Here is a 72089-nt window from a genome sequence, read left to right on the forward strand (position 1 = left end):
TGTCTATGAAATCTTTACGTGTCGGAGTTACTTTAATTTTATCTCAATTACATGCAGGACACGCTTTCCATCCCTACAAAATACTCTCTCTTCCCCTCTCTCCCCCTCTGTCCCTCTCTCTCTTCACCTAGTTTTTTTTAGGCCCTAATGCATCTCCTCACTCATGACCACCAAAAGCCAAACGAACTTAAATGGTGTATGGAAAATAAGGACTTCATGGAAATAGGGATGGCAATGGATCTGGATCTGACCCGGGACCCACCAAGTACACCCGATGGATCCGGGTATGGATCCAATATTTGGATTTGATAGATTGAATCCAAGTCCAAACCCTGGACCGGTTGGACTTGCCCTGTACCCGTAAATTGTTGGAGATAAAATACTTTAAACCTTATTTGTTTGGGTATATTATGGATTTTATATAATAAGAACTTGTAGTTATCTTTTGCTATTAAACGACAAATCAGATCGTTTGAAATCTAATGGTGGGACCTTGTTGCCAATAATATGAGTATATGATGGTAAAAAAAAAAAAAGTTCATAGTGAGGATATCAATGAACCCGACCTGAACCTGAATCCGACGGGATAGACCTAATACCCAATGGGTATAGGTATAGGGTACAACTTTTGGACCCGATGGATCAGGTCCAAATCCAAAACATGGACCCAGATACTATTTGGGTTTGGATACGAGTCCACCCAGACCCGACCCGTTGCCACCCCTAACGCAAAGAATATGGTGCGTTAAATAACATGCACCACAAGTGTGTCATCATTAATGATGGCAACCTATAACGTACACGTCCACTTCCATGATTTAATTAGTAAGCCCAATTATAATCACCATCCTATCCCAATTACTAATATAAGAGCCCTCCCTGTATTCCAGATTAGAAGAACGAAGCAGTCCCATGTGAATGTGATGCATGCTACCTATGTGCATGGGCATAATGGGAAGTCACGCGTATTGCACGTAGCGCGTGCATCTCTATTCACCAAACCCTTGGGCAAAGCACAAGCCTGATCCTAGAGAGAGAGTCCGGGCTAGTGAGATGTTTTAGAGAGAGACAAAGCAAGTGAGACGTTTTAGAGGGAGAGAGGCTGGGGTAGTGAGAGGTTTTCCTGTTATTTACATGCGTGTACGCGTGAGCGTTGCATCGATATAGCAAAAAAGTGTGCGAGGGCAGGATCAGGGATCCGGTTTTAGGGAGAGAGAGTGATGAATGGGCATTGTGTGGGTCAAAAAAAAAGCAACAAAAAATCTTGGGTAAGACTTATCTGATCATTAGTTGAGCTCCTCACGGATGAAATATTCAGAATAGCAAGTCGAAATTTGGGGTTCACTTCCTCTCTCTAGATTTTTGCAAGACAAAGTTGGGTGATCATTCTCTATCTACATTTCCATGGTTCGACTCGGGCTGAGTACTCTGCCCAAGTCCGAGTAACTTGGTCCTAGTTGGGCCAGGTAATGTTCAAGTTAAAAAATGTTCAAAAAATTTAGAAAAAAAAAAAATATATATATATATTTAAAGCAAAATTAAACAAAACACATCTAAATGAAATAAAAACATATATTTTGAAAAATTAATTTATGAATCTTAAAAATAATCTAAAAACAAAGAAAAATATAAAACTAAATATTCAGCCAAAATACTTTTCAATCTTTGCTAAAATGATTGAACGAATAAAAAAACGTAGGGTATTCGGGCTTGCTGCCAAACACTACTTTTAATGTCCCCCCTCTCTCTAGACATGGAGTACTTAAGTGCCCCATGAGCTTGTCATTCTTTGTTTCTCTCTCTATATGGCAATATTGATGAGTATTCTCTCTTAGATTTTTTTTTGACTAATTTAAATATGGGCACAAAAAATAAGAAAGTGCAAATTTTGGATAAAAATTATTAAAAAGATTGGTCAACATGTATTTTTATTTTTTTCAAAATTGCAAGGATGCCAACGTCTGACGGCTTTTCAGATTTTTTTGTTCTTTTAGGTTTTTTTCATTAACAGGGCAGTACGCTAATGTGAGGGGTAGTGCCTAATTCAGAAAGCAGTCTAAGGTTAGCATCCTCATACCCCTTTATTTTTTAGCAAATAAATGAACAAGTACTGCCCAAAGATGCCAACCTCGAATTGTACCAAAGAATGCGGTGCGAGAATGGGCAACTCGAATTCTTAACAGAGTAAGTCTTTGCGGCCCAAAGATGTCAATCTCAAACCACTTTGAAAATCACAACAGAAGGTTGGTTCAATCTAGTCACTACCTTAAATATTAAAGCACAACTCTACTATCTAAAAATTTCAAAAAAAAAAAAAATATTAAAATGTTGACCAAGGATAGTATCCTCAGCTTGAGAGGCACTTTTAGAAGAAATTTTTTTTTTTTTTTTTTTTTTATCAGATTGTCCGACCTTTTATATAATATTAAAATAATTTATAATTTAATATTTGTGTCCGTACATAATTATATTTTATTTTAGATTGGGTGTGCAGAAGTGCCCATGAGTTTCTCTCTTCTCATGGTTTCTTGCACAGCAATTCACTCATCTCTGGGGTCGTCATCAGATGCCACGTCAGATAACAGCCTCTTTTCCCCCTCAAATGAGGGGCCCAAAGAGTCCCAGTGGCGACCAATAAATTGTGACATGGGTCAGTTAGAGCCAGGAAACCCGGGTTTGTTAAACGTTTCTTCTTTTCTCATCTCTTATTGAGAAGCTTCACTCTCCCCTTAACTGCACTACCAGAAGAATCCCACCACCTTTTCATAACAATTTTCTCTCTCTACCATTTTCTCTCTCCTCATTCTCTCCCCACTTTTTCCCTTTTGGGGAAGGCATATATAAGAATCAATGGGAAACAGGTTTGCTGGAGAACCGGAATGTTTGAAGTATCCCTTGTGTGAAGCTTGCAAACTAGTTGGAGTTCTCCATCTCTTTCTCTCTCTAATTTTCTCTCTCAAGCCTCCTCTCTCTAACTTATCTCTTGCACTCTCTCTCTCCCCTCACTCTAACTTTCTCTTTCTTGCCCCCTCTCTCTAACTTTCTCTCTCTCTCTAGCCCTCTCTTTCTCTCTAATTTTCTCTCTGTTCTTTTTAGCAAAACATTTGTGGCTAAGGAGAACCTGTTGAAAAATTGGTGGCGTGATGCCCAATTCTCGGTGAGATTTTTTAAAAGTGAGGACGTGTCGATTAGGAGGTGTGATCTATACCTATCTTTAAGAGCATCTAATCTCTCTCGGCCCCATTATATGCTATATTTTGGAGTGACCATAGGGACACATATCGCTGTGTTCTAATTGAGAGAGACTTATAGGGAGTTGCCTCAACGACAAGTAGAGTGTGTGTGTTTTTGGGTCCATAAATCTTGTTGCAATTTGCAGACACAGGTTTAGCGAGATGAAGATGTGGGGGAAGCTCAGGGCATCCAAACCAAGCTCCTTGTTTAATCAAGGTATATATTATGCTGTCGTACTATTTCTTCTTGCTCCCTTAGATCTAGGCGAGTCTGATTCGCTTGAGTTACTCGAATTTGACAACTTATTGAGCTTATTGGAACCTTAACGTGTCCAGAATCGAGACCCAAGTCCGTCTTTTTCAAACATTACTTTAGATTTTTTAAAAAATATACATTTATTTTTTGAATTTTCCTCTTCTTAATATTTATATCGTATTTATTTATGTATGGGTGTTGTTTGTGTAAGGTTACAACCTTAATGGTAGATTTAAGGTTATTGTAATCCACACCAACCATTTTAATTGGGTAGCATAGATTTGGTGCATCTTTTGAAATAATTACACGTTTTAAGACAATAATATATATAACACGTCTAATATAGTTATATATCTACACCGCATAATTAAAATGAATGGTATTAAAATGAATGGTATGGATTAGTGTTGCAACCTTATATAAAGGTTTTCCTTTACGTATTAACAAGGCAGTAACAAACATCCCCTTGTTTTTCAAATTGTAAAGATGAATCCCTAAAATATTATAATTTGAGATCTTGCTGATCTTAAGTTTCCAGGAATATGAAAACTAGCAGAGAAAGTAGTTGTCAAGGTGACAAAATTATATGTTTTGCTATTGCATGATAATCAAGTACCTGTCTAGTGGGGCACCAAATGACATGAAGGGATCTCATCTTTTATGCGAAATAATAATAATAATAAGATAAGAGCTTTGTGTACCACAGCTATCCATCGACTGCCTCAAGGATCAATGACTTTGTTTAAGTTAACACTGGAATTCAATTGATCCTTGTTAAGATTTCATGAAACTGTCTCTTTTTAGAAGCATGAGGGTTTATGCATGAGTACACATCTCTAGGTACACCTCAAAAAAAAAAGTACAAAAAAGGGTAACAATTCTCTTAAAATCTCTTTAAAAAAAAAAATTTAAATGGATTAATAGAATCCTTAGAAGACTAATGAAAAGCTATAAAAGATACAGTATTTATAACTTCAATATACCACATATATTTTATTTAAAAAAAGGAAAAATATGAAAGTGCCCAAATAGCATTGAAAACTGACAAAATCTTCTAAAGAATATTTCTAATCATTATGATTAATTTTTTTTAATTTTATTGTTCAACACCCTTTACTGAATAATGATGCATATAATCTAAATTTACCATTCTTGGATGGATGTCGGTTGTTAAAATTCCACTTTGTATCCTGTTTGGAGTTGGACGGTGAATGTTCCCTTCGGGTATTTGCCAATAAGTTTTCCAATAAAATTTAACCCACATTTACCACCCATGTAAGACCTTTAAATCCTACTAAATGCAAAACATAAGCTTGAAAAATCTCGTTTAGGGTAAATAATAAGTGTTTACAAAGTCCAATTAGTTGTAGTATCAAAACAGTAAGCTACACCTTTTCAGCATTACATCAATGACAACGGACGATTGGAAAAATTTCCATCTCAAACTCACCTAAGTAGAGATGAAATGGAGTTCAGTATGGAAAAATATGTAAAGAAACCATTCACTTTTAGTAAAATATGGAAAGAAACCATTCACTTTTAGTACAAGGATATCATAATCACTTTTATCCATTAGAACTTAAATTCATGGTTGTAAATGTACCATTGATTAGACTCAAAATTGAAGGAAAAAAAAATTGAACGTTATAATATACTCCAAGCCATTCAATTTGGCATCTAATGGCTAAGAGTGATTGTGACCTCCTTGTAATAATTGCAAACGGTTTGAAAGTATACAACATACATGTACAATATACAAAGTATATATTTCCTTAAATAAGTTTTAGGGCAAGACCACCAAATTAGGTGGTCGGCCAGGACCATATATTATTTTTCATTTAAATATTTGTGTTTTTTTCCTTTCTCATTGCCCTAACCTGATTCTCACTTGCAGAGAAGAGAAACACAACCACACGCCCTACCCTCAATGTAAATGAGGAGTTCTCCAAAGCTCTTCGCACTCACTCCTACACCGACTTCTTCAACAAAGCCGACCTCCACCTCCACCTCCACCACCAACAAATCCAGGCCTCGTCTCCACCACCAATGAAACAACCTCCCCCCTATCCTCCACTACCAACACCTCAGCCACCACCATCTTACACCCATCTCCTCCTAGAACCAAGCCAAGATACCATAACCACCATGCTAAACCACAAATGCTTTGCCAAAAAACCGCGCCTTTGCGAATTAGTTGCGTCGTACTTCACAACTAGCGCCGAGGCCTCTGACACATGTGTTGTGCTTCTCCAAAGCCTTGCCCAAGCTCGCTTGGACTGCCGCCTCCTACTCCATGCCCTACATCTCCCGGCCGAACAATCCATTCCTGTGCTAGATGCACTTGAGCTTTTCATACATCTGCCCAACCCCTTTGACACCATTCGTGACCGCCTCTCCGCCATACACCACCACCAAGCAACCGTACACAACATTTTACGTAGAGCACGCAGAAAACTAGCCCGCCGTGCCAGGCTCCTGGCAGCTGGCAAGCAGGTAGCAGGGTGGTGCGCAATGTTGGCCTCGGGCGCACTGGCAGCCCTTGCACTCGCACTCGCGGTGCATTGCTTTGTTGGTGTCGTGGCCGGGCCTCTATTACTGAGTGGTGTGCCTCTACTTCCAAAAAAAAAGAGCAGGGCAAAGGATATGGGCCTGTCTGGACAATTGGACACGGCGACTAAGGGTGCGTATATTTTGAACGCAGATTTCGACACTGTAGAGCGCCTCGTGGCGAGACTGATAGATGAAATTGAGCATGAGAAGGGGTTGATTGCGTTCTGTTTGGATAGGAGGGAGGAGAGGTGGGCTTTGATTGAGGTGGTGAAGCAGCTGAGGAAAAGTGAGTGGGGTTTCAGGCAGCAAGCTGAGGAGTTGATGGAGCACTTGTGCCTCTGCTTGCTCACCATTAACAGGGCGAGGATGCTGGTTTTCAGAGAGATTTCGGCTCACCTGGCTTCACATAGAGGGTGATAGTGCATCGCCATTGATTCTTTCAAGTATTCATTGAGTTTGTCGCTCGACAAGGTTTAGTGTTTTCAGGGAAGAACACTTGTGAATAGCTATTACTTTTACCCTAAACATATTTAAGTTTGCAATATGTAAATATATAGATAATTATACACTTGAGAGTTTATTTGTTGATTATAGATATGGGTATAATGTAATGTGCTGAGGTGCATTAAGATGGCATTGATTTGAAGTCAAAGAATGAGATCCTATTATATTTCTCTTTTTTCTTAGTTTTTTTCTTCTCTATCGCTCTCTCTTTAATTTCCAGAATACCGGTCCAGTTAAGAAACGTGGTATGATACTACATTAGTGTATGTCCAGGATAAGGACGTCGGACTGCTCACAGGACTGAGCTCCATGTGGTGGTGGCTCGAGGTCCCCAACCTCGGACCGTCGCTGTGGTGGTCTGAGATCTCATATTCGGTCTTTATTGTGGTCTAATACCACAATTAGTGATAGGGACCTCCAACCGGTCTCAAGTGCCCTACATTAAAAGACACTGCCCTACTATCAAAGTTGACCAAAAAAATAAAAAATAAAAACCAGTACCTTCTCGTTATTTCAGCTGGTTCCGAATTCAACAATAAAAAAAAGTTGTATAGTTCCATATCTTAAGCTGTATTGGAAAGAAATATGATACAGGATAGCCGAATTGATAGTCTAATTCCATCTTGCAGGGAAAGGGGTTAGGATCGTGGTGGTAGCACCCCACATCCTACATCCTGGTCCCCATGATTTTTATTCCCACCACTAACACCCAACTAATCCACTTCAAAAAAACGGGTAAGGACGTATTTTCTCCACTGAATTACAAAATCTCATCATCTAATCGCAACCACACGATAAGTTCTTTGAGATAGAAATTAGAGATTGAAGGGCACGATTAAAGAATAGAGATGAAATTAAGTTAGACCGACCATGTGCTCAGCCTCTGCTCAAAACTCAAGGAAATGTTTGTTTGACACCCAGCAGGACTGAGTTTACCTAATTTGACCACGTCTTTTTTTTGGCTCAAACAAAGTTAAAAAAGACACTTCTATCTATTTCTTTCTAAACCCCTCTCTCTTTATAATATGGGTTAGGGGTTTAAAAGATATGTATTGTAGGATATTTGGGCCATAGAAACTTATGCAAATAAAAAAATAACTAAATTTTTATTTTTCTATTTTTTAGGAATTAAAAAATATTTTATTTAGAATTTTAATTTTATTTAGGGTTATTTTTATCTTTTTTTAGTTATAAAGATTTAAGGGTAGAATTGAAAGTTAAGTTTTTCTTAAAAAAAATCATGGTTGAATTGGACATGATATGTTAGACATGTTTTTAAGATAAAAGGGAGAGATAAAGTTTAGTTTTTTATTTTTTTATTTTTATTATTACTCGTCTTAATTTGTATTAAAAGGGAACAGGTCCCTTCTTTGTAACGAAAGTGATCGGAAAAAAGATATTGTTTTGATCTTGTGATGGCCTCCCTAGTAGAAAGAAGGTATAATTTCTCAACTATTTTTATTTTATTTTTTATTTATTGTATTTTTCAATGAATTTGTTGGTATCAAATCAAAGAATATCATGTTATTGTAATGCCACCGAAAGTCAATCCTGCTATGAATATTCGCATGAGACAAGTTTTAGAAAATTTAACCAAAGTCATGGAAAATGTTTAAAGCAGAGTTCATGAAATAAATCAACGGTTGTAATTGTTAGATAATATTATTCCTCGAGAAGATAGTGCTCAAAATCATATAAATATGGCGCCACCTTTTACTTTAGATAGAAAAACTACCTCTACAATCTATTCAGATGTCAATCCTATTTATAACAACGAAATTGCGGTACAGGAACCACGATCTAATGAAAATCCACCAAATATTGATAGCAAGATCGATCTTCCAAAGTTACATGAGAAGCTTAAAAAAGAAATCAAGATTAAGCTCAATATCCCAATGTTCTACTTCAAGTTGCGTACAAAGTATTTGGTTTATTAAAGACAAAGTACTGAGAAAAATAGTAGGCCTACATCACCAAATATTCAATTAGCCTTAGAAGGACGTAAGCTCAAGGTCGAGCATGTCTCAACCCCAGAAGAATGATCCAAATAAATATTAATTTTTAACTTTTTATTTTTATATTTTCCAAGACATAAAAAATATTTCATTTGAATTTCTAGTTTTCTTTAAAGTTATTCTTGCTTTTTTATTTGTAGAGATTTAAGGGGTAGAATTTGAAGTTGGAAAAAGTTTATATAAGGATGTTACCTTATAATGTAGAACTACGGATGCCCCCTCAAAAATCCATCGAAAAGGGTAGTCCTAATGATGAAAAACCCTTTGATTGATCATCTCGACATCGAGATGTATGAATATGAAAAATAAAACGATTTTAAGTCTCAGAAATAGTGCATTTTACAACATATTATCTACACCGTCCATTTTCTACATTTCATATGTTTTAGATCTACTTGATTTTAACCATTTTTTAAATTTTAAAATATTATAATTAGATATAAAATATATTTTGAGATAATCCTAAGAACATTTTATATCAAAATTATATACCATGATAAAATTTGAAGGTGCACCTTACCTCTACACCTACGGATGCGTCTGTATTCAAACTGCACCATTTGAAGTTAAATTTTTTTTTTTTTTTAAAGAATGGATATATATATATATATATATATATATATATATATATATATATATATAGGGATTAATATGGTTGAGTTGGTTAAGATATCTTAGACTTGTTTTTAAGAGATAAGGGGAGATGGAATTTAAGTTTTATTTTTATTTAATTTTTATTATTGTGTTTTTAGTTTATATTTAAGGGAAAATTACAAAACAAAAAACAAAAAACAAAATAAAATTAAAATAAATCCCTTGACTCTGTTTTCTTTACATCCTCTCCTTAACCATTTTGTTTATCGCAACTTTTACCCCAAAACAAAATTCTCTATCAAATACCCCCAAGTCAAAAAGTCATAGTTTGTAGGACCAAAAGGCTATATCTCTCTTCTAACACTGACGACTTAACTTTTTCCATAACACACACAAAAAGGTGGTCCGGCAATATAAACGAGCGGTCCAACAATATCCCAAAGCGGTATGGCACTGTCAAAGAGCAATCCGGCAATAGGCTCGTGGTCCGGCACAACCAAAGAGGGGCCTGGCAATAGGCTCATGCGGTCTGGCAATATGCTCATGCGGTCCAGCAATAGGCCCAAAATGCGGTCCGACAATGTCCCCATTTGGTCAGGCAATTATTGTGTAACAATGTGCACTCGGTCCTGCATATTGTCGACTCGGTCCGACATTCTTTCTAGTCATTGAGCACCCTACGGGATGTGACACCATCATGTACGGACAATGGCATTTTTGTCAAGAAAATGATGCCTCTTTTACTTGGGGGTATTTGCTAAAAATGTTCATTTTGGGGTAAAAGTTACGATAAAAAGATTGGCTGAGGGGAGGCTGTCTAGAAAGTTAGGGGTTATATGCAATTTTCCCTATATTTAAAGTGAAGAGGTCCATTATTTGTAGAGACAGTGTTTGAAAAAAAAAAAAAAGATAGTATTTTGATCTTGTGAAAAGATCTTAAGGTGGATTCCCTTGCAAACCTAGATAGAGAATATAATCTCTCAATCATTTTTATTTTATTTTTTTATTTATTATTTTTCTGCATCAAAAATCTTTTAAAACTTTGGATCTGTTGGGTAATGATATACCAAAATAGGATATACATATATATTTCTCTAAAAACAAAAGATAAGCCAGTGGTGATTTAGGCTCCCCGCCCATTTGGTGAAAATGAAGTCGGAAACTTCATCACGTAGCTCGAGGGTGCTATCTTGATTAGTCAAATGGGTACCAACTGGTAGCCACGCTACATAATGTTGTGTCGCCAGCCATGAAATATTTCCCACGAAGATATTTGCTTGGAAGACTTACAGACGGATAAAAAATAATTTGCCAAATTACCGTAAGGTAAAAAGCTTTTTCCAATTTTGTCCCATGTCCCTTTTTTTTTTTGGTTGTTTTTTATATCAATTTTTCCATTGATTCAATATTGCAAAAATCACACTTTCCTTTTATTTGTGTTATTTCTATTTTTGTTATTTCTAGGGCAGTCCAATGCCCCAGCAGATATTAGACTAGTTTATTTCTGTGGCGGCCTGACAGTAGAAACTTCAAAATGGCCCATTTCAAAAAAAAATTTCTTTTTTTAAGTATGAATGAGTTGGAACTTTTAAAATATGTTTAAATCTAAAAGAATAAATTAAAAAAAATCGATATCTCCAACATCAAACATCAGATTGCCGCTTGTTGACGAAGTGATCACCCGAACTCCAACCTGGGTGAGAGAACCCCCTGCTCTTCCTTCTCAAACTATTTCTTTGGGGGGGGGGGGAGCCAACACTTCATATCAATTTCAGACCGCACAGGGCATGGACATGGGCATGGGCATGGACATGATGCTGATAGTTGGGGTCAACCCATCGTATCATTCTCTCTCGCGCTGAAGTTTGAGATGGAGTAGCGACGCAAGGGGCGGTTTGATTTTGGAGATAGCATATCGTTCTATTTTTTATTTTTAAATACATTACAATCTTTCTAGCTTTCGACTGGTTCTTACTTCAAAAATAAAATTAAAAATAAGCATATGATGGTCCGATGTTTCTAATATTGAGCTACCTCAGAAATGGAGTGGGTTGATATATGAGGCGTCAAATTGCCCTAGAATTCACAAAAATAATAACAAAAAAAAAACAATTCAATATTGCAAGATTGAATGGGGCAAAATTAGAACTAAAAAATACAAAAAAAACCTATCCTTAAAATTGGAAAAAACATTTGACCATGTAGTAATACCACAAATTATTTCCGGTTCTTATGCAATATTTCGTATTTCATTTGTGCGGACCACTTAAGATGTTCTTACGTGGCAGGGAAACCATTATACACTCGTTGACACTGCCTAATAAGCCCATAATATGGCGCTTAATTTGAACTAAAGTAAACCTAATTAAATCTTTAGCATGCTTAATGACAAGCGTTATGACCAATCATTCGCTGAGATGGGTGAGGTCTGAGCACTCCATGTCTTGTAACTAAATATGATAATATCTCTATTTAGTATGGAAAAAGTTTATACAGAGTCGAGGCTCAAACCAATCAAATTAGAGCCACCTCAAAAATTTCAATAGATGAGGTTGTTTTTTTATCCTCGAATGTCTTGATCATCTTGACATCAACATGGACATGAATTTCATGTTTTAAAAAAAAGTTTATCTTGTAGCTGGACTGTCAACTTTCAAGATTTTCAAATTTTCATAGATCTACACAATAAACTTTAAATTTTTTAATTAAAATTACAATATATTTTAAGGCTATCACAAAGACTTCCAGTATTGAAACCACATTTCTCGACACTATTTGAATGTGTGTTTTACTCTAATTGTTTAGAGCCTCAGCTCTATACAAATCGCACCCATGTAGTATTAGTCGTACTAGATAATAGTAGGGTTGACAATGGGCCAGGTGGCCGAGTCGGCCTAGGCCTTAAAAAGTGGGTCCTAGGCAACAAATTGTGGCCCGACGGCTGGGCTAGGGCCCTTGTCGGCTGAGCCTAGGCCGGCCCTATGGGGTCTAGGGTTGTGCCAGGGCCAAGGCTGGCCCGCCCATTGCAACCCTTAGATAGTAGCAATCCAATAACGAATTGCACTAACACAATGAAGGGTCTGATGCATGATCATGAGAAGCTAATGAATAATAGAGATTGAACTTATTATGTTTAGGGCCGGCAACAGGGAGGGTTGGGCCGAGCTAGCCCGTACGGCCCTATAACCTTGAGGGCTGGCCCAGGCTTGGTTCTGCCTATTTGGGCCGCACTAGATAAAATTAAAAGAAAATAATGTAAAAAAGATTAAATAAATAAATAAATAAAGGCCTAGTCGGGCCTGTCTTGATCTGGCCTAGGCCCATCCCTCGGGCTAAATTGCTCATGCCTTAGCTTTTTAGGACCTGACCGGGCCAGGCTACCCGGCTTATTGCCACCCCTACCCATGGTCTTTATATGAGAATGCTTCTCATGTGCCACAAAAATCGTGCTAATGTGCATGATTTGTAAGCTGAAAGATATATTAGGCACTGTATAATACACAAGATTAGCACAATCATTGTGGAGAAGGAAAATATTGAAGAGGAAATATAAGGACGACAGCTATAAGGAGTATTAGGCTTTCTTAAATGTTTAAGTTGTGATTCTCTGACTCTTTATCTATATCTTCTATTTGATCGTTATCAATAATGGTCAGGGTATTGTTTTAGGATCAAGTTCAATTGAAAAAAAAAAAACAATCTGACATACGAAAATCTTGTCAAAACGGGTGTTCGATTACTTGGGCAAGCCGAGTATACCTAAGTTGGATGTCTAACTTGGGGATCTTAAAAAAAAAAAAAAAAACTCACAAGAAATTATGAAAATTTAAAAAAATAATGAATTTATTTCTAATCTATTTTTTTATGTTTTATGTCATTTCGGTAAATATTGAAAAGTATTTTTGGCCATTAATACTTGTTTTTCGATTTCCCCATCTTTTTGGATTATTTTTAAAATACCGATCCCAAATTAATTTTTTCAAAATCCATTTTTTTCTAGTTTTTTAACCCCATTTAGATGTGATTTGTTTAATTTTACTTTAATTCTTTGGATTTCTTGTAGTACTTTTGGGCTTGGGCCTAACTCAGGTCGGGCCTAGGCCAAGTACTCGGCCTGAGTCAATCATTCAAACACGGTCAAAACAATGGCAATACCACTTCAAGATACTGGTTAGAGAAAAAATGCATCCTCATTATTTCTTAGAATATGTATTATATTACTAACCGCATTATAAAAGCAAGAAGTCTCTTATATTACATGGGATATACTTTCAAACCACGTGGTCATTATTACAATTATCCAATCCATAAAGTTGTAAGTTGTCCAAACACACATAAAAGGCGAAATCTGGCCCTCTAAACTAAAATTCAACAGCTTCAGTTTGTCTCTCCAAACCACTTTTTAAGTAAGAGGGAGGTGCTGGCAACACCCTACAGTCATAATCAATGACATTGAAAAGTTTACTGTAAAGAAGCCCATAAAACACCTTATGCCTTATAGCTTTCACCAACCACCATCCATCATCCCCTTGAACCCACCTAGACAAAAGAGACCCAAGTATTAAACCAGCTGCCCTCCACTTTCTCTCTTTAACATAGTTCTTGAAACTAACTTCCACTTCTTTTCCTTCAAATTTATGTTTCTTCAGAAAAACTCCCCCCAAGTGTCTTCCCAATACAACAGCATCCTCTAAGGCAGAGCACCCACCTTGAGCTAGGTCCCGTGTCATAGGGTGCATGGCATCGCCCGGGACCGTGAGATTGGCTCGGCTCGCAGGTCTAAAGATTAAGTCCCATGGCCACCTAAACTTCAAGGGTGCCAGTGTGAGTGTGGAGAGATCTGTATTTGCAATTATCTCCAAGAATTTTGATGGGAAGTTTTCCCCCAACCTTGCCATTGCGTCTTTGCGGACTGACTCTGGGTTTCCTTGATCTCTGCCTCTGGAAAATGCATAAATGGCTAAACTTAGGACTTCTCTTTGTACACAAGGTACAAAAAATTTGGCTCAAATACATATGGAATACCATATATATATAACATTTTCTCTCCATTACTTATACGATTGTGTAAAGGTCCTCATGCCTATGAGTATTCCCTTAATGTATTCAAACTTTTTTTTATACTCACATGTCTTTGTTTTGTAATAAAAATATTTTTTAGTAAAAGTATTTTTTGTCATTAGGAAGAGTATGATGGATATTTTTTTAATAAACTAATGGCATTTATTAGTTGTTAAGATGTAATAATTGCTCCATGTGATGATGTCATGATAATGTCATATTCCACGACAGTTAATAAATGGTATTCTTTATATCATGAATTTCTACTTTGCCCATGAATAATTACTTAAATACCTTTAAACAAAAAGTTATTACATTACGGAGTAAAAGTATTAAATATCCAAAATATTGAGTAAAGGAAAAGGTTTATATATAGTCGAGGCTCTAAACAATCAAACTCGAGCCCACCTCAAAAATTGCATTAGGAGATGTTGTTTTGATGCTCAAATATCCTCAAATTGATCATCTCGACATCAAGATACATAGACATTAGAAAAAAAAATGGATTTCAAGTTGGAAATAATGCATCTTGTAACACATTTTTTGATGTTCAATTTCCTAGATTTCCAAGATTTTCAAGTTTTTATAGATCTGTTCGATCTACACTATTTTTTAAGCTTTAAATTTTATAATTAAAGATGAAATTTTATTTAAAGTCTATCACAAAGATTTTCAGTATTGAAAACACATTTTTCAACACTATTTGAAGGTATGCTTTACTTTGATTGTTTAGAGAATCTGCTCGATACAAACCGCACCATTAAGTAAATACTCACATGTATGAGTACCCTAACATAAAACCTACAAAATGATGGAATATGGCCACATGACGTTTCCTTTCATCAATGTAAGTCAGTGGCATGAAAATCTCCTGCCCAAAATGTAAAACACCCTAAGTCGGGCCAGATAATGAGGCTGGCAGGATAAAAATTTTGGAATCGATTGTCTCCAAGCTTTCAAGTTCACTTCAATAAAATAAAAATGATTAGGTATCGCCCAATCCAACTCGTTAATAACAAAAATCAAGACCAAGCAAATAGGAAATCAGATAATTAGAGCCGGATGCTAGTTTTTGGAACACGAATCACACAATTACGACCAGGCAATACGAAACCAGGGGTTCGGTTCATCAATATACGGGTTCATAGTAATGGTTTATTTAACTTGTGGGCGCGCCTTGTTTGTTGTGAACCAATAAATCAATGAAACCAACCCTCATGCCACAGCCTAAGAATTGTTGGACATGTCGGGGGAGACCATGTCCATGTCCTTGGTCATGAAATAAATGCAGTCATTCAATTTCTCATCTAATTGTCAAGATTAATTGTGATCACTTCGTACCAAAGATAATAGTCTCATTATATACTTTCTCTTTTTTATATCCATACTTCTCGATATTCAAATGATAAATTTGACCGTTTTTAATTATCAAAGCAATCGTTTTCTATAGGTTTTTTGAGGTGTCTCTTATACAAAATTGACACCGAACTATTTTACAAAAAAAAATAAATAAATAAATAAGAGAATGGTCTCGAACCTTGGGTTTGATGGTAGTGCCATCCTCCTAGTGGACTGCTTGAGATGCATCGGGAAGTGTTTGGTTTGATGCCACATGGCAACAAAAACGAATCGTACCCGGCTTCAAGTCCTCCCCAAGTGCCTCCAGCAGCACTTTCCTATGTATACAACGTAGTCCTCCCCTGCACCATTATCAAAACATGAAGAACAACCTAGTTTTTAATAAAATATTATAAATTTTCATCTATAATCCTTTTTTTCTGGTCTTTTGTTTTTGTTACTTTATTTATTTTGAATTATCATTCTTTTTAGTTAAATATTGTGTAAAAGTAATATTATACATTGCCATGGATAACATATATAATAGATGTCGAATTAAAGGGTGAGGTTTGTATAAAGTGTCCACTTTATACTGAGGCATACCTTTAAATTTTGCAAGAATATGTAGTTTTGATTTCATAAACTTTTTGATAGCTTCAAAATTTATATTCAAACTTTATTATGAAATTTAAAATTTTAAAACCCATGTAGATCAAGTAGATTTATAGACAATCGAAATTTTTGAAAATAGACGATCTAAATAACTTGTTACAAGATGCACTCTCTTTTGGACTTGAAATTTTTTTTCCTATATATTCATTCATATTGAGGTTGAAATGATCAATTGGAATATTTTCCAACTTTGGAACAATATTTCTTATAGGATTTTTAGGTGCACCTTACTTCTATAGTATAAGGTTACAGCCTTATGTAAACTTCTTCCTTAGGAAAGGATTGGGTTGTGGAGTAGCACCCTCATACCTAGTTACCACGTTGTAGTTTTCAATCATGTTAACACCACCCACTCACTGACACCTTTTAAAAAAAAAAAGCTAACTCTGCAAATTACCAAAAAATATATATATATCTTCCCTAATTGAATTCTACTGCAACTCAATGAGACCCCAAAAATACCATATAAAATGAAAAGGTAATCTACTGTGTACTTTGTTTGTCATAGGAGTCTAATTTTCCATCTAAAACAAATTGGTATGCTTGGGCTCTATCAGATGTTTTATTTTTGGACAAAGAATGGGTGTACCTAGGTGAACACTCGTGCAGTGGCGACCTGATTGACCCCACATTCTAAAATCATATTATTCAGCTCTATTATTAAAATAAATAAAAATTTATTCAAGCAAGACAATGATCCATGTTGATTCTGATAGAATATCCAATCCAAGTTTCTTAGAATTCAAAATCTAATCAGGAAAAAAAAAAGGACCACAAGGTGTGAAAGTTAGTGTAAGAACTTTCATCAGATATACCCTGAGAGACCAAATAATCAATGATCCTACGGACTACAAATTATTTCATCCATTATTTCATTTTTTATTTGCATCATTTTTACCTTTAGATTAATCAAAGGCATTCTAAGAACTTTTCATGAGTTGAAATAGTATGCAAAGTATTAATTAGCTCATCTCTTAACAGGTCTTTTGATAAAGGACACGGTTAGCATGCGGCCAGCCCTCATATTGTAGAAATGTGGGCCTGGCAATAGATATATTTTTTAAATATAATTTGATCCCAATTTTTAGATAATATATAATCTTTAAGATGGAGATCATGAATATAAAAAATAAATAAAATTTTAAAACTAAAAATAATAATTATATTAAAAAACAGTTGGACCATTAGTTACAATTGTTTTAGATGAACCACCTATTTGCATCATCTTTAAGATGGATGCTTTATACCTCTGGATCGCATATTGTACAAATACGGTCCAGTCCGCATAAATCAATTGCTCTTTGATAAATTTCCCTTTTTCTTTTACTTTACTTTAGATAATACATACCCATAAAACAATTGCTCTTTGATAAATTTCCCTTTTTCTTTTACTTTGCTTTAGATAATACATACCCTTCTTCAGGTCCATATGTAAGCCTAGTCGGTTGAGAAACCCCTGTGGCAAGTGAAGTCACGCAGGACCTGCACCATTACAAAACTTCAAACAAATACATGGTAAGAATACCATACACCAGTAGTGTTTGGTGATGAAGAACGTAAAAGTGAGGTGTATCATAAACCTTGGTGCACATAACCAAGTGATCAATATGTTTCCCTAAGTGTCATCAAAACCGGACCGGCTTAGTAGGTTCAACTAGTTGGGCCACCTATTGGACTCCAAACTGGTTCAGTCTAATCCAACAAGAATTCGATTTTGGAAAAACCTCATTTTTTTTATGTTTATTTAGGATACTTTTTGCAATATGTAATTGTTATGAATAATTTTCATTGATCTAACTGGTTTGGTAATTAGACAAGGGCAAGATTTCCATGCTTTCCCTGCAACATAGAAGTTCTATCCTCTCCCTTATCTAATCGTCCATTCTGAATAGAGGGCTAAGATTGCCCCATTCACAATGTCACGTCTCTACGCTATTTTATTTTTAATTTTTTTCTAAAAACTATTTTGACACCAAATTTTGGACATCCATTCCTCTAGTAAACTCGCACTAGCGAAAAATATAAAAGAAAATATTTTCAATAAAATAAAATGACCAAAATACCCTTAAAAGATTCAAGGGGTGTTTTGGTTATTATATTTTATCAAAAAATTGTTTTTAATATTTTTTATAGATGCGCCCCAATGAGAAGATGGCACGAACCAAATTTCATATTCATACAATTTAGAAAGTAGTGAAGAAGTCTAAGATCTTTCATTGCAAATTTCCTTCTACATTGGGAAATGAACCAGTTTAAAATATCTGAATTGTTACTAGTAACAATGATAGCATCAACATAAAGGAAAAGGATAGTAGTACTTTCAATAGTGTGAGAAACAAATAGAGATGAATTAGTGATCCTGCAATTAAACCCCAATGATAATAAATATGTGCTAAATCGATTAAACCAGGCCCGATGTGCTTGCTTAAGACCATATAACGCTCTCTTTAATTTGCATACATGAGTTGGATCTTTTGAGCTCACAAATCCATGAGGTTGCTTCATAAATACAAGTTCTTTAAAAAAGCTATGCAAGAACGTATTTTTCACATCAAGTTGTCTGAAAGGCCAGTGGTGCACTGTAGCTATGGTGAGCACAATCCAAATACTAGCAGGTTTAATAACAGAATTGAATGTTTTATAGAAATCAATTCCAGCAATATGATTACATACTTTATCAACTAGTCTGGCCTTAACTCTCTCAAGGCTACCATCCGACTTTAATTTAGTTTTATAGACCCAACGACAATCAACAACATTTATATCTGGAAGACGTGGAACTAACATGAATTAACTTGTAGGGCTTCAATTTCCTCTTCCATCATATAATACCAACCTGGATGACCCAAGGCAGACTTGATGGATTTAGGTTTAGAAGGGATAGCTTCAAAAAAACAAACACTTGAGATTGTTGCCATGGATGGGAGAACCCAAGGTCTTCGAGTACCATCTTGAGTTCTTGTAAGCATGTGATGACGATGATGCTTAGGGGCTGGTAAAAAATTAGATTGGTTGGTTTCTTGCGTGGCAACATTTTCAGTACCATGATTGGGTGTTGTATCATCCTAGACATCTTGTATTATTATTGTAGTGGTGACATCTTCTTCTATATGTGAAATTGGAGAGCTATCATTGTTGATGGGAAAAGTAGGTCCCAAGGGACTAGATACATCAAGGATGTCCTGTATGGGTGGTCTATATAGAGGTGATGAATCAGAATAGGAATGAGTATGTATGTCAGGCTCATAACACTCTGACCATTCTACATAAGAGGATAGTTCCTCCCGAACCTGAGCATTATCAAACAAAGAATTGGGGTTTATATAAGGATAACATTTTCATCAAATACAACATGTCTAAAGATATAGACTCGTCCTGTGGGTGGATGTAGACATTTGTAGACTTTATGCTGGATATTATAGTTCAAGAATACACAAGGAAGAGAACGGGGACTAAATTTGTTTGTAGTATAGTCTCAAAGATATAGAAGACACCGACAACCAAATACTTGAAGTGATGAGTAGTCTGGTAAGCATCCAAACAATAGTTAGTATGGTAAATCCATTTTTAAATTGGTAGAGGGAATTCTATTGATAACAAATACTATAATATGAAAGGCTTCAACCTAAAAATATATAGGAACTCTAGCATGAAATATCATTGTAAAGCCCAATTCGACAATATTTTTATGTTTCCTTTCAACTATTCCATTTTGCTCAGGGGTTCTCGAACATGCTAATTGTTGCATGATTCCATTGTCATAAAGATTATCAATAAATTCTTTCTTATCAAATTTACCACCTCCATCACATTGAAAAAGTCGAATTTTTTTATCAAATCTCCTTTCAACCATAAGATGAAATTTCATAAATGCAGCTAAAAATTCAAATTTTTTGTTCAAAAGATAAATCCAAGTAAAACGAGTATAATCATCAACAAACACCACATAAAATCGATAAATCTACTTAGAAAAAATTGGAGCAAGGCTCCATAAATCCGAACGAATCTTAAAGAGAGGTTCAGTACAGGTTTTACCAGCACCACTAAAGGGAAGCTTACAACTTTTTTCTATCTGATAATTAACACAGACAGAATGAGATTTATTCCATGCATCAACATTAGTCAACTATTTAGATTCTAAATAGCGACCAACTTTACTTTCAGGATGTCTAAGATGTTGATGCCACACATCTTCTAATGTTCTTCTAGTTTGATTAGAAAGTAAAGCTTGTTTCACTACTTCAGGTGCATACAATCATCCCTATCTACTTGCACTGGCCAGTGTTCTCCCTGTGCTCATTCCTTAATCAGAAAATCATTTGACGATAACTCAAAAATACAAGGAAAATATGTCGTAAATTGACTAACAAATAACAAGTTCTTTTTCATTTCAGGTACCAAAAGAACATAGAAACATTAAATTTTCAAAATATCAATATTTGTATCACCAACAGGTGAAATAGTTAATTGTTCATCATTCCCAACTATAACCATATTTGTACCACTATAAGGATAAAAATTTTGCAATTTCCCTAGATCTCCTATCATATGAGTGGAGGCACCTGTGTCCGAGAACCATTCTGAGTCTTGTCAATCAACTATAGTCATTGAAGCAAGGGCTTGAGGAGTATCTTCTGCTTAGTAGGTTTGGTTCAATCGATACAAATACTTCAATGCACTATGTCCAAATTTCCCACAAATTTGACACTTTTCTCAAGGTATCTGATGATTGTTGTATCTGAAAATCTTGTTGGAAGCCTTGATCCATATGTCACATAGGAAGTGTAACACCACTTTCTTGATTTTTCTTCAGCACCCCATAGTCCACATTACTGATCTAGCTAGTTTGAACATACTCACCTCAAGAGTTGAAGAACTGTTGACCAGCAAAATTGTTTCTCCATCTACCTCTGTAATTTCGGTTACCTTTGTTGGACACAAAATATTTTTGTTGTCCAACAAAATCCATATTCCGATTTGGATCTAAGTGTTCTTCCAGGATATGGGGCTGATTTCTAATCTCCTGGCTTTGAAGAATAGGTATGATTTCATAATATGAAAGAATAAGAGGTTTAAGCATAGTGGTAGCAAAAATCTCATATTTTGAACCAAATCCATTAAGAAGTCAAAATACATTTATTTTTATCTGGTACAGGTTTTCCAATGGCTGCCAAATCATCACAAGTACTATTAAATTTGCATATATACTCTGATAAGGTTGAATTCCTTTTCTTATAGAGTTGGAATTGCTGGGTAAGTTGAAACTCCCTAGCTTGAGAATTACCTGCATAGGCATTCTTAAGGCATTTCCAAACATCTGCAAAAGTCTTGAGGCTAACAACAAGGCTAGGACACTCTTCTAATAATGGCCTGCCTGTTGGACTTTAATCATGATTTGTAGTCAAGGTTTCAATTTCACTCGTACCATCAAGAGAGTAAATCTTTTGACTTGGTGGGGGGCAATCATCATTAAAGAATCCAAAAAGTTCTTGACTCTCAATTAAAGACACAATTTGGGTTTCCCATAACAAGTAGTTGTTCTCTTTCAATTTAATAGGTACAAAATTTCCTATATTGAGGGTGGAGGGGTATGGATCTTTGTTTGATGAAGATAAAGCGTCCATTAGAACGAAGAGATATTTGATGTGAGGGCAAGAGAGAGCGGATTTAGATTTTTTTGTCTTTTGGAAAAATTGGGTATATAAAAAAGAAGATTGGATGATATGATTATTATAGATAAAATATAACATGGCTTGATGGAGGGAGGATGATATCTTAGAGAAAAAGCAATGGAGGGAGAGAGTTGGATATCAGGGAAACAAATTTGCAAAGTTTCCAAATAAGTACAGAGAGAGAATGGAAAGGGTTTGCAAGTTTGCAAATAAGGTTTGCAAGATGACGTCTTTAGATGGTTTGCAATAAAGTTGAGAAACATGTAGTGAAAAAAAAAAATGGGATATTAAATGGAAGGGAGAGTTTAGTATTGAGAGAGAGAGATAGAGAGAGAGACTTACCTTGAATAGAGGAACAACTACCATGGAAGCTAAGGATTGGTGTCGATGATCGCTCTGATACCAAAAAGAATTTTAGAGAGAGAGAGGAACTCTTTTAGAAAAAAATTATGCCCAACACTGGTTATGGTGGTTCTTTCATTGTATATATAATGGTAATACAATGGTGTAGTATGCATTTTCTTATCTTGTTAAATGCAATATATACTTTTCTATCTTCTATAATGGCAATTTACACTTTCCTATCTTCTACAATGGCAATATGCACTTTTTTTTCCTGTAATATTCTACAATTGTAATATTTTGTTTCTATAAAATGGAACGACAAGGTATGTTCGAGTTTGGTTGGGTAAAATGAGGGCAGAAAATGATACGATATGTAAAAATGAAAGGTCGAACTCTTTTTGTTTTTGGGCACGCAGAAGCACTATCTCAAGACGATATTTATCCCCCTTCGATATAGTATTTGATGTGCATAAGATGGGCACTTCGTCATCAGGATACAAGAAAACAGATAGGTCTTTGATAATGTTCTTAAGCTCTATGCACCCAAGCTTGGAACCCACACACTAGACACCAGAGTCTTGATGTATTAGAGAGGGAAAAAGAGAAAATCAAGTAGAAAGATAGAGTTTAGCCTACTGGTTTGTTTGCTTGAATTGCAGAGCATGGTGTGATGTTGAAAGACTCAAAAATTATTCTAAGTGTCTAACTCGTATGAGTAGGAGGGCCCGTATTGTAGAGCACCAAGAGGTTGCACATTTAATGTTGTGGTGACTACATGCACCACCCAACAGCTACAAGTTACATGCACTTGATGGTTGTTGTTACAAGCCTCTATCTCATCAACGGCTAGATGACCGTTAGATGTCCCATACGCATCAATGGCTAGATGATTGTTGGATCTCCCTACTAGTCGAACTCACAAAAAGATAACGAGCCCGACCCACACACGTACTCATGCGAAGGGAGCCTCATGTGTGCACCATCAAGCGCCCTAGCACTCACGCCCTCGCCCATAAACATGCACGCATACGTGTGCATCATACGCTTCGAGTGCTCCGCACATGTGCCTTCTCTCTCCTTCTACTTAGAATATATTATATGGGAATGTGTGTTCTTAAATATAGCCCAATAAAATCTCTCATCTTCAATGTGGGACTCAAACCCACATCTTCCTCTCTCTACTAAAGCATTTTAGGAAAGAACAATAAAACCAAAGTTATTGTACTTGAGCATTTTTAAAACCAAAATTACTAACAAGGTAAAGCCAAGAATCGGCTCACCAAGTTCATGAATCAACATCTAAATATGTTGAAGATGATGTGTTGACGGTAGGATGTAATCCCACATACTATCAAAGTTAGGTTCTTGATAGTGGATCAATACATCATATATGCCCATATATATGGTGGTTTGATGTATATAAGTCACACGAGGGCGGTTTAGCATCAAAACAATTCAATAAGCAAAACGATTAAAATGAGCTAGCTCGCACAAGTAAATCTGATGCATCATTCGAACTCTTGAAGATATAAGTAATCTGCCATATTTGAATTAGAGTTTGATGTCACTTTTTTTTACAAATTTATCAAGCAAGGTGGAGTATTCAAAGTTTTAAAGGAGGCTCAAGGGAGTCCAAGAAAGAAACTTGTACAAGTTATTAGAGAGTAAAATTATAAATGAAAAGATAAATGTGGTTATGGAGAAAGAAAAATCTCGTTAAAAGGGTTCAAGGTTTGGTAATGAAAGATCTTACTGGAACAAAACAAGACCTAGGAAAATTCGGCAAGGTGAATAAAATGTTTGGGGCTTTCACAAAAGGATGTAAGGAAAGAAACACCTTATAAAAAACATTTCAGCTAATATTCAAAATTTAATGATGGAAGGGCCAATGTGTCTAAAGTGTTGTATACAACCTAGTGTCAGTTTTGATCATTGTCATGGTTAGTGTCTTGGAGATTGTTGGGTTGATGAACCAAAATCGCCCTTATGGGTATATCTTTTATTGTCAAAGGGAATTTTAATCATATGAAAGCCACTTTAAGTGGGATTTTGAAAGCTCGTTTTGTAGAGATATAAAATAGATCCTGTGAGGGCGAGCTTTTTTAGAGATTAAGATCAAAGGTTTGAGTAAAACTCTGGCTACTCTTGTGCCCTATTTCGAGTGGTTTCATCAGCAATTCTGTTGGCGATGGAATCGACAATAGAGGTTAGAATGATAGCAGTGGAAATGAGAATCATTGGTTCTCTAGCGGTTATGAAGTAACCATTGTATTTACCCAATGGTAACAAAACTAACTGCTTGCCAATTGCCCATGGATGTTGCCAGATTTTTCTTAAAATTGGTTTTTTGGTAATTGGTAAATTGGTTTCAATTGGGTTTGTTGTAGTTAGGGATTCACTGCAACAAAGCGCAATTGAGAACAAGTCAAGGTTCCTTACAACGGGCATGTCGGACAATGTACCCCTCTTAGTGATTGAACTTTGAAAGGAAAGAGTACATAAATCCCACTATATCCTCTCTTTTATATTTGGTAAATATGCTCCATTATATATTATAAATTTGTTGTAAATATTATTTTCTTGAAAATATTAAATAAAAATAATGTGTATCCATTATAGACCCCATTATATCTAGCTCATATAGCCAAAAGAATTCATGCTCCCAAGCTAGCGTATTATCCTTTTATTCCCTCGGGCAAAACCCAATCTAGAAGAATTTTTAGGATTCTAGATTTTTCGAATGTAACTTATTTAACCTGTATACTATAATCCAGCGTTTTAAAAAACGCCGAGTCGAACCGGACTCGCCCGGTTCGACTCGGAAATAGTGAAAAAGGAACCGGATCGCCCAAAAATCGGAAATCGTCCGGTTCTAGAGAGAACCGGACGATTCTGTACAGTGAATCGCCGATTCACTGTACGGAATCGGCGAGTCCGAACAGTGAATCGGCGATTTCCGTACGGAATTTATTTATTTATTTATTTTTATTTTTTTTTTTTTTTTTTTTTTTTGGTAATCCATGATAGATTTTTTTTGTAATCCATGATCGAATTTTTTGGTTTTTTGTAACCCATAATAGAATTTTTTGTAATCCATGATCGAAATGTTTGTTTTCTTTTCTTGTAATCCATGATCGATTTTTTTGTTTTTTTTTATTTTTTTGTAACCCATGATAGAATTTTTTGTAATCCATGATCGAATGTTTTGTAATATATGATCGAAATGTTTGTTTTTTTTTTGTAATCCATGATCGAAATGTTTGTTTGTTTTTTTTTAATCCATGATTGAATTTTTTGTTTTTTGCTTTTTTTGTAACCCATGATAGAGTTTTTTGTAATCCATGATTGAATTTTTTGTAATCCATGATCGAACTATTTTTTTCTTTTTTTGTAATCCACGATTGAATTTTTTGTTTTTTTTGTTTGTTTTTTTTTGTAATCCATGATCGAATTTTATGTAATCCATGATCGAATTTTATGTAATCCATGATCGAATTTTATGTAATCCATGATTGAATTTTTTGAAAATTTGTGATTCTTTTTGTTTAATCCATGATCGAATTTTTTTTTGTAATCCATGATAGAATTTTTTGAAAATTTGTGATTTTTTTTTTAATCCATGATAGATTTTTTTGAAAATTTGTGTTTTTTTTTTTTTAATCCTTATTATTCAAAGAGAAAACGAGAGAGATGATGATTCTGAGGCCACCCTATCCCAGCCATATTATTCACATATCGAGTCCCAACAACAACAGTGTAGGGATGAGCACGAAATACTGTAAATTAAATGCTGAATGGCGGTTCATGCAGGGAAAGAACATATCAATATTCGCATATTCATTCAAAAACATGAAAATTCTTAATGGAGTACCCTCATTTTTTATTGAATTCCTAAAAACCAATATTTATAATGAATTTTAATAATTTTTTCGGATTTTTTTGAAGCTTTATTCTGACCGATTCACCCGATTCCGATCAGGATCGCCGATTCGCCGATCCGGATCGGTTTTTGAAAAGCCCGATCCGGGTCACCGATCCGGTTTTTAAACCATTGCTATAATCAATTAAAAAACCTTCAGATTGCAATATCAGTGGGATTGAAAAAATAACACATCGAGACTAAAAACCGTGTCCTATTTTGAAGAGTAAGATCTAAGTGTTTGAAAAGTCAAAATTTAAATTTTTGCTTTCAATATTATCATTTAATGTTTTTCAGGTAGTTCTCCAAAAAAATTTATCAAAAAATTCATTCCTAAGTGAGCCTTTTGGCCGAGGGAGTAAGTGTAAAGCATGCTCCTGTAGGGATATCTTTTATCTAATACTTTTAAAAGTAAGGTACGGTTTTGGTTAGATATCGATATACGGCGACACCTCAAAACTAATCTTGAAGATGGATTGAGGACTCGAAACTTAGCCATCACACCCATTGGACCTACATGAAAACATCTAAGAGAATGAAGCTCAAAGCCAAGGTTTAAAAAAATGATTAGTGATTCAAATTGGCCACCCTAAAAGCCTTGTTGGATAAGTGGATCGGTGATCTCCATAAAGAATCGGCTGGTTTCGACCTAAAAGAATTTCAAAAAAAACACTAAAAACAATGTTTTTTGAGTTTCAAAATAAAATTGGGAGTGTGATATTATGTACTTTAATTATTTGCAAAAATATATCTATGTAATTATTAATTATAATACAATATTACAATATTGCATCAAAATAATTCAAAAAATATTAAAAATACTTTCATACTATAAGATTAAAAAATTAATACCATTTATAATGTGAATTGGTATCACATCAAACATTTATTAACTCTCTTTACTTATCCAAATATATCACAACATAACTAATTATAATATTATAATCTGAAATTAGAATTATTGGTTTATATTTTATAATTATTTTACTATATCAATAAGAACACTTTTAATATTTATATTATCATATCATCCAATTTAAAAACTCCTATTTACAACCATAACAAAAAATAATACATTGCACAATCTATAGTGCAAATAAATTAATAAATAAAATATAAGATTGTTATAAATGTATAATTATTAATTCTAATATTACAATAAACATGATAAAAAAATATTAGGAAACACTTCCATATCATGTGATTAAAAACAAAAATAAAACCCTTGTAAATTTTAATGTTATGAGATTAAAAATATTCAAAAAAAAATTTCCCCTAGAATATGGAAAACAAAGATATCAAAATTAAGAATAAAAACAAAAATTGAATCATATACCATGTACATTGTATAATTTATTTAGTAAAAGGCATAAATGTACTTTAAAAAAAAAAATAGGACGATCATTCCATTGAGTTAAGATCAGCTTCTGACTTGAAGCCGTGCATAAATTTACATTAGTGTTTTTATTGTCAATAATGCATGGTAGTGTTTTCAACCTTCACACTGTGATTGTCGACACAAATAAAACAAAGCAAAAATCCCACATCGTAAAGTTATAGAAGCGAATGTGGGACCATGAAAGAGACGCAACCCATATCGAGTGCGGCAGTCTATCGGGTGCGATGTGTACATTAATTTAATTATTTTGATGCTTAAATATCTTCAAATTGATCATTTCATAATGAAGATGTAACGTATTTTTGGATTGTTAAAAAAATTCATTTCATTATCAAGATGTAATGCATTTTAAAATGGTTAAAAAAAAAATTTAGTATTGAAACTAGTATTGAAACCACATTTCTCAATTCTATTTGAAAAAAAATTAGTATTGAAACCACATTTCTCGATATGATCATTTCATTATCGAGTTGTAATGCATTTTTGGATTGTTAAAAAAAAAATTAGTATCGAGACCTTGCTCGATACTATTTGAACTTTGATTGTTTAAAACCTCAGTACCATACAAATGGCACGAAACAAGAAACTAAAGTACACGATAAAGCGGCCACCTCATTTTTCCAAAGAAATCGAAACTTCAAAACTGTGAGCTGCCGTTTCACTCTGAAAGAACTTCGTGAACCGCCATTTCACTCTGACAGAACTGGGTACGGACCGGCCCAACCCGAGCTGTTTGGGTAGGACACGGCCCGATCCCAATATTTTACGGGATCTAGATCGCCATGAACATTTTTTATTCGGATTAAGTAATTTTGATTCAAATCACCGAATTTTTAAACTTTGCTCATTAGTGATAAATCTTGGGATCATTGTTACTGGACCATCAAGTTATCCCTGATCAGTCCCTACCATTTTTTGGAGCTTCAATCTCCACATTTAAGGGGAAAATAGGATTTGCAGGATCATGAGATGCTTTGGGTTCTTAATCCATCTTCAAAATAAAAGTTTGGGCTGCTGTTGAAATTTAACTTTTACATATCACAAGTAATTCTACTTTGAAAACTCGCTGACTTTAATTTCCATTTTCAAACGGATATCTACCCTAGATCAGTATATATTCTCCAGTTTCTTAAACCTTGAACAAGAAAACGATCGAAGCCCTAACATATCAACCAATTTTTTACTCTTCCGGCCAAAGCCAGCCTATAGAAACTCCCAGTTTGCCAAGACTTGCCTCAAACAAGCGCTCATACCTTTTTTTTCTTTTTCTTTTGTTATCTTTCTTTCCTTTTCTTCTTCTTCTTCTTTTCTTTCCTTCTTTTCTTTTCTTTTTTTTCCTTTTTTTTTCTTTTTTTTGAGTAAATCAGTAGGGAGAGGCCCTAGATAAAAATTGAGTCCAGGACGTAGCATGGCAAATGATACTAACCAATTAAGCCCAGGCTCTTTTCTTAAGGACTCATTCCCTAACCAAGGCAAATTACATGGCCAAGTCCGCAAGAGAGAGTGTCGTGCATAGGGCAAAAAAAAAGCCTTAAAAACTTGAGAAAAAAAAAAAAAAACTTGAAAATTAATTTAAAAAGTTTTTAAAAGTAAAAGAAAACCATAATGAACTTTAAAGAAAGCTTAAAAATTAGAAAACCTGGATTTTAAAAAAAAAAATTGATTTACAATTTAGGATATTTTAATAAATTAAATAAAGAGAAAATATAAAGATAGAGATCATAATTAGTAAGAGCTTACCAATCTTTGACAAAAACAATAAATCATAGATAAAAAATTATGAAGCCATCTTAAAAAATTTAGAAGTATTTTGGATCTTTTTTTAAAGATTTTCTGTTCCTGTTGTACACACAACTCAGGGAAACTCATCCACGCCCGTAGGACGAGGCCAAGTTACTTGCTCGAGTCTAAGTGGACTTGGGCAAGTCACGGCACACTAGCCCTATCCAGAAAAATAGGACCCTGAGTATAGGTATCCAGAAATATAGGATCCTGAGTATACGTACGTTTGAAAAGGAGGATAGAAGGGGTCGAGCTTGCGAGCAACGCCTAGGGCTACGAGGGCACGCCAAGCGTTCGGGAGGAGTTCCTGGGATTGGCAAGGTATTATAGATGTTTTGCAGAGGGGTTCTTGAAGATAGCACTTCCCCTGACCCCCCAGACTCAGAAAGAAGTAAAATTTGTATGGATAAATGACTGCGAGAAAAGTTTTCAGGAATTGAAAAAAAGACTAACTACAGCCCTGATACTGACCTTACCTGAAGGGATTGAAGACTTTATAGTCTATACTGATGCCTCACATAAAGGATTGGGGAGCGTATTAATGCAGCGAGGAAAGGTTATAGACTATGCCTCCAAGCAGTTGAAGCCGTATGAGCAAAAGTATCCCACTCATGATTTGGAGTTGGCAAGCGTGGTTTTGCCGTAAAAATTTGGAGACATTACCTATATTGGGCACAATTTAAAGTGTTCACCGACCATAAGAGCCTTAAGTACTTGTTTTTTTAAAAATAGTTGAATATGAGGCAAAGAAGATGGCTAGACTTACTTACTAATTACGATTGTACCATCAACTACCACACAGTCTGTTTGGAAGTGAGCGATATGCTGGTGAGGAGACGTACTACCATTAAACAGGGGGAGTTTCCCTTTTTGATAGTTTGGGGGACACTGCACCCAATCAATGTACGAAGGGTACGGCTTCAAGTAGAGTGGTGCCTCTTGCATTCCTATAAACATACAAGAACATTTTAATCATTTAGCCCAACTTGGTGCTCAAGCTAAATGGCAAAAAAAAGAAAAAAAAACCAAAAAAAACAAAAATATCCTTATTTATTCAGCAACATGGAACTACTAAATGATGAAATTATCTTTGTTTGTTTACAGTTAGCAACACAAAACTTACTTTTTCTATTGACCTTGTTCCATATTGGCTGCCCCGAAACTAGGGTATTTTTGTTACGGATCTTAAGTTTAACTAAATCACAAAAATGTCCTTATTTATTCAGGATTTCAAATTCTAAACGAAGACAATTGAGTATTTTCCACTATTTTTAATAGGTACCTTGCTAAAATGAAGCAATACTCCTAATATTAAATAGGATGACTTCACAATTTCAATAATTTTGTATTGTAATTCGGCCCTCTAATTCATGTGTTCAACTTTCCTATTGTCCACCGACCAAAAATATTAGGTTTGGTGTTAAAAAGTGAATATGCTCCCTTAGGTTTGTTCCATTATTTGATGGGTGCGGTTTCTATAAGGTTGCAGCCTTAAACAATCCAATTAAGGCACACCTCCAAATTTTATCATAATATGTATTTTTGTTGTAAAAGTTTTTTAGGATTATCTTAAAAACTATTTTCATATCTAATTAGAAAATTTTAAACTTCAAAAATAGTTAAAATCAAGTAGATCTATAAACATATGAAAATCTTGAAAATGAACGGTCTAGATAATGCGTTGCAAGATGTACTATTTTTGGGACTCACAAACTTTTTTTTGAATATTCATATATCTCAATGTCGAGATTGTCAATTAGAGGGCTTTTAACTATTAAAACAATCTTTCCGATAGATTTTTTAGGTGTACATGTGATTCTACATTTAAAGTTGCAACCTTATATAAACTTTTTCTGTACTTTATTGATTGCCCACCAAAAATCTTGGGGATGTCGATATGCGTTCCCTTAGTTTTGTTCCATTTTTTATATGGCAAGTTTTGATCATTTAAACAAAAGGACAAATCGTTTGAGTCCCCATTTTAACAAAATGTTAGGTTATTTTGATAAGAAAAAATAATTTAGCAAAACAATAAAAAAAATTGTCCTATAAAAAGCGACAAAGTATTTTGATTTTTCTTTATTATTTTAAATGGCATGTACTAGCCATATCAACAAAAGATGAAGTTTCTATAAGGCCTAAGCTTTATGAATGTAAAATAAAACCTTACATCAAATCCTTATTTAGAAAGCACTTTTGGCAATGGAATCTTTATGATGGATCTAAAATTAATTTCCAACACCAACAATAAAATATGAAACTCAAAAAATGTACGAATCTTATGGATCAGTGAAGATTTACTTTTAGGGCGAGACGGACGGTTTAGATAATTTGTTACAATATACATTATTTTTGGAGCGTGAAATCTTAATGTTGTTTCACAACCATAATGTTCAAGCTGAGGTGATCAATGTAAGACGTTTTATAACGCTTGAATTGTAATTTTTGGGGAGTTATGAGGTGAGGCGTTATTTATTTTGATTTTCCTTTAACAAAACTTCAGGTATAAAAGAATAAACAATGATCTCCTTAGACCTTTTCATACTTAATGGTATGGGACTCCACCTCCATACCTTCTTATCTAAACCCAGCCTTGGGATGGGGACTTGATTGGGCAACCTATTTGAAAACAGCTCTACGGTGAAGAGTATATTGGTTGTAAAACTCACGCCTCTCCTCTCGCTACATAAAAATTTCTTGATTCTCTCCTCTCTCTCTCTCTCTCTCTCTCTTAAACCAGGTCTTAGGTGATCATTTTAATCTCTTATTCTCTCTCTAAAAACTAGGTAACAACCATCTCCGCTCTCTTCATCATCATCTTCATAGTTTTTATACAATTAATTGAAGTCGGCGACATGAATTTTTGTTCGTCATTCTGCTCTATTAAAGATCACACCCTCAGTGAAGTCATAAGTCTCAATATCTTTTCGAACTACTTCTATCGACATACTTTTGAATCCACCCATTGCCCCTTATCTACTTCTCTTCTTCTTCTTATGTTTACTTCTCTTCTTCTTCTTATGTTTCTTTCTTTGATGCCCTTTTTCTTTTCTACTATTATTTATCCAAAACCCATGTATGACCAACTTTACAAGGATGAGCTCAAAAACAGAAGTCCTCTCTCTCTCTCTCTCTAGAAATTTGTATATTCTCTTCGCATCTTTTTTTAGGACCATTTGGTTCGTTGGTAATGGGTCTCTGGAAGATCGATTTTCATAGATACCGCCAGTTTGGATGTGCCCTGGATGTGGGATTTCAATTTTCATGTAGAGATTGGTATTCACATTTTAAGCCCAAAAATCGAAAATGTGTATTCTACCAAATAGGTAAAATACAGTCTTTCATGTTTTGAGACCAAAATGTGGAGATAGATATTCCACTGAAATAATAATATATTAATTAATAATTATAATAATTATTATATAATAAGTAATATATATGAATATACATAATAACTAATTTATATTATAATATATAATTAACATACCAATTACATATAACAATTATATAGATAATTATGAATATATTACTAAATTATATGTAATAGTTCCATGTAATAATTACATTAATTATATAATTTTAATAATTATATATAACAATTATAATTAAGCAATATCTATTACATAAGGGTGAAGTTTGTATAAGGTTAAGGCCTTAACCAATCAAAGTGTAGCGCACCACTAAATAGTGCCGAAACATATTGTTTTAGTATCAGAAGTTTTTGTGATGGCCTGGAAATTTATTTATTTATATAATTTTACAATTTAAAGAACAAAAATAGTGAAGATCAAGTTGAAAATCCTGAAAATTGACGATCTAGATAAAATATATTACAAGAAATACTATATCTAATCCTTGAAAATCTATCTTTTCTCATATCCGTACAAGGGTTTTTAAGCATTGAAACAACCTCTTCTAGTGAATTTATGAAGTGCACCTTAATTTGATTGTTTAGGACCTCATCCTTATTTCCATTATATAATAATTAATATATGGTAAGGCACATAATGATTAATATCTATAATATGCATAATATTCATAATTAATTATACATTATAATATATAGTTAATCTATATTAATATATGTTATATAATATTATATTACAATATTATATTATAATATTATTATAATACAATGATGCTAATGCAATCCAAATAATGGCATTTTATAATTTGATCCTAATTTTTAAAAATTATATAATCTTTAACATGAAGATCATGAAAAAAAAAAAAAAAATTTAAAATCTAAAATCAATAATTATATAAAAAAACCATTAGGACCCTTGTTTACACTCGTTTTTAAATGGACCACCTATTTGCATCCATCTTTGATGCTTTATACCTTTGGACTGCAAATTGTAGGAATGCGGGTAAAACAATTTTCTTTTTCTAAAACCAAATGGATCATACGGTAAATCAGAGATGCAAAAACCCTTTGGTCATGAAAGCTCTCCTAGTTAGTTGTTTATCAACTTCGCATCACCCTAAATTCATGGTTCTCAAAAAACAAACGAAAAAAAAAGCTTCATGTCTTGTTTATCCCCATCGATACATACGAGTGAAAGACCAGGATTCAGAACTAGTGAAAAAAGGATTCAGAACTAGTGAAAAGGAAATCTTAATTCAACCATTGAAATATATCAAATATTCCATGAAAGGCGCATAATAGCATTCAAGATTTAAATTTCAATTAAGCTATATAAAAAAAACCAAGAATTAAACTCTGTTGGATTTGGTGCTATCCAAAATCACCAAGAAAAATCATATTATGTGGGATTGAGATATTCTCATATGGGATTGAAACTGATATTGATAAGTTTCCTAAGGGAAATAAAAATCCAAAATGTTGAGACTCTTGGATATATCTCCTAATTTTGAGATATATTTAATATCTATAAGAAGTTTTCAATTTAATATGAACTCTTAATTTGATATATATGGGATGAAAGTGCGGAGAATTGATGTGATTTGGGTCATCATATTGGAATGGTGTTTATCGTAAGAGAGAGAGAGAGAGAGATGTGCCTTATTTGGGTCACTATATGGGAATGATGGTTCCTTTAGAAAGAGAAGTGGGCAAAGCCCTATTTCTTCTTAGAGAGAAGAGAGCTTCCAAGCTCTTTGGACATAAACATTGTGATGGTACATCTTTTAGACTTTCAATTTCTTTTAGACTCTTAATTCTTCTTAGAGAAAAGTGAGCTTTCTTTGGACTGAAATGAGATTCCTTTGGACTGAAACATTGTGATAGTAACTCTTTTAGACTCCTGAAGATTTAGAGGCTAAGCGATTCCTATTGGGATTTTGGGTGGTTTCTTTTTTAGTAAGAGAGAAAACTGTTATGATACCTTTTAAGACTTCCGAAGATTGAGAGGCTTGTTTCTTGCGGCTAAGTGGTTCCCATTGTGATTTTGAGTGGTTTCTTTTTTAGTAATTGGGATTTTGGATGGTTTCTTGTGGCTAAGTGTTTCTTGCGACTAAGTGGTTCCCATTGGGATTTTGGGTGGTTTCCCTTTTAGTAAGAGAGAAAACTGTGATGGTACATCTTTTAGACTTCCAAAAATTGAGAGGCTTGTTTCTTGTAGATAAACGATTCCTATTAGGATTTTTGGTGGTTTCCCTTTTAGTAAGAGAGAAAATCAGTTTCTCGTTGCTCTTGTATCTCGATGCTCTCTCGTCTCGATATATATTGCGAGAAGTAGTTATTTAAAACTAGAATTTTTGTCGAAGCTTGTTCCAAAATCTTTGTTGTAACTTTCATTGGTATCGATAAATCTATGTGTTTTTGTTGTATATACGTTGTTGTTATATATGTTTCATGTTTTATTTCTCGTACTTTATTTGTCAAATATTAACCCATCGAATTTAAAACTTCCGTGCACAATAAAATCAACCTGAAAAAACAATATGCAACTCCCCATAATCATAATCAATCAAATCATAACTCCAAAAAAAAAAGTGCAGAACAAAAATCAACCAGAGGAAACAACAGGCAGCTCTCCACAATCGTAATCAAGTGAACGTACGCCCCTGCTATAGAAGATCTTTGAAAGTAATTTATCCCTCACCAACTGCACAAACCAGCCGTTGTGTCCCTGAATCCATCCTGAAAAATAAGATGCACTTATTAGACCTGCTGCCCTCCATTTCCTTTCTCTAGCATACTTCTTCAAGCTTTCTTCCACTGATGATCCATCAAAATTGTTTCTTTGAAATGCTTCTCCCAAGTTTCTTCCTAAGAAAATGGCATCCTCCAATGCAGAACACCCGCCCTGACCAAGGTCCGGTGTCATAGGGTGCATTCCGTCTCCAGCCACTGCAACATTGCCTCGTGTCAAATCTCGAAAGATCAAGTCCCAAGGACATCGGAGTTTCAATTGTGCGAGTGTCAATGTAGACAAGTCCGTATTCCTGATAATTTCTGAGAATTTTGTGGGGAATTTTTCAGCAGTCTTCTCAGCCACGCTTTTGCGAATCAATTCCGGTTGTCCTACCAACTCCACTTCTGGAAGGTAAAAGATTATGAAAAATTAATCGTGTTATTAGATTCCAAAACATTGGAAAATGGTTGATAGCTAACCCGAGTTTTGTATATAATTTTTGTTCGGTTTCACTACCATTATGTGTATGGTGTACCTCCACCATTTCAAAAACCAGGCATTTACATTGGCCATGAGTAAATGTGAGGCTATCACCCTCACTCATAAGCGAACAGAGTTGTCAATAAAAAAGCAAAGGGGGAAAGTGGGGTGTTGATCTTTACCTTGTGGTGTCGATTTATAGGTGAGGAACCAATAGAGTTCATGGTCATTGACTGGAACAATGCCACCCTTCAAGCCGTCGCCGACAAATTGTAGCGCTTCGTGTCCAAGCTTGTGCCCGTGGCCACCGTATGATGCCAAACCTCGCACGGCTAAGCGCCCAGCAAGAACGGGAGCACTCAACCCAAGCCATTGAGCCACTACAGAATTCACGCCATCACACCCTATGAGAACCTGTCATCATAATATCAAGGTCTGTTAGGCCGAACCAATCTATTTGTTAGAGAAAAGTATACAATAAGAACATTTACCTTTGCAAACAACATAAAGGAACTTTTTCATGCCCACCAAACATACTTTTAAAATTGACCATTAGATGTAAACTTGGGTGGCTTCATTTATTCCCTAGACCAAACTCAAAGTTCAAAAAAAATCGAACTTTACGAGACACTCAGACCTAAGCCATCAAATTTCACACTAAATTCCCTTAGGTAATTGTGACATCCCCGTTCTAGAGGTAATGGTATAATTGTATATAATCCCGCTTGTTAGATCGCAAGGCCGAGTAAATTGACAGTCTTTCTAAAGTTATTAAAGCCCCACCAAACGCTTCATAGATTCAAAAGAACAGGGTACCTTGGTCTTGATAGAAGATCCATCTCCTAAACGAATTAGGGCAAAGGAAGAGTCAGAAAGGGTCTCGATGGATGCCACATGGCAGCCAAAGCGGATGGTGCGCGATGGCAGCTCATCTGCAAGGGCTTGAAGAAGAGCCTTCCTGTGAACACATCGTACCCCCATCCCGTTCCTGCAACTCGAACTTCACACATGAATAAAGACATCCAATTTTACAAAACTCACACAATCACATTCTTTTTTTTATGTAATTGTGAAAATTTATGGGATAAGATTTCTCTCTTTCATCATTATCATCGTCAAAACTTTTTCTCAACTAAATAAGATCAGATTAAAATTTCTCTTGAAGTCAGATTAATATTTCTTTATTTATATTTCTGAATACTATGAAAATTGTAACTACAGCTGTATGCATGAGAGTTTTTTGTTACTTAAATTTTAAGTTGGGTTCCACCGATACTCACCCATCATTGTCTCCAGGAACCGAAAGCGGAAGTGTAACTCCACTACTAATTAATGTCACTGAACCTCTGCACCAAATAAAAAGAATCGATTAAAAAACTATGCCAAATAGAAAAACAAAATAAAAAGGGCCACCACCTAAACAAAAAAAAAAATACACACACCAATGCTCAACCTGTTTTCCGGACATGAGAAAAAAAATGGATTTCAAAGTTTTGAAAATATTGCATCTTGTAATGCATTTTTGGATCATTTATTTTCAAGATTTTCAAGCTTCGTAGATCTACTTGATCTACACTATTTTTTAAGCTTTAAATTTTATTAAATTTTATAATACGAAAATATATTTTAAAGCTATCACATAGATTTTCAGTACTAAAACACATCACTTGACACTATTTAAAGGTGGACTCTACTTTGATGGTTTAGAGCCTCTATATAAACGGCACTCTTAAATAAAATACATTTCCAAATGAAATAGAGTTGAAAAGAAGTCAAAAAAAAAGGTTTTAGAAAACCATATTGCACTCAAGGGTATTTTAGAAATAATCTAAAAGAAAAAAAAAAAAATTAAAAGTATGTAGTTGTAGCCAAAACCCTTTACATTATTTTAAAATGATTAAAAAAAAAAAATTTCAAGAACACTTTACATACTAATACGTTATTTTTTGGGATTTTATATTTTTTAAAAAATATCCGGCCGAACCACCTAAACCAGGTAAAACCAGCTTGGCAAGTGGCCGGTTGTGGTTTGATCGGCGGGGTTGTGGAACACCGACACACACACACCATAAAACGCAAATCCTAGACTTAAAACCACTAAAAAATTTACAAACCTTTGAATAGGAGGGTAGAGAGGGGCGAGCTTATGAGCCACTCCAAGTGCGTTGAGTGCACGCCAGGCGTTGGGGAACAGGGTGAGGGCGGATCCTGTGGCTCTCAGCTCATCCGCCTTCTCCAAAACCAAAACCCCATTAATACCCACCCTTTTTAGAGCGAGAGCGGTGGCGAGGCCAGCAATCCCACCTCCTACTATCACAACATCTGCAAATTCCTCACCCATTGATAACTAAATTTGGTGGGTTTTGTATTGTGCTGATTGCTGATGATGCTTTGTCCTAAAGTTTGAGGGACCGACCTTTTTTATAGGGCATTTCATTAATTGAATACTTGGACACCGCGTCTCCTGCACGTCTCGGGTCTCCTTCAAACAAGAAAAGTTTCCTCCTTCAACAAAAAACAAATATGGGGTTGGTGGGATTCTTCATTCTAATTCATGCTAATTCTTAATTCATGCCATGAGATAATGCTTTTATTGACTGTATCCGCTTTGGTGATTCTTGCACTAGAAAAAATGAAGCAGTTCAACCATTAAAAGATAGGGAGTACAGTGGTACCTAAATGGAAACCTGCCTTCTGAAAAAAAAAAAACAAAAAAAAAACATAAAGTTACAATATACAATATTTTTAGAGCTTGAAGTCCTTGTTTTTTTTACGACAATAATGTTCAAGCCAAGATAATCCTCGTAAAAATTTTCTAATACCTGAATTGCAATTTTCGATACAATTTTCCTTTTCGAAATAAGACCCACACAATTTAGGCCAGCGTTGTACTCCATATTTGACTAAGCTAGTTTCGTGCCGTATTGGATATCTTGATTGAGAATTCACCTCAACAAGGTGCCCCCCAACCATACAAAATTACAATAATTACTCCAAAAGGTTTGATCTATTCAAGCCCCCCTATGGAGAAAATGCGTATATACAACATAAGTTTTGAGCACTCGTAAGTTAAAAGGTTGATTTTCTACCTGATGTCAATGTTTTAAAAATCCGATCACCGGGTGGATCATCCGCCCCTTATCTTCATCTGGATCTGTTGAATCGATAATTCGGATGGTTCTCATATCATCCGGATTGAAAAAATTTAAAACAAATAAAGTAAAATAAAAATTAATTAAAGGTGTATGGAGTGACGTTGGATAAGCTTCAAGTGAAAAGAAAAAATGTGAAGTCCGGAATTTTAAGGGGAGAGGGTCGAGACACACACCATATCATAATTGATTTGGTCGCGATCGATTCCGCATCCAGATCATGAATCGCCTAGTTTTGAAACAAAGCCTAATGTTATGGGCGGATTACCACCAAAATATCTCTATCCATGGGAAAAGGGTGAGCGCAACTTCAAATAGTGTCAAGAAATGTGGTTTCAATGTTGGAAATATTTGTAATAGCCTTAAAATATATTCTCATCTCTAATTATAAGATTTAAAGCATAAAAAATAGTATAGATTGAGCTGATTTATGAAAATTTGAAAATCTAAAAAATTGACAGTCCAAATATGCAAATATAAGATACATTATTTTCAAAACTTGAACTCAATATTTTTCTCATGTCCATGCATCTTGATATCGAGATGATCAATTTGAAGATATTTGTACATCAAAACAATCTCTTTTAGTGAAATTTTTGAAGTGGGTTCTAATTTGATTGTTTAGAAGCTCTGCTCTATATAAATTTTTTCAATAGAAAAATCAAAGGAACGACAAAATAAACAGTGTAAACAGGCTAGTTTTCAAATTCCCCATTTTCTAAATTAACCAAATTGTTTACCATCTAGTCAATGAACCATACAAAGACGAGTGTTTTAATTCCCCAATTCTTAAATCAAGATTTCAGACCTCCAACTTTTTGAGCTCCCATTTTCTAATGCTTCCAATTCCCCATAGAGACATAACTCAAGGGCCCTTTGCTCTGTAAATTTCACAAATTTCTATTTGAGTCATCTCTCTAGGACTCATGCGACACACTGAGATTTCTCGGTAGCATAATATTTTTTCCCTTTTTTTTTTCTTTTTTAAGTGCTAACTGTAGCAATAGAGTCTAGACGCTCATAAGCTTATGCATCGCAAGAGTTATAACTGAAAAGAAGTTCACAATAAAGAAGCCATTACCATATTCCTGCATTCAAAGGGTTTGGATTTTTCGCTCTAGCAGCACTTGGATTTTTTGATCTGGTTTTGCTTATTCTATCTTCAAATTGGGATTTGGTTCTGGTTCTATTTCTCTATCTACTTCTCTCTTATCATCCCTAGAATAGGCTTTGCTTATTATTGTTATTCTCATATGACGTGCTTTTTGTTCTCTTATTTGAATGTCCAAATTTATTTATTTAAGAAGCCCATCTCTTATCTCTTTTTTTCTTTTTTTTCTTTTTTTTCTTTTTTTTCTTTTTTTTTTTTTTTTTTTTTTTGTCAATACACTCAAACATGAATTAACTCCTCCAAAACCAGATGCTCCTCCATGCTCGCCCAACACTTTGTGAGACTATTCGCAACTGAATTTGCATCATCATACACATGCTAGAAGGAAACCTTCGATTTCTCACATAAATCCTTAACTTCAGCCCATATTGACAACAAACCCATGGAGGCCTGTTGTACCTCGTACACCAGTTCACCACTTCAAAGAGTCCTCTTCTACAACACAAGGCACAGAAGGCCACCTCTCTTTGATGAGTTTAACTCCTTGCAACACTGCTTGGAACTCAGCCTCATTAGCTGTCACATAACCACATGGACCAGCGTCGGAAAGGAGAATATGTGAAGAAAAGTTACTAAATACACCACCAATTCCCACCAATCATGGATTACAGAAACGGCTACCATCGAAGTTTAGCTTAATACAATTGTCCACAGGTGGATATCATCTTCCTCTAGGATGAAGATGCCAAGTACCACTGTTCACAATGTTTTTAAGATTCATCCACACATCTACCTTCAAGAAAACCCTCCTTAGTAATTGAGAACCAGCACCACAAATCTTTGAGAAATCTCCCCTTAACTTCCTCAATACTAAGAAGAACCCCATCAAAAGTTCGACTGTTCATCTCTTTCCACACCTCCCATAAAATTGCTTCCCTAAGAAATTTCCAACTAATCTGCCCACACTTAGGGATTTCCGGGATATCAAACTACTGAAAAGTATGGGCTACAAATTGCGGCAACAATAAATGAACCTGCATCATTCCAAAGGCTCATCCCCAAATATCTTTAGTAAAAAGACAATGAAATAATAAATAATTAATACTCTCTTCATCCTCTTTATGGTAAATAAATATTAACCAAAATTCTACCTCTCCTCCTCAAATTATCAATGGTTTTGATATGTGAATCCATTGGTGCGAGTAAAGTTTCCATTAATATCTCCCTTTCTTTTGGGAAAGGGACATGAATCGTTCATTGGGAAAGCAATTTCTTGCTAGTCTTGATGCAAGTTTTATAAACTTATCGTGGATTTCAAATAGTTTTTGCACGATTATTTGAATCATAACATATGTTCCTATAGAAACTTTATGTGCACCAATGGATTCACATATCACAGGCGAGAAATAGTTGCTTCTAAGGAGATCAATGTTATAAAGACTTGCTGAGGATGAAACCTATGCCCTGAATAGGAAATGTACATACACTAATTAGGATGGAGGCCCTTATTGTGCATGTTTGAGTAGACGACCAAACCTTTTTCTAAGGGCCCACAATTACAGCAAGAATGGGTCTGTATATGAGTGGTTTAGGGATTTGATCAAAGCAGTGATTTTAAAAATAATCCCGGGTTCGACCCGAGAGTCGGCCACCCGTTCTGGATTTGTATATATACAGGAAAATGGTCAAGTTTAGAAGAGAACCGGCCATTCCAAACAGTAAAACAGCAATTCTTTACAATAAAAAAGCAATTCCAACCGCCAATTCATTGATCCGGACCGGTTTTAGTCCGGTTCACTATTTTTTCATATATTTTTTAAGCGGTTCATTGTTTTTTTCGGACATTAGAAAGGCTATTTGAATTGCCAATTCATCAATCCGGACTGGTTTTTGGGTTGCCCAATCCGAGTCACTAATCCGCTTCTTAAATCACTAGATCATAGAGAGACGAGCGTAATGGTTGTTGGGGAATTATAAAAGCTTGGTGAACAAGAGCTTGGTTTAGTCCATTGATTTAAAAAATATCGAGTCGGCACTGTATTGCCCAGTCCGACTTAAGAATTTCTGTTCTAGTTCTATGTACATATAGGAACATAGCCGAGTCTAGAAGGGAACCGGCGGTTCCGTAGAGTAGACCAATGATTCTTTATAGTAAAACAATGATCCAGACGCCGATTCACCAATTCGGGCTGGTTTTTTGCCAGTTCAATGCTTTTTCATATATGTTTTTGGAGTTTCAATGTTTTTTCTGCATGGATATATTTGACAAGGTAAGGGAGTGACTTTACATCAAGTTGGAGAATGTTGAAATGGTAATGCAAATCACCCCTGTTTTGTATTCTCTTTTGTTAAAGGGTATTTTCATTATAGAAAATAGGTCTTTTATGGAGGTCTATCCAAGGCATTTTTAGAAAGACAACACAGGAAAAAGAAAAAGACAGGTGTAGAGAAGTTTTAGGAGGTGGAGATTGGGGATTTTTTTGACAAACCATAGCACCATTGTGGCTCTTGCATTGGGCCGGATATGATCGGGAATTCTTTGTAACGATGGTGTTAGTCGATGGAGATAAAGCAAGGATTCAATTGATGGTAGGATTGTGGTATGAAATTTCTATTTGAGCTTTCTTTGTCATATAAAAGGTAATCTCTACAAAACCCCAAGCTTTTAAATTTCTTCTTTGAGATAGTGAATGCATTTTTGCCGTATTGTCTATGGACGTAACCCATCTTGGGTGAACCACGTAAATATGTGTGTTCCTTCTACTCTTATTTGTGTTGTAGTTTGGTGATTTCTCAATTTATTTGTTTTTCTTGCTGATATATTTTTTCTAAATATATTACACACACATTGTTCTTCTTGGGTATTTTATTTGAGTGTTAGATTCATTTGTTGTGGGACGTTCACCACACAAGTAGGGATTTGGGTTATCCCAATTTGCCAACAAGGAGTTCTCGAGAACCCTACAATAGGTATTAGAGCACAAGGTGTACACGGGGCTAAGGGTTGCATTAAATGGTAGAGTTTGATGCAATGGTTTAAAAACCGGATCGGTGACCAGGATCGGGCTTTTCAAAAACCGATCCGGATCGGCGAATCGGCGATCCGGATCGGCGAATCGGCGATCCTGATCGGAATCGGGTGAATCGGTCAGAATAAAGCTTCAAAAAAATCCGAAAAAATTATTAAAATTCATTATAAATATTGGTTTTTAAGAATTCAATAAAAAATGAGGGTACTCCATTAAGAATTTTCATGTTTTTTAATGAATATGCGAATATTGATATGTTCTTTCCCTGCATGAACCGCCATTCAGCATTTAATTTACAGTATTTCGTGCTCATCCCTACACTGTTGCTGTTGGGACTCGATATGTAAATTATATGGCTGGGATAGGGTGGCCTCAAAATCATCATCTCTCTCGTTTTCTCTTTGAATAATATGGATTAAAAAAAAAAAAAAACAAATTTTCAAAAAAATCGATCATGGATTAAAAAAAAAATCACAAATTTTCAAAAAATTCTATCATGGATTACAAAAAAAAATTCGATCATGGATTAAACAAAAAAAATCACAAATTTTCAAAAAATTCAATTATGGATTACATAAAATTCGATCATAGATTACATAAAATTCGATCATGGATTACATAAAATTCGATCATGGATTACATAAAATTCGATCATGGATTACAAAAAAAAACAAACAAAAAAAACAAAAAATTCAATCGTGGATTACAAAAAAAGAAAAAAATAGTTCGATCATGGATTACAAAAAATTCAATCATGGATTACAAAAAACTCTATCATGGGTTACAAAAAAAGCAAAAAACAAAAAATTCAATCATGGATTAAAAAAAAACAAACAAACATTTCGATCATGGATTACAAAAAAAAAACAAACATTTCGATCATATATTACAAAACATTCGATCATGGATTACAAAAAATTCTATCATGGGTTACAAAAAAAAACAAAAAAACAAAAAAATCGATCATGGATTACTAGAAAAGAAAACAAACATTTCGATCATGGATTACAAAAAATTCTATTATGGGTTACAAAAAACCAAAAAATTCGATCATGGATTACAAAAAAATCTATCATGGATTACCAAAAAATTACCAAAAAAAAAAAAAAAAAAATTCCGTATGGAATCGCCGATGCACTGTTCGGACTCGCCGATTCCGTACAGTGAATCGGCGATTCACTGTACAGAATCGTCTGGTTCTCTCTAGAACCGGACGATTTCCGATTTTTGGGCGATCCGGTTCCTTTTTCACTATTTTCGAGTCGAACCGGGCGAGTCCGGTTCGACTCGGCGTTTTTTAAAACGCTGGTTTGATGTATACATGGTTTGAGGTGGAAAAATATGGAGGCAAAGTCTTTATAAGACTTCCACAATTGAGGCAAGTGAAAAGAAATCAAGAAATATATTCAATGAAGGTCGACAAGATGAATTTGTTGATTTTGCTATCAAGGTGGAGACTGTTAGGTTTGGTGATAGTCAAAATCACTACACCTATATTTCATTCAAAAAATCAAGGGTATTTTGGGAAAACAAGAAAAATGCTTCCTTGATGAACAAGAAAGAAAAGTGATCTCTATAAAAGAGGGCTAAAGAAGGCATAATACTCATCCTTTTGAGGGTCACCCCTTTGAGGGTTATGCAAATGGATATCCAAATATGAGATATCTCTAAGAGAGAGAGACATGGCCTCTTAGATAGAGGCAGTGTTCCCATGAAGTTGTAGGTTGATTTAGTTTCCTTCTTCTAGAGAGAAAGTTTCTCGGTTGCTCTCGAAGTTATCTTTCCGGTAACAGTATTACGGTGGGAAAGAAGATATTTATCGTTGGTGTTGCTCGATTGGGAGAGTGGTTTTAGAAGAGAAAATCAGTGAGAGGTTTTTACCGATGTATAGAGAGAGAAGTATATCTCTTGTAATCCAAAATTGTAATATTCATTGAGATAGTGGATTGCTACTTGTTGAGGCCGTGGATATAGCCCTACGGGCATGTGTCGTGGTGGTGTTTTTTTTTATGTTTTCTTTATTTCTCGCACTCGATTTATATATGCACGATCTTCGGTGGGATCCCGGTATTTGATATTCCCAATTCCACAAGCTAAGGGTTCCCTAAGACCCTACACGGCAATTCGGACTGTCGATTCACAGATCCAAACCGGTGTTTGAGGTGCCCAATACGGGCCACTAATCGATTTTTTAATTCATTGGATTAATCTAGGTCATTCCTGAGCGTGTGTGTCAGTGTTCGCAAAACCGACCGATCTAATCGCTAACCGCCCGGTTAGTTCGGAAACGACCAGTAGCCGATTCCGGCTTTGGGCTGTTTTGGTGATCAACCAATTTCTTAAAGTTTAAATAGAATACTACTTCACATTTATGTCAAATATTTTAGAATGGCATATTGGTTAGCACTGGCGATTATACTTTATACCAACCGCGGTTTGAATCCCACCATTAGCAGTTTTCTTTTTAAACAAAACATTTACTTGCCTACATGAATCAAACATTTCTTTTTAAACAAAACATTTACTTGCCTACATGAATCAAACATAGGAACACACAAAAAATTTACTTGCCCACATGAATCAAACATAGGAACCGCAGTTTGAATCCCGCCATTAGCGGTTTTCTTTTTAAACAAAAAATTTACTTGCCCACATGAATCAAACATGAAAGTTCTTGTAAAGAAATAATTTGTTATTAAACCCACTAACCAATGCATCATATACTATTTAGTTGCCTATTAGATCTATTAACCAATATGTCATTTACCATGTATTTTCAAAAAGAATGGTTTATATTGTATATAACTTAATTTTTTTCATTTTCTTTTTAAAAAAGAGTTGGTCAAGTCGATTTTTAAGCACTATTTTAATATTATTTACATTATGATAAAGATTAAAAAAAATTTGTGGCCATTAATACTCACTTTTATATTTTCTCATTTTTTTCAAAAAATTTTAAAAATACCCCTAAGCACAAATCGATTTGTTAAAATCCATTTTTTTCAATAATTTTTAACTTCATTTGAGTGTGTTTTGTTTTAATCACATTCTTTATATGCTTTTCATATTTTAGTAGATTTTATTTTTGCATCTTTTTTATTTTTTTCAACGCTTTTTTTATCATTCGGGACTAGCTTGGTTAGAGCGCTTGAATTGGTCGGTTTACTGATTAGACCAATTAAATCACTTAGGGACCCATGTCCGTTTAACCGTTCCGGTTCTATTTTGCAAACACTTGTGTGTGTGCATTCGCTTTATTTAATTCATATGGGAGAGAGAATTGAGGTGTAACAATCATTTGGAGAGAGAAGAGAATGACGATTTATTTAGACATGATTAATTTGAGCTATCCAATGAAAGGGTTAGAAAGAGGGGAAAGAAAGAGAGAGAGAGAGAGAGAGAGGATGCAAATGCCAAGTCCTATTTTTAAGAAATTATGGGAAGGTCTTGATGGAGAAGATTCACCGTCAATATTACCTTGGTGTATTTCTCTCATTTTGGAGGGGAAAGGGATCTGAGATAGAGAAGATTCATGAACCATGCATGTCTTTAATTTGGAGGAGAAGAGATTGGAGGGATCACGATACTGGTTTTAGATGGAGAATGAGAGATCCATAGAGTTGAAAGGTGTTTTTAGAGGGAGAGTGCGAGGAGGGAGGTGGGGGTTTTAAGTTTGACAAAGGATCATCTTTGATCGTAGTCATAAGGTGTAATCTCTATCCCACTCTGAGATTCAAATGACAGTATAGATCGGGAGGTTCCATGGCATTAAGAGTGGTTGGGTACACTATCATTACTCAGCATCTTAATCATCTCTAGCAGTCGGGGGCCTGTGTCATTTCAAGTCCAAAAGGTTTTGTCAATATTGTGAAATGGGCAGAACTGCATTTCTACACAAACAGTCCTGAAAGTATAAAGCACCCCTCTTAAAGATAGTTGCAAGTAAGTGTTCTATCTAAAAACAATGGAAACTAACGGTTCAAATGTTTGTTTGCTAGAATTATTATTTTTAATTTTTAAAATTTATTTATTTTTTCATATTCATCATCTCCATGGTAGAGATTACCTGTCCTTAAAAATTAAGTCTTAAAATCTATCTCAAAACTAGATTTATTAATTAGCTCACATTTTTACATATGCAGGCTTGACGGCCCATGCAAACCGGGCCCTTGTGAAAATGGCGCGTCTTTTGCAGTTTAGCCTTCCATCCAAAAAGTATACAATGGGTTTGGTTTCAACAAGGCCGAGACCCTAAAAAAAGTATACAATGGGTTTGGTTTCAATAAGACCGAGACCCTAAAAAATCAAAGTAAGACGTACTTTTAAAAGTGTCGAAAAAGATATCATTTCAATACTTGAAATCTTTGTGATGGTTAGATATTTTATTTTCATATCTAATTGTAAAATGTAAAGTTTAAAAAATAGTATAGATTGGGCAAATATATAAACCCTTGATAATCTTGAAAATTGACGATCTACAAAATGCATTACAAGATATACAATTCCCAATACTTAAAATCCATTTTTTTCTCATGTCGGACATGTTGAGATCAAGATGATCATTTGAGGATATTTTAGCATGAAAACAACTTCTAGTGAATTTTTGAGGTACATCTTAATTTAATTATTTAGGGCCTCACCCTTCTATAAGCTTTGTCCAGGTACATATTAATTTAATTATTTAGGGCCTCACCCTTCTATAAGTTTTCTCCTTTATTTGTAAAATAAAGAGATCACAATCATTCTTATCTATCATTATTTAAAATTGGATGATCATAAGTGTGTGATTGTCGTATTTTAAATTGGGTTATTATAAGTGCGTCATTTATTAGGTTCAAAGTTCAAAAAACCTTATTGAACTTTATAACACATTCCAAGCCACATTTAATTATTTGACTGCTAGAAATACTTATGACATCCTCATAATAAATAGAAAACCTAGACATCTTTATACTATGCTCCTTGGGGGGCATACAACAAATTACTCATTGGGGGGCATACTACATATTACTCCCTCAGGGAAAACAATTGGGATTTTTTTTTTTTTGTCTGACATTTCAGGATCCATATTAATTATAACTAGATTATTTTCAAAGGAAAAAATTTTGGATTTTGAGTTTTTGAACATCTAGATTATTCTCTCTAAAAATTGAATAGTTCCGATACAGTCTTGGGAAGCCAACTTTTCCAAGCACATGGAGAGTGAAAGTCAAGTCTTTAAGAGAGTTCACATCTCAAAATTTGGGATCTAAAATATATTTCTCGTATAAATTATGGATAGTATACAGTTATAGGTGTAGGAAATATTTTGGCATTTGTAAACATGTAAAAATCAAAGGGAAAGTTTTCTAAGTTCCCCAGGAAAGCTTTTTAGGTTTTTCTACAATATAGAAGTTCTATCCTCCCTTTATCCAACCATCCATTTTTAATGGAGGGCTAAAATTACCTCAATCACAATGTCATATCTCTACACAATTTTATTTTTAATTTTTTTTCCTATAAACTATTTTGACACCACGTCCATTCATCTATTAAAGTTGCACTAATAAAAATATAAAAAAACAATATTTTCAAAAATATAAAATGACCAATATACCCCTAAAAGTTTCAAGGGGTATTTTGGTCATTATTTTTTATCAAAAAATTATTGTTAATCTGTTTTTATAGGTACGCCCCAATGAAAAGATGGCACATACCAAATTTCATATTCAAAAAATTTGTATTAAAAAAACTAAAACAAAATACTTTGAGACCTCAGATCTAAGATCAAACGATGAGTGGCTCTCTTGATAAAAAATTGACGGTTGGATGGTAAGGAGAGGATAGAACTTCTACAATATGTTGTAAGGAGAACAAATACGAAATCACACCCCGTGATTTAAAATTAAGAAAGGGATCGCAAATCCTATTTAGATTTTTAGGTTCAGGCACGCAAATATAGGGAATTTGTCCGATCGGACAAATTTGTCGGATTTGTCGGATCGCACAAATACGTCATAAAACAAAAAAATTGAAAAAACATGGGGAATTGGCACAATTCTCGGTTCCTCAAACCAAAATTATCCAGCTGCTGATTTTGATTTGGGGTAGGTGATTCTGAGTCAAATTTTAACTTTTAATCACTGGATCATTAAACTGTAGAGTAGAATGATGTTCGGCGATGCAGCGGTTTAAAACTCAGAATTGGACTTTCGATCACCCACCCACCACGCCAATCCGAAATCAACAGAAACCCAGGGGAATTAATTCAAAAAAAATAAATCGCACGTATGGGAATGCATCGAATCTGGTCAGCAAATTCTAATTCAGGGTGGCGTAGGGCCCAGGCCTGCCCAGCCGCCCCAAAACTTTCCCCAAACTTAGTGCAAATCCTGTCAAAAGCCAATGGAGGAAATAATTTCCATTGACCGAAGTCAAGAATGAGACGCGGGTGCAAGAAAACGGAGAAGAGGGCAACAATTTGTATTGTCTCTCAAATGAATGCAAGCAATTAATAATTTAATATACAATTCCTTGTGGCCTTTCCTTGTTTAAAAGAAGAACCATAGATCAGAATAAAGAAATTCTAGCCTAAGGTTTCCTGAAAGTGAAATCCAAAGAAGAGGGATTATAAGACACCAGGTAAACCTACAAGCTATGGTTTTCTCGCTCTTGGTATTGGGAAAAGGTAGTTTTAATGTTGAAAAACCTTTGATTGATCATCTCGACATTGAGATATATGACCATGAAAAATAAAAAGATTTTAAGTCTCAGAAATAGCGCATTTTACAACATATTATCTACACTATCAATTTTCAAGATTTTCATATGATACAAAAATAGATTTTGAGATAATCCTAAGAACATTTTACACAAAATTATGTACCATGATAAAATTTGAACGTGCATCTAACCTCTACAGCTACGGATGCATCCGTATGCCAACTGCACCCTCTACTCAAAGTTTTAAGACAGGAATAGAAGCCAAATACACCTCACTTTTCAGGTAGACGAGCAAGACAGAGGGAGAGAATGTGATTGAGAAAACCTTTGGGTCGATAACTGATCATATGAGCTGAAGATCTACAAAGACAGAAGCTGGAAGGCTTCTCAATTGTTGAGAGAGAAATGAAATTGGCCTCTCTTCTCTAAGCACAGGAAAAGTAACTCTGCCTGAATGTGCTCATTTCTCTTAGGGGCCAGAGAGGCACCAAATGTGCTTTGTTCAAGGACTAGCCCTGAAGCTCTCTACCTGTCTCTCTTGTGGGGAAAAAGGAATCAATATGTTCAAAGTGCCTCCATGATCAAAAAAGAATATGTGAGTGAGAGAGAGAGAGGTTTCCATTCCTCTACCATGAACGAGGGCAGGTACAAAGGTAAAGGGATAAGCCATTGTTTCCCGAGCAACTCAGCGGTACATCCAAATAAGGAAAGTAATAGAATTAGGCATTGCTTTTCTTCAACAATAGTTAGTTAATGACAATTTTATGCCACAAATCATCTTCACTGTCAATACTATGTATTGGACTACAAAGGTAAGCAGTTTTTATTTGAAGGGTCATTAAAGAATAAGTTAAAAATGGCACATTTACAGCATATGTTGCTGAGCATGGACAGTGGAGCATGCCATGAATCATAGTGTTAGAAAGATTCATCTATCACAATATTCTTTCCCAAATGAACAGTGGAGCAGTTTCTACGACTCCAAATGTTTATTTTGGAGAAGATGGAAGATGAAGTATGCGATCAGGTTCCTTCCAAATACATCTACAACTGTAAAGATGAATCTTTTTTAGATTTTAAAAGCTTTCAGGATAGGTAGAAGATATTGGCGTGTCTTCATTTCTTTCTTTCCTGTCTTGAACTACAATCACACAACTCATTGTATATTCAATATTGTTTGAATTTCTTTTTGAGGTCTGGGGAGAAACAGGCGGATCATAATTTGAGGTAAATCTGTAGTTGCATGTGCCATTGAAAATCTGTACTCATAAGTTGTTAGTGCTTATCAACAACAAATTAATACTTGGATTCTCTGGCCCATCATCATCCATCTACAGATTGGATGGTGACAAACAATCATTAGTCATGACAATAATTTCTATGCCTATCTATATGGTAGCATGCTTTCCCCTAATTCAAACAAGTTTGTTAGAAGCCCAGTGAAAGAGACATCAATTCTCTCAACTCACTCTCCCTCATATTTTCTCTAATTTAATTTTTTTAGTGAATTTACCATTTCATTGACCAATTAACATTAGTCAATAACCACTCACAATGATGGGTAGTTAGATATTATAGGAATCAAGAGAGCCCATGAACTAATGTCAAACAGTTAGCATTATAGGGTTTTAAAGTCCAAATATCATCACGTGTTAGTTAACATTATCAAAAAAAATAAATATCATCACATGTATCATAAAACTCAACCATATCTCTTTCTAATGTAGCGAATAACAAAAAACATATCATTCAAGACTAAAAGGTATTTTAAATGCAAAAGGAAGACTCTTATGTCATCTCCATAGTAGTCTTTTAAGGTATCCCTAATCCATGTTATCAAAATGACACAGTTGCTCCAAACTATAGGTGCCAGAACTTACATTCTTACTTAAAAAAGAGCTTGGCATGAGGAGAAGCCCTAGGAAAGGAGGCCAACCGCTTCACTATCCTCAACTGTCGATCTTTATTCTCGCATTCTGAAATCTTGATATGCAATACATTTAGTACTTCAGCATGTTGTAGCAAGAATGCAACTATTTCCATATCCTCCATATATGTGAACGGTGATTGTATCTCAACTCTTCTAAGGCAACCAAGACAAGTAATGGAATCACATTCCAAAGTCTTCCAAAGAAATCCTCTGATTTCATATTTAGCTTCCATGTCAACATCAATCTCCAAGATACGACTCTCTTCACATTCCATAACTGGGTCATTACTAATCTGCAAAAGAAGAAAAGTAGAAATTGAAAACCAGATCACTTGGGGTCAAAACTTTAACATCAACACACCATACACTTATCGTAAAAGGAAAACAAAAACGGATCATATCAGCAGCACACCTTAAGTTGGAGAGCCTCCAAATAAGGAGAGCTTCTTAGCAAAAAAGAAATTTCCTTGATGGTGTCAATACAAAGTGATTCAACAGATAAATTCAACACCTTGAGATAGTCATAAGTGGTAAGAAATCTCTCGGCCATTCTGTCCAACAAATCCTGAAAAGAATTCCACATATAATAAACTAATGCCATAAGAGTAACACTTACACAGAGTTCCTCACCTACACTTCACTTGAAACAATACAGAAAAGGATTTCAATGGTAATAACAAGACTCCTAATCCAAAGGGTGCACTTTGTATAGAGGCGTGGCTCTAAACAATCAAAGGAAAGCACACCTTTAAATAGTGTCGAGAAATGTGGTTTCAATACAGGAAATCTTTATGATAGCCTTGAAATGTATTTTCATCTTTAATTATAAAATTTAAAGATTCAAAAATAGTGTAAATCAAGCGGATCTATGAAAACTTGAAAATCTTGAAAATTGATGGTCCAAAAATGTGTTACAAGAGTACTATTTACAAAACTTGAAATCCATTTTTTTTCTAATGTCCATGTATCTTGATGTCGATGTAATCAATTTAAGAATATTTGGGCGTTAAAACAACCTCTTCTAGTGAAATTTTTGAGTTGGGCTCTAATTTGATTGTTTAGAGCCTCGGCCCTGTATAAACTTTTTCCTAACCCAAAAGAAAATTATTCAATATCTCTATCTTACAGAACAAAGGATGGTAATGGAAACAGAGCCAAACCCAATAGAATATTAAATGAGCGTGGGCTCATATCGAAGTACATCAAAATCCATTATTTCATAAGACCTAAATGGACAATGTTTTCATTGGATTATAGAACAACATTCAATGAAAATGCAAAAAAACCACGTTACAGACCATTGTATTATAGAATAACATTCAATGAAAATACAAAAACACCACACCACTTACCTCAATGTAAGCACCAGCCAAGCAAAGAGACTGCAACTTAGTTTTACCCTTCAGAACACGGTTAAGCATACAATTTTGAGGAACCCCATAGTCCCAACAGATTCTTAAATGCTTCAGGTTTGGACTATGGTTCATTTTAATGTCATGAAATTCACCAACGATGTGGAAAGAGAGAAGTTCAGGAGCATTAACATTGATGAACGACAACCCGCGGCATTTTTCTAGTACTAATTGCTTCAAAAATGGACTCTTGGAAACTACAGATTCAAGGGCTTCATCACTTACATAAACATGTTTTAAAGACATGTACTTGAGAGAGCAAAAACCCACAAATCCAATCGGGATTTGGAACTCGCATAAAACCAACTTCAGGCAAACTAACGAGCTGCACAAAAACAGGGAGGAATGCAACTTATATGGCGCCCCAGAACAAGAACAATGAATGGTGAGTTGTTGTAAGCCTCGTTTTGTTATAAAAACCACCCATTGATCGATATCATCAATGTTGATTTCTAGGGTGTTTTGCAGATGAAATCCGAAAATAGGTCCATTATGGAGCAAAAGGACTTTGTCAATTATCTGACCCCAATTACAGTTATACAGAGGGTTTTTTTTTCTCTTTTTCTTACTCTTGCTATCATTGACAAAGTTCAATGTGGGAATGAAGGTCCAAATGTACCTCCATTGGCGAGAGAGGATTGAGGTTCTTGCTGCTTCTCTTATGGGTAAGAGACAGAGAATGCGATGGAGGAGGACAGAAGGGATAGAACTGATCCTATCAACTCCACGAGGATGTTGCTCCATTAAAGTTGGCGAGGTCTGGTTTAATGGTTAGAGTGGGAAAGAAGCTGCATTTCAATAAAAGAAACAGTGGGATTGTGGGTTATAAGTGGTTTTACCTTGTACACATGAACGGCTACAAATTGCCCCTAAACCTTCATGATTACCCCTACTGAGCTTTTAAATGGGCGACTGCTCTGCCATTTTCCCAATACTGATTAAGACTTTTGGGGTTTGAATGAAGGACACGGTTTCTACGAGTCCATGCAGAAATGAATCCACTTTTTTTTAGTGCGCTTTGTTTTGGGGAACTTATTTCGCGGGAACTTATTTCTTCCTAACAATTAAGTCCCTAACACTGTAGCTATCTCGTTTTTCACGCAGAAGAAGTGTTATAATGTTCGGAGCTTATTCGAATATTTTTATTTTTTAACTTTTCCATTTTTCACTTAAAAATAAAAACTTTTTTTGTTCTACGCTTAATATAGGAATTTAAATTGAGCAATGATCCAATGCGACGGTTGTATCGTAGTATAATGCAACAACACTTCTAGAAAACTACGTTTGTGGTATTTGTATGACCTCAAATTTTGCACACACACTCTCTTCATCTCAATAATTAATCCCCCAAAAAAAAAAAAAAATCAATTCGAACCTTAGATATGATCAAAATGAATCCCCTCCAAAAACGAATTTAGATCATTCATTTTGTAAATTTCAAGATCATAGTCTTTATAAAATCAAAATCATTTTTTTTCTTTTTTAACATTGTTCATCTAATGATAATAAAGCCGTCCAAAAAATTTGGAAATGAAATAATCCTTTTAAGGCCTAGATTTAAGCATCTCACCAAAATGAATGGTCATTGTTAATTGAGCTAAAAAAACATTTTTTAGATTGTGTTTTCAATTTTTTCTTTTTTTGTGCTTGCTCATTAGAATGAAAAGATTGTATATTTCAAATTTTGGATCAAACAAATGGCCATAAGATGGTTTTTTAAGTTTGTTGCATCATATTATTATACAACTGTTGCATGAAATCATTGCTTATATATATATATATATATATATATATATATATATATATAGGAAAAAAATGAGATTAACTCACTAGCTCATATGAACATATGAGCCCAACGATTCAGATTGAATCTGGACCGATCTGACAATCACGGATGTCTTGTAGTGTTTGAATTTTAGTTTTTTTTCTACAAATCCAAATCACTTGAAATTTAGGTGTATGTTCATCAAAAATAGATTAATTTTCAAAAAATATCAAAAAAAATATTTTACATGAAATAAATTGACCAAAATACTATCAAAAATTTTTGGGGGGTATTTTGGTCATTTTATTTTCACAAATAACTATTTTTATATTTTCATTAGGTGCGTCTTAATGAAAGAAATTAAAATTCAAACACTACCGGACATCTGTGATCATCAGATCGGCCAAGATTCAATCTGGGTCATTGGGCTCATATGTTCAGATGAGCTAATGGGTTAATATATATATATATAATAAGATACTACAAACGCCTATAGATGAAAATGAACAGTGATTTCGCCTACGCTCATTATCATCCAAACTTCATCGTACAGCCACAGTTGTCTGGTAGGGTTTTCATTTTTCATTTATTTTTTACTAATTGGAATGGTCTAAAATTTGGAGTGTGTGTACATCTTAGTGATGCACACTTAATAAAACTATGAAAAAAATAATTCGAAAAATATAAATTGACCAAAATACCTCCAAAAATTTATGGGGGTATTTTAGTCAATTTATATTTTACAAATTATTTCTTTCATATTTTTATTAGATGCGTCTCAATAAGATGTACACACACTCCAAATTTAAAATAATTTGGATTTATAAAAAAAAATGAAAATTGAAACACTACCAGACAACTATGACCGTGCGCTAAAGTTTATATAATATAAATATATTTAAATATTATATATATTATATATCATTTTATAAAAGGTGCAGTTTGTATAGAGCCTAGGCTCTAAACAATTAAATTAGAGCCTACTTTCAAATAATGTCGAGAAATATGGTTTTAACACTGGAAATCTTTGTGATATTTTTATTTATAAAGTTTAAAACTTCAAAAATGGTGTAGATCAACATATCTATGAAATCTTGAAAGTCTTGAAAATTGACTGTCCAAATATGCATTACAAAATAGACTATTTCCAAAACTTGAAATCCATTTTTTTTCTCATGTCCATGCATCCTGATATCGAGATGATCAATTTGAAGATGTTTGGGCCTCCAAACAACATCTTCTAGTGAACTTTTTGATGTAGGCTCAAATTTGACTGTTTAGAGCCTCGGCTCTATATAAATTTCTCTTTTATAAATTATAATATATTTTATTATATATTTTATAAATATATATAATATAAATGTTATATTTGAAATGATCCTATGGGACCCTCCCCTACCCATGTGTATAGGACCCCAAAAGATCACCATTAAATTTGGGCATGGAACTATAGAAAAGTCAAGTCCAACACCCATGTGATAACTTGTCTAGACATCTGTGCTAGCTTTAATGGTGATCCTTTGGGGTCCGATACACATGGGTGGAGGAGAGTCCTATAGGATCATTACTCATGTATATATATATATATATATATATATATATATTGTACATTATTAAGTCTGAGAGTTATGTGATAGACACATGTCGTGAAAATAAGAAGGAATCCAATTCCTTGAAAGATGAGTTTAGGCTATCGTGTAGGGACATCAATTTTTTAAAAGAAATTTTCCTGCTTTTTCAAAATTTAAGGCATTATTAAATCAGAATTAAGGGGTGGGATCCTATCCCTAAAGAGAAGATAAGACATATAGTCATGTGAGGAGTTTAGGCTATCTTGTAGGGACATCGGTTCTTTTAAAAGAAATTCTCGAGCTCTCCAAAATTTAAGGAGAAAGAGGCACGTAGAAATTGAGGCAAACATAAATTTTAGCAGATAGAGGCACGCATAAGTTCTAGGCCCTATAAGGTCCACTAAAAATTTTACATCTATACTAATTGGAAATAGGAAATAGGAAATATCCAACCTTTCAAATTCCATCCAAATCTTTGTCTTATATACATGTTAATGTTAATATTAATTGGAAATAGGAAATAGGAAAGATCCAACCTTTCAAATTCCATCCAAATCTTTGTCTTATATACATGTTAATGTTAATGTCAATTAGTGTGTATTCACGTTTCCAACCGAACCGAAAGAGATTTACAAGTTAAGATATGTAGAGATATGATTGAGAGTTTGAAAGATATTGAAGAAAGAGAAGTTCTATCCTCCCCCTTATCAAACTCTATATTATGAATAGAGGGTTAAGATTGTCCCAATCACAATATCACGTTTTTATATTATTTTATTTTAAATTTTTTTCTATAAACTATTTTAGTACTAAATTTTGGGACGTCCGTTCCTCTATTAAACTCGCACTAGAGAAAAATATAAAAAAAAATATTTTCAATAAAATAAAATGACCAAAATACCTTTAGAAGTTTCTAGGGGTATTTTGGTCATTATATTTTATCGAAAAATTATTTTTAATATTTTTTATAGGTGCGTCCCAATGAGAAGATGGCATATACCAAATTTCATATTCATACAATTTGTATAAAAAACTAAAAATAAAATACTTTGAGACGTTGGATCTAAGATCAAACGGTGAATGATTCTTTTGATCAAAATTGGACTGCTGAATGGTAGAGGGAAGATAGAACTTCTATGTTGTAGAAAAAACATAAAAACATTTCTATGAATAAATAGATTGAAGCAATGAATATGCATTAATTTAGGAGCGATAACAATTGGGAGCTCCTATTCCTTAAGTTTATTTCAAAAGTTTAGAGAAACTTCTCTCTTTGACTTTTTTTTTGTTGAAAAAGAATGGGGTGCGTGGAAGGAGAGAGAGAGGCCATCATCGTCGTATAGGTCTGGAAGTTCAGAGACCACAATTAATGAAGATCAAAGTGTTGACAGTTCAGAGACCACAAAGTTTTGAGTTCAAAACTCCTTCTTAGATTACTTTCGAAGTGTTGCATCTTCACAAAGAAGGAAGTTTTCGGGGTCGAATGGAGGTGGAGGTGGACGTGGACGTGGAGATGGAGATGGGAAGCATTGTAGTGAAGTGGGAGATTGGTCGAGGTATTTGGATGAGGAAGAGATTGCGCCTGCTTCACCTCAGCAAGAACTCTTTTTGAAGCATAATTTTATAGGTTAGAAAGATAAGCGAGATGAGAGCAAAGTGTGTTGGATATAAGATTAAAGGGAAAATATCTCTATACCCTATATTTTTAGGTTTTATTTCACAATAGACTCTAGATTTTAAAAGAATTTTGTGATATAAAAATTGTAGATTTTATTTCTTCTAACCTCCTAAACTAATTTAAACTTGTTTTCTAAGCCAAACAAATCTAAAAAGACATTTAGATTAGATATGGTTTAGATATCTCATTTGTAAGTCTATAAAAGACAAATCAGTACATTTATATGAATAATGGACACTGAGTCTCTTTAAAGAAACGTAAGACTTCTTCAAGTGGTATCAGAGCCAGATTTATCTTGGTAGTGTCCATTTCTCGTCCCTGAAGCATTGTCACCAATGTTTAAGACGAGTCTGTTGCTCACCCAGTCGGTGCAACTTCTGTCGAGTCGTACACGACTCTCTGCTGAGTCGTGTTTCGCCTCTCTAATATGTCTATTCTGCTGAGTCGTGTTTCAACTCTCTAATCTATCATCTCTGTCGCGTCGTGTTTTGACTCTCTAATTTGTCTCTCTGCTGAGTCATGTTTCTACTATCTGATTTATCTCTATGCCGTGTTGTGTTTCGACTCTCTAATCTATTCCAAGAATTCCTGAAGCTATCTGTTCTCAAGGCTTGTTGATTCACCACTGCTTTCGGTGCTTATTGATCAAGCAATCTGAGTATCCACCTGAAGATCCAACTGCTTGTTGCTACAATTAGTATTCAGCTGCTCTCTCTCTCTCGCATCTTGAATTTGAGGGAGTGTGTGAAAGGAAAATATATATTGTGTATTGGGTTAATATATAAAGTATATATTGCAATCAGTATTTATGAGAAGAGTTGATAGAGTATCGATACTTTACTATAAGTTTAGATAATTGATTTAGTTTCTATTATTCTTATTTGTAATTTGTCTATAAAAGACAAGCCCGTACATTCATATGAATAATGGACATTGAGTCTCTTTAGAGAGACCTAAAGACTTTTTCACACGTTTTAGGTAAGAATGTAAGTTGTGACATCTATTAGCCGCTATGTGATTGTTATGAGTACTATAGAAGTGAGGATAGTTTGGATTAGTTATGAGCACTCTAGAAGTGAGGGAAAGGGTGTTCCTTTTGCGTTCAAAGCATTTTTTGTTGCTATTGTCTACATCACAAAGGGAAGATGTGCTTGGAGTATTATGACAGTTGTAGTTATATTTGGACTTTAGCTCATTGTTTGACATCAGTTCATCGGACTTTCTTGATTCCTACAATATAGCTACTTCTCATCATTGTGAGTGGTTATGAACTAATGTAACTACTCAATGAAATGATAAATTCACCAAAATAGCAAATTAGAGAAAATGAGAGGGAGAGAGAGTTGAGAGAAACGATCAATGATCTCTCTCTTGCAGGGCTTTTCACAATCTTGTTTGAATCAGGGGAAACCATTCTATAATATAGATAGATAGGCACAAAAAAAAATTTGTCATGACCAATAACTGTTTGTCGCCATCCAATTGATATAGGTGGATGATGATTGTCCGGAGCATCCAAGTATTGATTGGACGGTGATAAAGACTTACAACTACAAATTCTGATTTTCTAAGGCATATCAACTATAGAGTTTACTCAAATTATGATCGGCCTCTTTCTCCCAATACCCAAAAGAAAGTTAAACAACATGCATTAAAGAGCTATTTGGGTACCTGTAAAGCAATTACAGGGAAATAGATTATTAGGAAATTCATCATTTCTAATATGCAGGAAATGAAACGCATTACCAAAAATTTCTTTCAAAACCGTGAAATCAATTACCTGCCTCAAGAGCTAGAAAATGCATTAGGGAGTTGACGGGTAATGTGGAGCTTGATGGACCCGCTACAAAACATATAATAGACCTCATCAATTTGAGGTCCGTAAATAAGTGTGACTGACTCTCTCTCTCTCTCTTTAAAGTCTTGTCTAAATTTGAAGACCATAACTTTTTGACTTTACCAAGGTGCTCCTTTTTCCTTTTCTCTTTCTAAAATATTCAATGCCTTTCTTTTTGTTAGTGTTCTCTGCAAATTTAAATGTATTGGTACTTTATTCACTATACACATGTCTTCAAAATAATGTTGTTATATTAATATGAGCATTACAATTTTTTTATTTAGTTTTAATTGATATTTTCCTTAACAAAGGAAAAATATTAAGAGATATAAAAAAAATCACATTACTATAGGCAAAATTTATGCAATATTTCCAAGCCAAAATGACGGTAATGCATTTCTTAGATTTCCTTCAGACAATCAAACAACAACAACGGGCTTTTAACAGAATAATTATAGAGAGAAGAGAAATTAAATTAATCCATATGGATATTACTTTCATATATTAAAAAACAAAGTAGTTTTAATTGATTATTTATCCTAAAAAAGGAAAACAAATTTAAAAAACTACCTTACTATAGATAAATTAACACAGTATTTCCTAGCAAAAAATATTGATAATGTATTTTACAGATGTCTTTTAGACATAGCCAAACAGTAACATTGTATTTCCCAGGTTGCATTTAGATACTACACAAACAGTAACATTCTATTTGTAGGTAATGTATTACGCCAGTAATAAATTACACTAGTAATATATTTCCCGGACAATATATTTCTAGACAATTATGCAATTGTAGATATATTTGGCTCGAAACTTGGTTGTAAAGTCCCAAGTTCTGTCTTCTCCTAAACAAGAATGTGGAATAGTTCGTTTCGAAAAGAATACATTCTCATTTAAAAATACACTGCACAAGGGAAACCATTAGATGTGATTTGGTTATAATTTCTCCGATGGTTGGTATTTTAACCTTCCACTTCTTGAGCAAGGCATAATCAGCTTATTAGATGTGGATATTCTGTAACCCTAGGGAAAAAACTGGTTTCACCAGCTCATGCCCAATCTTAATTATTTTTGTTTATGATATACTATGATAAATTTTCCTTATTGTAGGAATGCCACATATCGTCCTCTATTTTCAGAATGAACAGATATAGAAGTGCTAACAACTTATAAGTAACGGTCACTTTACCAGAATCCATGACTGCTTCATTTGAAAATGGACAAATAAGATGCTATTTTCCATCCAGGGTTAAAATCCATCCATCCATTTTTTTTGTTTTTTTTGTTTTTCAATTGATTCTCCACAGATTCAGTCGATCTAATCGCTACAGTGGGCGATCCAAAGCCCATTTCAATGTTTTAGAACATTGGTTCCATCCTTTTGGTACATTGCACAACAGCTTAGTGTTGTTTAATCCAATGATTAAAAGGTCAGAATCACCTAAGTTCGATTAGAATTAGAAGGTCCATGATTTCCATTTAAGGAATTGGAGAATCGTATTTTTTTTATTTTATAATGTATCCGTATGATGATCTGACTTGGGAATTACCCTGGTCCAAGAGATTCGTAATCGGATCCGGTCGATTCACGGCCTGGTTCCTACTTTTAAATCACGGGCATAACCTCATATTTGGTTTGCATAAAGTTACAAAATGCATCAGCTTTTCTTACTTGTTCATAATTTTATATTGGAATTTGTAGTTTGGACCACAAAGGCGTCCACCGTTGGAGTTAAAATGTTATATTATTTGGTAGCATACAATTATTAAGAAGATTCTTTGGCTATCAGGGTTACCAAGGATATGGAGTGGACCACTCTATTGTGCATGTTGTGGGGGCTTATGCTTCACTTTTCTTTCCATTATTTTCTTGAATACAGCTTTGGGATCATAATATATATCTTGTTCTTATCCATAATTTTCTTGACAAAATAATTTTTTAGCCCAATTTAAAAACGGTAAACAGTAAATGAAAAAGTATGGTTTGAGTCAACAGAAAACATCTATCCTCAAGATGGACGTTGTGCAAAGTAATGTATGGACGATGTACAAAAAAATGCCAAAAAAAAATTTAAAATTAAAATTAAAATTTTAATTTTCTTTTCATATTCATGATCACCTCGGCCTAGATGATGAATATATATATATATAAAGCAAGCCCATGCAAAAGAAAAAGGAGAAAACTACTCGTATGGTTTGCTTAAATAACTTTGATTTTAGTTTATTTGGCCAAAAAGCGAAGCTTAAAAATGTATTCCATTATGTCAGACTCGTCTTAGTGAAAATCATGGCATTTACGATAATTCTCAAGAAAAGGTGGCCGCAACTGTTGTTGGGGTTCCAGTGGTAAAGCCAACAACCCACCACCTAAATAAATACTCCATCTCGATTTACGTTTTATATAATAAATGGCATATGCTCAATGCCAAGCATATTCTTAGTACAACCCTACCTTCTCCCAAATCTCGTAAATGCCCCTTATATTTCATAGATCTGCCATTATTACACCCATCGTTGGGGTGGATTGTCCATCCTTGATCCCCGTCCACATCAGTGGGATCGGCGATCTAGATCGTTCTTGAATTGTCTATATTGATTAAAAAAAAAAAAGTAAATAAATAAATCAAATTAAAATAGAAAATGTTTTGATAAGGTTCCTCATAGCTCATCAAAAATTGCAATTTAAATATTGGAAAACGTTTACATTCATCATCTCGATTTGAACCTTATAGTTGTGAAACCGAGATTATCGATGTCTGTGATTACTACATCGATCATCTTGCGGATCTTTAAAACACTAATTATTAGGTTTGAGCAATATTACTCCATTATTCCAAGATCCTACAACCCTTACTTATTAGTATGGCAGAGATTTTCATTGGCCACTACCTCAAGATATTTGGTACGGCCGCACGTCGAAATCCCATTGGAAAATGCAATTTTGGCATCGTAGTATTTGTAATAAATAAAACTTTCAACTCTTCGAATGGAATTTGAACTTTAAAAAATGATGGAGATATGGCGTATCCACGTAAATTTGAAATGAATTGTTACACAGTTGCAAGATAAACTATTTTAAAGGTTTGAAATACATTTTCTTTTTCAACTCCGACGCCTAGTTTTGTGTTGTTTGTTTATGCTACTATATTATATGATGGGAAAGTATAGAATGAGACCATCTACCTTTAATACAAGGTGAGACGTTAATCTTGACCATTAGATGTGAAATTGGGTGGCTATAATTATTTTATTGACCAAGTTTAAATTTCAAAAGATATTCTACTCCCTCAGGTATCTACTGTCCGTCTACTCGCATAGTGGAGTTCCTGCCCTTGGCCTCGGTTTCAGTCTCGCATGCCAGCAAGTATGATAGAAAGAATGACTTAGCACCTAAGAGGCTAGGACTAGTTTTAGGATCCTAAATTTTGAGGATATAACCTCTCTAAAAAAACATTTAGTGATTGCACCTTCTAAGTAGTTGAGAAACATGTCTCACGATTCAATAGATAACGTACAATTTGAAAACAGTGAGATCTAAGTATTAGAAAACTCAAATTTCAGTTATTATTTATTAAAAATAAATAATAAATGAAAATTGTCACGTTGATGGTAAAGTAGTTAGTAAAATTTCAAATTGGAAAAAATCCTCCTGAAGAGGTCATCTGAGGGAGTAGAATTGAACTATACTCATGGGGGAGCATAGTATATACCTTTTCGTCATTTTATAAAATTTATGAAGTACCCCTTATGCGTTTTACATGTGAGATAGCGACCACACGTTTCCACGTCATGAGTCATGAGTTATGACCATGTTTAAAGGTTCCTGTGCTTGGACTGTTGTAAGCGATTACTATTTCAAGTGATTATATGCTCCCGCCGGTGTATGGTCACTCTGTAGAAATCAGGAGTAAGACCTAAAAAATAAGAAAAATATGATTATTATGTATCGTGTTTACTATCGGAACTACCAAAAAATAATCTTAAAAAATAATATTTTAGACAAAATAAATTTAATTTCTTGCCAAATACTTAGATATTAAATTTTTTTAATTTTATTCTTACTGCTATAGGGATTTTAAAGCAGAGCTCTAAATTTTAGATTGTGAAAATACTGAGTTTTTACATGAGAGAATAAGTGTACAATATGCTATGCGGGAGCCTTACTATTTTTGAAGCTCCTAAGGTTCTTTTCATTAAAATAAGAACTGGCAACGTCCAACGTTAGGAATTTAGATCTTCTTTTTAAGTGCATGCCAGCGGTTGGGATTACTTGAGAAACAAAACATAAATTAGGAGGACGAATCGCACCGGCCGTTACCCAATCTTCCAATAGATTTTGGATCTTAAAAAAAAAGAGTAATGATCTTAGGAGACTTTTTTTACAGTCTTGTAGAGGATTCAAATGATCATCATTAAATTTGATATTAATGCATATCTAGAAAAGTTATCACATGGATGTGAGATTTGACTGGAGAAGGTCTTGTAGGATTATATATATATATATATATATATATATATATATATATATATATATATATATATATATATATATATATATATATATATATATATATAAATAAATAAGACAACTATTATTAAGGTTAAAAAAAATAATACAAGATTAACAAGCATTATTTCTCCCTTTCTCCTATTTTCTGTTTTTTTGTTTTCTAATGTTAACAAATTTCATTATATAAAGGGTGTGTTTTCTATAAGGTTGCAATCTTAAACAATCCAATTAAGGTGCACATCCAAATTTTATCATAATATGTAATTTTGTTGTAAAAATTCTTAGAATTATCGTAAAATCTATTTTCATATCTAATTAGAAAATTTTAAATTTCAAAAAGGTTAAAATCAAATAGATCTATAGACATATGAAAATCTTGAAAATAGACGGTCTAGATAATGTGCACTATTTATGGGACTCAAAAACCTTTCTTTTTCATATTCATACATCTTGTCATCGAGATGATCAATTAGATGGTTTTTTTTAATATTAAAACAACCTTGTAATTCTACATTTTAAGGTTGCAACTTTATATAAACTTTTCTTTTACATAAAGAAGTAGAGCTCCATAAGAAGAAATAGAGGAATACAATATGTACTCCCTACTTCTCACCCTTTACCCTCTATAATGTCATCACTATTTTTTAAAGCAATATGAAAAACCTAAAAACTACCTATAAGCGAAATGCTATTCATCACAGACTTGTTATGTCTGTGGTGGTTTATGGAATATATATATATATATATATATATATATATATATATATATATATATGAAAAAAGCTAATAATAGATGTCTAGCTATAATGAATAGTAATATAGATAAAATGAGAGCCGTCGGATTTTCATCATGCGGTTCTGAATGCATATCATTATTTTAATTTTAATTATTTTTTTATAAATTGGATCATAATGAAATTTTAGACATGTGTACTAAAAAATAGGGTGCACAAATAAAAAAATATATGAACAATATTTTTCAAAATATAAAATGATTGAAATACCCCTGAAAAATGATGGGGGTATTTTGGTCATTTTAAATAATTGAAAATATTTTTTTTATATTTTTATATGGTGCGCAATAGTGCTAGTATATATACCCCAAATTTCATATTAATCAAAATTATATAAGAAAATTAAAATTCAAATATTGATGTACATTTTGAACCGCATGATGAAGATCTGACTCCCATGCCACCTATATATTATTCATTATAGCTGGTCAGTTGTGGTAAGGTTTACCCTATATATATATATATATATATATATATATATATATATGAATGAAAGATGCTAAGGTGAGCCCACTAGCTTATAGAATAGTATAAGACCAATGGCTCAAATTGAATATGGGCCGATCTGACGGCCAAGAGTATTTGAATTTTAATTATTATTTTTTTTAATAAATCTAAATCACTGAAAATTTTAGAGAAATATTCTTCTCATCATGATGCACCTAATAAAAATATAAAAAAAATAATCCGAAAAATTAAAAATGACTAAAATACCCCCAAAAATTTACGGAGCTATTTTGATCATTTTTTTTCATGTAAAATATTTTTTTAATATTTTTCAAATATTCAACTATTTTTTATCATCACATGTCTAAAATTTCAATTAATTTAGATTTGTAGAAAAAATTAAAATTTAAACACTATCGGGCATCCGTGATCATTAGATCGACCCAGATTCAATCTGGGCTATTGGGCTCATTTTTTCTTGTGAGCCTATTGGCTCACAGAAGCATATATATATATATATATATATATATATATATATATATATATATATAAGATTAGGTGTCAAGGATTATGATAAGATTAGTTAGTAATTATCAATAACTGTTGGTGTCTATCCAGAACTGTTACTGTTACTAGCTGTATATTTATACGGGGTCTTGTATATTCGTTATTAATTAAATAAAGAGAGAGTTCTCTGCAGTATTATGAGTTTCTAATAAAATGGACCCACAACAGATGGCGTCGTCTGTTGTGGTTTTACGTGAATTTTTATCACCATAGACCTAGTATGTCCGTGACGGTACCTGCCACAAACATGCTAGGTTTGTGGCGTTGAAAAATGCACGTCACGGACATGCTAGGTCCGTGGAAGTTGAAAAATGCACGCCGTCTGATTTTTTTGGGCAGCGACTGGGCTATGGGCGAAATCACTATAGCATTTCGCCTATAAACATTTGCATAGATGCTTCCATAAACATTTGGCACAGATATCTAGAAAAGTCAAGTCCCACACCCATGTCATAACTTTTATAGAGATCTGTGCCAAATTTAATGGTGATCCTATACACATAAGTATGGGAGGGTCTCATAGGATCATTACTATATATATATATATATATATATATAAAACTTTTCTAGAGATCTGTGCCAAATTTAATGGTGATCCTACACACATAAGTGTGGAAGGGTCTCATAAGATCATTACTCTATATATATATAGAGGGTGCGGTTTTTATAAGGTTGCAACCTTAAACAATCAAATTAAGGTGCACCTTAAAATTTTATCATAACATGTAATTCTGTTGTAAAAAATTCTTAGTATTATCTTAAAATCTATTTTCATATCTAATTAGAAAATTTTAAAATAAAAAAATGGTCAAAATCAAGTAGATCTATAAGTATATGAAAATCTTGAAAATGGACGGTCTAGATAATATGTTGCAAGATGCACTATTTTCGGGACTAAAAAATTTTATTTATATATATATATATATATATATATATATATATGAAAAGTTTTAATAAGGTTGCAACCTTAAAATGTAGAATCACAGATGCACCTCAAAAATATATCGAAAATGTTGTTTTAATGTTGAATAAACCCTCTAATCGATCATCTTGAAATTGAGATGTATGAATATATATATATATAAAAAAAGTTTTTGAGTCCCAGAAATAGTGCATCTTGCAACACATTATCTAGACCGTCCATCTTCAAGATTTTCATATATTTATAGATCTACTTGATTTTAACCATTTTTTTAATTTAAAATTTTCTAATTAAGTATGAAAATAGGTTTTAAATAGATTTTAAGATAATACCAATAATTTTTTATAACAAAATTACATGTTATGATAAAATTTTAAGGCGCGCCTTATCGGATTGTTTAAGGTTGCATCCTTATAGAAACTGTACCCATATATAAAAGCTTATCTAACATCTTCTGAGTTGCCTTCCCTATAAGCTTTGATTTTAATTTTTTTTATATTTTCAACTTTTTATATTTTTGTGGATCATTGAGTTAAACCAATATAGATTACCGATCCAACGATTCAACATACATTTGTGGGGGACGATCCACTCCAAACTAGGAATAATATAGGCTTATTAGGTTTCATAAGTTACTTTTAAGAGACATGAATAGCCAGACCCAAATTTTGAGGTGTCTTTTATTTTCTAGTGTCCGAGGTCTCCACCACTGGTTTGAAAGTTAATACCAGTGTACCAGGACTCAGCCGAGTGACTAGGTTGAGTTATTCTTGGTGAGGCCGAGTACCTCCATTTGTGAGACAACTCAGGGTATTGAAAAAAAAAATAACAAAAAGGGGGAAGAATTATATAAAGTTATGTTATGCAATTGTTTCTTACATGGCAAAAATTTGTTATTTTTTTTCCATGCGTACATTTTCATATTTTTCTTTTTTCAATTTATGTTTTTCCAAATTGTAAAATATCCCAACTTGGTATTTTTTAATTCTAGTTTTTTTTTTTAAAAAAAATAACCTTGTCTTAACTTTCTAAAGGTGCTTGAGGCTCGAATTTACATTTAATACATATTTCTTATTTTTTCAAAATTTTCTATATATTTATAGGGCCTTTTGGCTGTTATTGGCCTCAGCCAAGGAAGTCGCCCCTTGGCCGAGGTGAATTTCTGTAGCCATTAGAAAATCAAAATCATGCCCTGAATTTCCAAGCATACGATTTCCCTTTAGCGGATTTTGTTAAGGTGATTTTCAAGTTCGATCAAGTTCAAGGAAAAAGTTTATATAAGGTTGCAATCTTAAAATGGAGAACTACATACGCACCTCAAAATTACATTGAAAAAGGTTGTTTTAATGTTAACAACCCTCTAATTGAGCATCTCAAACATTGAGATATATGATTATGAAAGAAAACAAGATTTTGAGTCTCAAAAATAGTGCATTTTACAACACATTAGCTAGACCGTCCATTTTCAAATTTTTCATATGTTTATAGATCTACTTGATTTTAGCTATTTTTGGAGTTTAACATTTTATAATTAGATTTGAAAATAGATTTTGAGATAATCCTAAACATATTTAACATCAAAATTATATGTTATAATCAAATTTGAAGGTGCGCCTTAGTTGGATTGTTTAAGGTTGCAACCTCATGAAAACCACCCCCTAAGCTAAAAGAAAAATAAAATGAAAAATTTCTGCAATTTTGGAGTTTTTTGGACGACACCTTCGGAACTCAATTCCACATAGGCGATTCTGTATGGCATGCGCAAGCTAACTACGGCTCGAGCAGTGATGCGTATGTAAGACCTTTTTAACTTTCTTATTCCTTTTAATAAAGGGTGTGGTTTCCATAAGGTTGCCACCTTCAACTATCTAATTAAGGCGCACCTCCAAATTTTATTAATTTTGGTATGAATTTTTTTTATGATTATCATAAAATCTATTTTCATTTCTAATTATAAAATTTTAAATTTCAAAAATAGTTAAAATCAAATAGATCTATAAACATGTAAAAATCTAAAAAATGGATGGTCTAGATAATGTATTGCAAGATGCACTATTTATGAGATTCAAAATCTTCTTCTTCTTTTTTTCTTTTTTTTTTTTTTTTTTCTTCCATATACATACATTTTGATGTTGAGATGATCAATTGAGATGATCAATTGATGTTGAGATGATCAATTGAGATGATCAATTGATGTGAGATGATCAATAGAGGTGTATATGTAATTCTACATTTTAAGGTACCAACCTTATATAAAGTTTTTCTTTAACAAATCATTTATAGATTTGAGCTTCTTTTTCCATATGGAGGTTTGTATATGGTTGACACCTTATATTATTCAAATAAATCGTAACTATACTGAAAGATGCATGCTTGGTGCCAAATAATCCTTGTAATGGCATTAAAGTTTACTGTCGCCTCTAATAATGAAATTTAAATCTCCAAAATAATGTAGATGGAGCAGTTCTATAAATGTTTAATTTTTTTTTTAAAGTAGACAGTTTAGATAATGCATTATTTGCGTGACTTAAAAACCTTATTTTTATTTTTCATATATCCACACATGTTAAAGTTGAGATGTTCCATTTGGGGGTTTTTTAGCATCATAAAAACCTTTTTGGATCAGTTTTGGAAGTGCGCCTTACTCCCGTAGTATAAGTTTAACATCTTATATAATGTTTTTTCCCTGTCTTATTTCTCTATCCTAATTTTAATTATGAAAATAATGATGAAAGCTCAAGGGAATCCAGGAAAAATCCATTTTATTATCAAATTTTAAAAAGTATATCTTCTATTTTATGTTTTACACTCAAGTCCCTTTATATGCGTCAGGTAAAGCTCAATTATGGGATATGCAGATATCTCACTATCACCAACCTATTAAAATAAAAAAAATAAATTGAAAAAAAAAATTTAAAAAAATGCTTATAAAAATTGTATTAAAATTTCAGTTATTTTATTTTATTATTTTTATAGTATATGATAGTGAGAATTTTGGATAGTGGATACCAAATAATTAATTAAAATATAGCACATGCTCTAAAAAAATGAGAGTTGAATAAAATATAAAATGTAAAGAACTACTTGGAAAAAATAAATGGGATTTTTATTTAAAGAAAAAAGTTTATATAAGGCTGAAACCTGAAAATGTAGAATTAAAGGTGCATCTCGAAAATCCACCATAAAAGGTTATTTGGATGTTGGAAAACCCTCTAATTGATCATCTCGACATCGAGATATATGAATATGAAGAGAAAAAATGATTTCGAGTTCGCAAAATAGTGTATCTTGCAACACTTTATCTGGACCATCTATTTTCAAGATTTTCATGTGCTTATAGATTTACTTGATTTGGACTATTTTTAGAGTTAAAATTTGATAATTAGCGATGAAAATATATTCTAAAGCCATCCTAGGAAGTTTTTATATCAAAATTATATTTATAATAAAATTTAGAAGTGCGCTTTAAATGGATTGTTTAAGGTCGCAACGTTATGCAAACGACACCCTTATTTCAATTCACCAAAACTTAAATATAATTAAACTAGGGTTTGAAAACTCGGCGAGTCGAACCAGCACACCCGTGCTGGTTCCACTGCAATACCAGGAATCGTCCGTGTCTAGAGAGAACCGGGCGATTCCCAACAGTGAATCGCCGAGTCGGGCCGGTTCTCAAGAGTGACTCGCCCAAGAACACGAGCTGCACAGTGTTCTTCGCGATTTTCATGGTTTTTTGTCATTTTATTATCATTTTTCATCTTTTTCAGCTTTATAATCGAATCTTGCAGGCTTTAATTTAAATTTTTCAGTCATTTCAGTCAATAAAATGTAGTAAAAATCATCGATTGTGATCACAAAAATTTGGATATGTGAAGAATGAAGCGTGAGTTTTAGGGTTCTGCCCTTTCTTTGATTTCAAGCAAAAGCGGGCATCATTTTTTGTAAAATCTGAAGGTTATTGATTGTAAGAGTGTTGTTCATAGAACTGCGTTTTTTTTTTTTTTTTTTATGCCATTCTATCAAATTTACTCATTTTTTTTGCAAATAATGTGTTAAATTTATTGAGTTTTGATTCATTCTAGTGTTGTTTATCATCACATGTATTCAATTTGATTTTATTTATTCAATTTGAGCTTGATTTTTTAGAAAAAAAGACTGAAGTCTGTGAAGAAAAAATAGACTGTGGTTTTTTTTTTTTTTCCCCACCATTCTATCAATTTTACTCAATATTTTGTAAATAATGTGTTAAGTTTATAGAGTTTTGATTCCTTATAGTGTTGTTTATCATCACATGTATTCAATTTGATCTGATTTATTCAATTTGAACTTGATTTTGAGAAAGAATGACTGATATCTGTGAAGAACTGTTTTTTTCCCCCTCAATTCAATCGATTTTATTTAATTTTTGATAATAATGTGTTAATATTATTAGGCTTTGATTCTTTATAGTATTGTTTATCAAAACATGTATTCAATTTGATGTACTTTATTCGATTTAAGGCTGATTTTTTAGTTGGAATGACTGATGTTAGGTGGGTCTATGAAGAACTGCATTTTTTTTAAAAAAAAAAATTCATGATCAATTTTTTTGAAAAATCGTGATTTTCCTAAAAATTGTGAAAATCGTGACCAGGTTTTGATTATCATGAAGAATTAAATAATATTTTTAATTTTTATTGTTAAATTTTTAGTGCAAAAAATTGCATGTTGATAGATTATTTATGCAAAAAAATACATG

The 72089-nt window shown here is 33.8% G+C and overlaps 4 protein-coding genes across 4 annotated transcripts; 1 reads left to right on the top strand and 3 right to left on the bottom strand.

Moving 5' to 3' along the window:
* The first annotated feature begins 2612 nt into the window (after nt 1-2612).
* Nucleotides 2613-6713, top strand: LOC18441225 (UPF0496 protein At1g20180). Its single transcript, XM_020671729.2, has 2 exons — nt 2613-3450; nt 5384-6713. Exons 1-2 carry the CDS (start codon nt 3396-3398, stop codon nt 6454-6456), a joined length of 1128 nt encoding a protein of 375 aa, XP_020527388.1. The 5' UTR covers nt 2613-3395; the 3' UTR covers nt 6457-6713.
* A 6800-nt stretch (nt 6714-13513) lies between these two features.
* LOC18441224 (monooxygenase 2) lies at nt 13514-21127 on the bottom strand. The gene is made up of 5 exons (XM_088852458.1): nt 21084-21127; nt 17637-17705; nt 15787-15913; nt 14990-15084; nt 13514-14093 (listed from the first exon to the last, which is right to left on the bottom strand). Exons 1-5 carry the CDS (start codon nt 21125-21127, stop codon nt 13514-13516), a joined length of 915 nt encoding a protein of 304 aa, XP_088708584.1.
* Nucleotides 21128-35231: 14104 nt separating this feature from the next.
* Nucleotides 35232-38314, bottom strand: LOC18441222 (monooxygenase 2). Its single transcript, XM_006851343.4, has 5 exons — nt 38036-38314; nt 37202-37267; nt 36738-36909; nt 36104-36335; nt 35232-35845 (listed from the first exon to the last, which is right to left on the bottom strand). The coding sequence occupies exons 1-5, from the start codon at nt 38260-38262 to the stop codon at nt 35313-35315; spliced, it is 1230 nt and encodes a 409-aa protein (XP_006851406.1). The 5' UTR covers nt 38263-38314; the 3' UTR covers nt 35232-35312.
* A 13346-nt stretch (nt 38315-51660) lies between these two features.
* LOC18441221 (F-box/FBD/LRR-repeat protein At1g13570) lies at nt 51661-54585 on the bottom strand. Its single transcript, XM_020671594.2, has 3 exons — nt 53198-54585; nt 52258-52410; nt 51661-52138 (listed from the first exon to the last, which is right to left on the bottom strand). The coding sequence occupies exons 1-3, from the start codon at nt 53999-54001 to the stop codon at nt 51800-51802; spliced, it is 1296 nt and encodes a 431-aa protein (XP_020527253.1). The 5' UTR covers nt 54002-54585; the 3' UTR covers nt 51661-51799.
* Between the last annotated feature and the right edge of the window lie 17504 nt (nt 54586-72089).

This window comes from Amborella trichopoda, chromosome 11, assembly GCF_054954075.1.
Source record: "Amborella trichopoda isolate Santa Cruz 75 chromosome 11, AtrichopodaSantaCruz75HAP2 v2.0, whole genome shotgun sequence".
Lineage (NCBI taxonomy): Eukaryota > Viridiplantae > Streptophyta > Magnoliopsida > Amborellales > Amborellaceae > Amborella > Amborella trichopoda.

Bases quoted from the DNA above. Each gene is read 5' to 3' on its own strand.
- LOC18441225 (XM_020671729.2), top strand. From the start codon at position 3,396: ATGAAGATGTGGGGGAAGCTCAGGGCATCCAAACCAAGCTCCTTGTTT. The intron at 3,451-5,383 runs GTATATATTATG...TCTCACTTGCAG, and splicing joins AAGCTCCTTGTTTAATCAAG to AGAAGAGAAACACAACCACA.
- LOC18441224 (XM_088852458.1), bottom strand. From the start codon at position 21,127: ATGGAGAAACAATTTTGCTGGTCAACAGTTCTTCAACTCTTGAG. The intron at 17,706-21,083 runs GTGAGTATGTTC...GTAATGGTGCAG, and splicing joins ACAGTTCTTCAACTCTTGAG to GTCCTGCGTGACTTCACTTG. The intron at 14,094-14,989 runs GTGAGTATTTAC...TGCATTTTCCAG, and splicing joins ATGTTAGGGTACTCATACAT to AGGCAGAGATCAAGGAAACC.
- LOC18441222 (XM_006851343.4), bottom strand. From the start codon at position 38,262: ATGGGTGAGGAATTTGCAGATGTTGTGATAGTAGGAGGTGGGATTGCT. The intron at 36,336-36,737 runs GTACCCTGTTCT...TTATGATGACAG, and splicing joins GATCTTCTATCAAGACCAAG to GTTCTCATAGGGTGTGATGG. The intron at 35,846-36,103 runs GTAAAGATCAAC...TTTACCTTCCAG, and splicing joins CTATAAATCGACACCACAAG to AAGTGGAGTTGGTAGGACAA.
- LOC18441221 (XM_020671594.2), bottom strand. From the start codon at position 54,001: ATGGAGCAACATCCTCGTGGAGTTGATAGGATCAGTTCTATCCCTTCT. The intron at 52,411-53,197 runs GTAAGTGGTGTG...AATTCTTTTCAG, and splicing joins TGGCTGGTGCTTACATTGAG to GATTTGTTGGACAGAATGGC. The intron at 52,139-52,257 runs GTGTGCTGCTGA...CTTCTTTTGCAG, and splicing joins TGGAGGCTCTCCAACTTAAG to ATTAGTAATGACCCAGTTAT.